Genomic DNA, 70,943 nt, shown 5'->3' with positions numbered 1-70,943 from the left:
TATAAAATCATGAGTGGTATGGAGATAGTGAATAAGGAAAAGTTATTTACTTGTTCCTATAATATAAGAACTAGGGGCCACCAAATGAAATTAATGGGCAGCAGGTTTAAAACAAATAAAAGGAAGTTCTTCACACAGCGCACAGTCAACTTGTGGAACTCCTTGCCTGAGGAGGTTGTGAAGGCTAGGACTATAACAGGGTTTAAAAGAGAACTGGATAAATTCATGGAGATTAAGTCCATTAATGGCTATTAGCCAGGATGGGTAAGGAAGGGTGTCCCTAGCCTCAGTTTGTCAGAGGGTGGAGATGGAACATTATTGTTATAGTAATGTTGTAGTAACTGTTGTTGTTACAGTGATGTTATAGGTTGTAATTTCATGTATCTAGTTATGAGGCTGAAAATGTGTCCTCATGGCTTAAAACAAGCCCAGGCAAAACTCTCCAAGAGCAGAGAGGCAGTTCACACCTCATCAGGGCATGGATGGGACAAACCCAGCCCAGCCTCACAGGAACAAAGGACACTGGCCTAGGCAGCAACAAAGCATCTGTTGGACTCTCAAATGAGTCACCCCCCCACCTTCCTTTGGTCAGTTTTGGACTGCGATGATGTAATGCTCACCTGACTCTGAAGGGGGCGAGGGGTGGGGGGCAAAGCCAAGACGGAAGAAAGGACATGATAAAAGGGGGAGACGTTTTCCATGTTCTCTCTCTTCCACCTACATGTACAGACACCACCACCAAGCGACTGAAGCGCTGATCAAAGGGGAGAGCCTGGCTGAAGGGCAGCCAGCCAGCCTGTGGTGAGAAGCAGCTAAGTTTGTAAGGGCACTGGAAGTGTTAAGATCAGCTTAGAATGAGTTTTGCTTTTATTTCATTTGACCAAATCTGACTTGTTATGCTCTGACTTGTAATCACTTAAAATCTATCTCTGTAGTTAATAAATCTGTTTGTTTGTTCTACCTGAAGCAGTGCGTTTGGTTTGAAGCCTGTCAGAGACTCCCCTTGCGATAACAAGCCTGGTACAGATCAATTTCTTTGTTAAATTGATGAATTCATATAAGCTTGCAGCGTCCAGTGGGCATAACTGGACCCTGCAAGATGGAGGTTCCTAGGGTTGTGTCTGGGACTGGAGATACTGGCTAGTGTCATTCAGTTGCAAGTAGCTGGGAGCAGCTTACGTGCCAGAGGCTGTGTGACCAGCCCAGGAGTGGGGGGTCTCTCAGCAGAGCAGGGTCAGGTTGGCTCCCAGAGTCGAGGATTGGAGTGACCTAGCAGATCATCAGTCCAGATAACACCAGGGGAACGTCACATGGTCCTACTAGAGCAACTGGGTTCTAGCTGCCCCACTTCCTTGTCAGTTTCAGGACTCCTGCTGTGAAATTGACAAGAAGACCAACAGCCAATTTAAGGCTGTCTTGTAGACACTGACATAATTAGGTCCATATAAGCTGCTGAGAGGTCTAGGGCTTATGTCAGTGTTGTTAGGGTGACGCAGTGTCTGTGTAGACACTGTGTTCCTTACATGGGCTTGGAGCCGTGAAATTGACAAAAAAGCCCTGCTCTCGGCTCCCACTGCTGGGTCTCCGCTCCAAGCCAGGCTGCCACGTAGAGTCCCGGTTTGGGCTGCCGGCCAGGCTCCCCACTGGGAGCCCTGCTGAGCACTGGGCTCTCGGCTCCCCGCCAGGAGCATGGCAGCCAACTGAACTCTGGATGCAGATCTCCCCACCGGAGGTGAGAAGCCCTGAGCAACTACCCCCCAGTTCCCGGCTGGGAGCAGGGAGGCAAGAAACCCAGGGGGCAGCTGGGCTCCCGGTGGGGAGCTGCATGGAGCTGACAGCTCTGGATCTCAACCCCTCCCCCATTGCCCCTTTTCAGTCAGTGAAAGTGCTCCTGGTGAGGATGACCACCACCAACAGAAGGAGGGTAGTGTGGAGATCAGCCACCACAACTGAAGGTAACATAGGTTGACTTAAGATTGTAGTGTAGACCTGCCCTTTTTATAAACACAGGCTTGGGTTTGAGGTTTTTTATCCTGAAAGGGAGAGCTAACATTTAAGTGGGGTGCTGTCCACGAAACACTGGATCCTTCCTAGGACAGAGGGCACACTGTGAAAATGTTCAGAGGCACCGGGCAGCTTGGATTAGAAAAGGGAATTGAGCCAATGTAAAAGTGTGAAGCCCGAGATTGCGTCTTTGCATTTGCTTTCCGTGTAACTTGTCTGTGTTTGCTTTTCCGCACTATTCCATCTAGGAAGCTATGATTTTTCTATTCCATAAGCGGTTTGTTTATTTCCAACGCAGGCGGGCCTCTGGTGTCCAAACTGTGTGGAGTGTGGGCAGGGGCGTCTCCAGGCCCCAGCACACCAATGCGTGCTTGGGGCGGCATGCCGCGGGGGGCGCTCTGCCGGTCGCCGGGAGGGCGGCAGGCGGCTCCGGTGGACCTCCCGCAGGCATGCCTGCGGTGGGTCCGCTGGTCCCGCGGCTGGGGTGCAGCATCCGCAGGCGTGCCTGCAGGAGGTCCACCGGAGCTGCGGGACCAGCGGACCCTCCGCAGGCATGTCTGTGGGAGGTCCACCGGAGCCGCAGGACCGGTGACTGGCAGAGCGCCCCCCGCGGCGTGCCGCTGTGCTTGGGGCGGTGAAATCGCTAGAGCCGCCCTGAGTGTGGGTGTCCCAGAGTGAACTGATAATTGGGGGCGAGTTTTCACTGGTTGATGAACCAGAGTGGGAAAAGTCCAAGTGTCTGTAATTAAGAACTCAGGGAGATGGATGTGGGGAGACTTGGGACCAGAAGGGGTTGCTGAGGACACCCTGCAAGGAGTAACTAGGCTGGTGGAAGTGAGTAACTAGGCTTGTGCTTGCAGGCCAGCTACTGGTGTCAGACCTCTCACCCATAGCAGCCAGCATTAAGGCCCCCAAAATTACCCAGGCAGGCGGTGACTGATTCCCTCGCTGGTCTGAGTGATCCCCAGAACCTCACACTTATATCAGCAGGTAACTGAGCAAGAGGAGATAAACTGGGGGTGGGGCCAGAGGAAAGAACTATTTTGTAATTTACCTGCTTCATTGTTATTGGGGCCTTGTAAATGCACCGCCAACAGCTGGGCCTGGCCGGTGTGACGCCACAGGACAAAACTCTTGTGTTCCTCGTCTTGGATTGTGTGCAGCTTGGAGCGGGTGTATTTGTAGATGAAGGTCTCTGCACGCGTGAAGGTGTTGTTCTTGAAGGATACGGGATCTGAAAACATCAAGTGTAGGCAGTACTGGGTTTACAATAGCACCGGGCCCAGATTCAGAAGGGGCCCCGGCCAGCCCGATCCCCCGGCCAGCAGAGCAGGCCAGGAAAGCTGGGGCCAGGTTGCTCCACTTCCCGCCGCTGGTGAGTGCTGGGGGGCGGTTCCCCCCTCCCCCAAAGTCCGGGAGCCAGGGGAGCAGAGCAGAGCGGGCTGGGGCCGGGTCACTCCACTTCCCGCCACCCCATGAGTGCGGGGTCAGGACCACCCTGCAATCACCTGGAGGCAGGAAGTGGAGCGACCCGGCCCCAACCCGCTCCACTCCACCAGATCGTGCTGGGGGGTGGTTTCCGCCCTGGTCCCCAAGCCTGGGGAGGAGATGGAGCGGTGGGAAAAGGACATGGGATGGGGAAAAGAAGGAGATGGGGGGAAGCGGGAGCGGGGGAGAAGCAGGGGCAAGGAGAAAGAAAGGTGGGTGGGGAGGAGATGGAGTGGTGGGGAAGGGGCATGGGATGGGGAAGAGAAGGGGATGGGGGAAGTGGGGGCAGGGGGGAAGCTGGAGCCCAGCATGCGGCATCTCCTTGGCAGAAGTTGGGGCTCCCCTGTTAAACAGGCCCATCGAACCCTCACACTGACAAGCCCCATCTCCCCTGCATCTGTACCACCCCGATGAGCCCCCCCAGACACCCTCCCCACTGAGCCCTAACGCCTGCACCTGGATCCCCACCCAAATGAACCCCACCTCCTCTGCACCTAGACCCCCCCTGCTGAGCCCCAAACACCTTCACCTGGATCCTCTGCAGAGTCCCATTGCCCCTGCACCTTGAACCCCCCAATGAGCTTCTGTGCATCCAGATCTCCCACTGAGCCACCCGCACCCAGATTGTCCCACAGAGAACTCTCCTACCCCCACCTGGATCCCCCCACATTAAGTCCCTCTGCACTTGGATCCTGCTGCCGGGCTGAGCCTGCTCACCCACACCTGGTGCGCCTGGCACACGGGGGCAGGGCCCCAGGGTGTTTCTGGGGCAGGTCTGGCCCTTTCACTGTGTCAGGATCGGGTGCAGTCTCACTGCCGTGTCCCTGCCCCGGGGTGGGGTAGGGGGAGGTTGCAGGGTGGTCTCCCACCTCCATGCAACCAGTGGCGTGTGCTCCCCACTGCCATGTTGGAGCCTCCACATTTATTTATTGACAAAAAAAATTTGCAGAATTTTAAAATATTGTGCACAGAATTTTTAATTTTTTGGTGCAGAATCCCCTCAGGAACATGGGGTGCTGTGCAGCTGTGATGGTGGGACTGTGAGGAAGGTGGTTGGCAGTGGGGAGGTCTATGGGAGGGAGGCTCTGGGAGAGCAGTGTGTTGTGCAGGGTACTGTGCAGTTGTAGTGGGAGGCCAGCAGGGGAGGTCTCTGGGAGGAGTGGGGGCTGGGCATAGAGATCTGTGGTGGAGGTCTCTGGGTGAGGGGGTGCTGGGCATAAGAGTGGGGCACGGGGCAGGAGGGCGGTGTGGTGCGGACCCACCCTCAAGGGGAGCCTCTGACATGCTTCAACCCAAACGCACTGCTTCAGGTAGAATGAACAAACAAATTTATTAACTAGAAAGATAGATGTAAACTCTGAATCTGGCAGTTGCAGGGGCCCCAAGTTTCAAACTTGGGAGGCCCAATTCTTATCCCACTTAGCCCGGTAGGAATCTAGGAGCAGCTTGACTGAAGTCCATGGAGTTTGCATCAGTGTAAAATACGTTTGAGGAGAGAATCAGGCCCTCCCCCCAGTTACCCATAGCACAAGAGCTGCAGAATTCCGCACTTCTTCGGTCGCTAACGAAAGCAGTGGAGTCTGAGCTTAGATCTAAGCTTCCCTGAGGCCTGGGAGTGCACAGATTATCTCTACTCAGCGCACAGAAAAGGAAGCAGTCTATATCAGTACCTTCCACCAGGGAACTGTTCAGCATCCTCATTAAGTCAAAGTCCGAGAATGATCTGGCAAACCGGTTCATCCTCCTTCTTGTCTCCCCTTGAGGCACCTCTGCAGCCCACCTGAAGGCCACTGAGTCGACTTCGTCACTGGCCTTCCAACGGCTGCCCAACTCCATCAGAGAAAGATTCTTGGGGAAGGGACGAGGGCTGGAGTCATAGAAGGAGCTTTGTGGGGCAACGAAGCAGTGATTTGAACAGCTAGAAAACAAGACACATCCCCTCACTTCTCTTGTGTGCGCTCTCATTCCGCTGCCCATGTGAGCTCCAACTAAATTTAATCTAGACATGCCCCAAGCCTCCCAGTCTGATCCACTATTTAGAGCCTTCCTTACCTTTGATATCCACAGGGACAACCGACCTTCATCCGCAACAGCCTGCAGGGCTGAAACTGTCCTAGAGATGGGCCAGCAGAGCACCTTAACCTCTGCCACCAGGGGACCAGGATGACTGTGATCACTGCAAAGCTAACTGGCTACCCCGGTTAACCCAGAAGGGACCATTGTGAGCCTCTAGTCTGAGCTCCTGAATCACACACGCCAGAGAACTGCCCTATTTGCTGCTGCTCCAGAGTGTTTCTGAGGATAGCGCCTCGAGTCTTCCTAAGACCCCCTCTGCTGCTCCTAAACCTTCCACATTAGGCAACAGCGTAGCATCAGTCTGGGGACCCCTTTGCAGGATAAGTGGGCAGCTCCTTCAGACTGGGCCCTGGTTCTGGTTCCTGGGAGGATGGGAATCTGCACATCGTGCTCTGTTGCTCTGGATTCTGATCTAGTCACGGAACCATTTGTTTCTGTCCTCGTGGCTCTTTCGTTACTGTCAGTGTCACCTTGTAAGTCTAGCCCAAAGACAATCCCATGAAATCTCATGGACTCCCAGGGCATTGCCAAGCACTTGCAGACTGGAAGGAACAGATAAGACCCTTCATGTAGCAGAGACAGCTACAAACAGTGGAGACCACCCAAGGCACATGAAAGGACTGAGCAAAACTGTGAGAGTTGAGAGGGATGATTGCAAACACAAGGGCTAGGTTACTGGTTTTGCAGCCTGTGTGTAAGGCTTGTCTAATCCAGGCTAGCTACTCCTGAAAGGGGATTAAGCTAAACTGGAACAAGGCACTCATTCTGGAGTAAGAGTGTCCTCACATGGAGTTAATCGGGAATAGTTATTGCACTTTAAATTCACACCCTACTTTAATCTGAATTAACTTTCAAGTGTAGACAAGCCCTTTCTTTTGTAATAAAGGGACTGCTCAGTGCACAAGAAGCATACCCAATAACTAAACAAGAAGTAAGTGAGGAGTGGAGTGTGACTGTGCTCTGACTAACCCAGCAAACCCCTTGATGACCACTTCACTACACCCTTCAAGGCAGAAAGCCTGGAGAAGCAGTCATAAGCATGACTCTGAGAAGAAGCAGAGAGCAGAGCTTCTTGGGCACAGAGCTCACTGGAGGGGCAGATTTGGGAATTTCTCAGCAAGGAAGCTGCCTGCTTCCTTTTGTTTCTGTGGTGTTCAGGGAAACAGGACTTTGGGTCCATTCTTTGAAAATATCCCAAATTGCACCAAAGAATATCCTGACTCGTATCATCCATTGCTCATCTTAACAGAAACAGCCCTGCATGCCCCCGAATATTGACTACCATTCTCGCCAAAGGGAGAACATTATTATTTATTGTGGTAGCACCTAGAAGTCCTCCTTGGGAGTTGTCATGTGGGTGCTATACACACACACACATCAGGCCCTCCCCTGAAGCTAAATCAGAAATCACCCAGGATATCAAATTTTACAATCATCTTGAAATTAAATTTGGCTCTTTATCTCCATCCGGCAGGGACAGTCAACTTCATGGTGGTAACTATTGGGGAAAAAAACCAGACAAGCCACAGCATGATCTGTGCTAGCCTTGGTGAAATTGGCAATAAAAAAAGATGGTTTATTCTTCAAGGCTTTATCCATGTGGATCAAATGGGATCTACACATAGTGGGGCTCAATGAAGAACCACAGTGACTGTGTTATAAATAACTGTTCCTTTTATCATCCAGACATTCGGGACATTTGAACGGAGTCATTATTATTCCAGCACTGGAATGGGTTACCTGGGGAGGTGGTGGAATCTCCTTCCTTAGAGGTTTTTAAGGTCAGGCTTGACAAAGCCCTGGCTGGGATGATTTAGTTGGGGATTGGTCCTGCTTTGAGCAGGGGGTTGGACTAGATACCTCCTGAGGTCCCTTCCAACCCTGATATTCTATGATTAAGCACTGACAGGGAGCTCATTTCTGGACAAGACCAAATGGAGACAGCTACCTGTCTAGACAAGAACGATACAAAGATGGCAGAGTGCCCTGAGAAGGCGAGCTTCCTCTGGGTGTGATGGGAAGAACTTGTCTCTTCCCAGTCTGTAGCCGTAGGGCCTCAGTCACTCATCATGCCCCAGCGTATTAAGGAGAGGCAATTTAACCTTAAACACAAGGCTCAAATCGGTGGCGTTTCCTTGTTGGACTCATGAAACCAAATTACCCCAATTAATTGAGTACCACTCCGTGACTTCATCGGCATTCCACCCACATCACCCAAGTGGGATTTGACCATCGACTGCTACAGCGACTAACTGACGTGCTCATCTAATGGTGCGCACAGCAACACAATTCCCATCAAAGGCAACTGGTCACCTTCATTCCTGTCTGTCCCTGGGTGAAGGCTCTTTATAGACTCGACGCACAACATCTGCTCATGGATGCAATGCCAGATCCGAATCACAACTGCACCAGTGTAAATCCAGAGTGGCACCAATGGAGCACATGGAATTACTCCAGCCTCACCTTAACCAAACTAAGAATCCGGCCCATAAACTCATCTCCAAAGGCAGCCCAGCAATGACAGGGCAGACCTGAACCAGCAGTTTCTGAATGAGTAGGAACCGATAATTACCTGTCACATCCTATCAGCTCAGTGCGCAGGTTGAATACTCTGGCCATGGCTGCTCCTGGAAGAGGAAAAACATTAAACTCAGCTCTAGGTATAATATTCCCATCTGAACAAACTCCATCTAGTCCTCCTCATGCTATGCAGGAGCCAGCCCAGCAGGAAAACCTCCTCTAATCGATTGGCTTCTGATTGGAGCTACCAGACAGGCAACACTAAGTAACATTGCTATAACTAGAAATCAGGCTGTTCTCTGTTTTAACCTTACAGTGGGAAACTTCCTCAAAAGACTGCACCACACAGACAACCAAGGGAGAAGAAAGGAAGAGGCCGCCGTCTGACGCACAGATGCCCCAGCTGAAGGGCACCACGGCAGAGAAATGTGATGACAATACCTGCGGCTGCACAACTTCTTCATGCAATTCAGGGTGTCTTCTGCTCCCTGTGGTTCTGAATGATTTATTTGAAGTATGTCATCCAGCTTTATAGTGTTTTTAAAACTGGGAAATTCCCGGGGCTGTCTCTGACGCAGTCTCTTGCATAATCCAGATGGGGCTGGATCTCCCAGTCTATTCCACAAGGGCGAATCCAGGGCCATCCTTAGGATTTATGGGGCCCTATGCAGTATTATTAAACGAGTGCCCCTATGCCTGATGGCAGCCCGGGCTCGCATGTGTATTTTAGATCAAGGTGATCTTTTGAAGGATTTATTTTAAAAACTATATGTCTGAAGATCCACGTATTTAAGGCTAAAGATGAATACTCAGATTATGCATCTAAAAAAATCAATGCAAGGATTTTTTAGAGATGTGATTTTATAATCTTCAGCAACACGCTAATGAAATATTTTTAAAGCAAATTTTAAACTAAGGTCCCTGTAGACTAACATATTCTGAGTAAATATTACAGTCATGCACAACTGTTTTTGTCAGTAAATTCAGAAACTGACAGTATATACCTGGGGGTTGGCAAATCCCTGTTGAATGGCTCTTTAACAGTTTCAGTGTTGTGCTAATAGGTCTGGCAGGCTGGAGGCTTTTCACTTTTAAGTTACTAGAGCTCCTCCAGAGGAAGATTCACCAGGTTGCAGCAGCCAGCTGTGGTGGGAGCCTGCAGGAAGGGTCAGAACAGGGATAGGAAGAGGCGGGTGGGTGGACACTAAGACTCAGGGGTGCCCCAAATTTTCTGGTGGCCTACGCAGCCGCGTATGCTGTGTAGGACGGCCCTGGGCAAACCTCATCCTCTCTCTGCTGGAAGGATTCAGAGGAAAGGCCACAAGGTGGCGCTGAAATGGTCTGGGCCAGTCGTGGGCAACCGCAGGCCCCATGTGGCCCATCAGGGTAATCCCCTGGCAGGCCACGAGACAGTGTTTACATTGACCATCTGCAGGCACGGCCACCCGCAGCTCCCAGTGGCCGCAGTTTGCTGTTTCCTGCCAATGGGAGCTGCGGGAAGTGGCGCCAGCTGCAGGGACGTGCTGGCCACCGTTTCCCGCAGCTCCCATTGGCTGGGAATGGCGAACCACAGCCACTGGGAGCTGCGGGTGGCTGTTCCTGCAGACGGTCAATGTAAACACTGTCTCGCGGCCCGCCAGCAGATTACCCTGACTGGTCATGTACGGCATGCGGGCCACAGGTTGCCCACCACTGGTCTGGGCCCTTCCTGGAGGGATGCAGTCAAGGAGCAGTGATGGGAAACTGCATCTCCACTCCCTTTCCTTGTGAAGTCCCACCTGGATTAGTTCTCTCTCTGGTCCTAGTCAACCTCTGCATGCAGCCATTAGGTGGCCTGGTCAGACGACGTGGACTCAGGTACCAGCAATATTCAGATGACACACAGCCCCACCTATCCGTCACCACATACAACCACACTGCTACCATCACGATGGATAAAATCAACTCCTAGCTGCAGAACAGCTGGCTGCAGCAAGGGAGAGGTGATACAGCTGAGGAGTTTGCAGTCACTGTGCAAGCTTCCTTGGGTGGAAGGTTCACACCCACAACTAGTCAGTTCAGTCCACAGTCTAAGAGGCCCCTGGATTCCTTGCTGATGCTCAACTCTCACATAACTGCAGCTGTGAGTAATATATTACCATTCCCAACTGGCTAGGAGACTCTGTCCCATTTTGGTGGACCATGACCTGGCCTCAGTTCTTCACATCTTCATCACCTCTTGGCTGGACTACAACCAGTGGTGCAAGTAGAAGTAATTTCTTGCTGGTACACTGCACTCATGGAGGGACACAAGGAAGGGGGCACATGATCTCCCCACATGACCCCCCACATGACTCCTACCCTCCCCACCCCACCCCCAGTCCGGGGCCTCCGCGCTTTCCCCATCCCCTCCCCATGATCCACATCCATCCCAGGTTATCTGGGGGCTCTGCTGCGCGGGAGACTTCTGCTGTACAGATCCCAGGGAGGAGGACTCCGGAGACGCAGCTGCATAAAAGGGCTGGGGGTGGGCGCCTCCTGTGGCTTTCCAGTGTGCCGCGCTAGCTGTAAATATCTTACTGCTATGGTGTACCGTACCACCATACTTGCACTCAGGGCTGTCCCTATGGGGGTGGAGAGTCTGGGGTGGAAGTAACAGATTCGTCTCCAACAGGACATGCCAGCCAATCGCACCAGCCCGCGGGGCCCCCCAAAGTACGGGGCCCAGAGCGATTGCCCCGATTCACCCGACCCAAGGGACAGCTCTGCTTGCACCACTGACTACAACAGTGTGACATACCTGGGCATGTCAACACAGAACACTTCAGAGCATTGCCTGAGCAACACAGGCTACTGGGAACACCTCACCCTTGTTCTTGACTCCCTACGCTGGCTTCCCCTAGAATATGGAACCAAGTTCAAGGTCTTAGTCCTTATCTTCAAGGTGCGCCACAGCCTCAATCCAGATTAATTAATTGCCATTATTATATTGTATGATATTAAAATTAAAAATATCAAAATTATTTTTATATTACTTTAAAATTAGGGTTTCTTAATTCTTTTTAAATCATAAAATTAAATTAAAAATACCACAATTAAACCAATAGCATCCAATTAAATAACATTTTAAGCAAAAAGCTCATTTAAAGATAGAAAATCAAAACGGTCCCTTCAGAAACGCTTCACTGTGATTTTTGTTCCCACAGAATCTTTCACACACACTCCCCCGTTGCTGTCATCTACTGTCCTCCAGTTCCTCCCCAGTTTTGACTCCTGGCTCCCTTTCTTCACAGAATCAAATGTAGGGCTGGAAGAGACCTCGAGAGGCCATCAAATCCAACCCCCTGCACTGAGGCAGTACCAAGTCAGTCTAGACAAGGGGTTCTCAAACTGGGGGTTGGGACCCCTCAGGGGGTCACGAGGTTATTACATGGGGGTCGTGAGCTGTCAGCCTCCACCCCAAACCCTGTTTTGCCTCCAGCATTTATAATGATGTTAAATATATAAAAATGTGTTTTTAATTTATAAGGGGCGGTCGCAGGCAGAGGCTGGCTGTGTGAAAGAGGTCACCAGCACAACAGTTTGAGAACCAGTGATCTAGACCATCCCTGACAGATGTTCATCCAACCCGTTCTTAAAAATCTCCAATGACAGGGATTCCACAACCTCCTTTGGAAGCCTGGTCCAGAGCTTAGCTATCTGTATAGTTAGACAGCTTCTCCTAATATCTAACCTAAATCTTCCTTGCTGCAGATTAAGCCTCTTTCATCTTGTCCTGCCTTCAGTGCACATGAAGAATAATTGATCGCTGCCCTCTCTAACACAGCCCTTAACATGTACTTTCCTAAAAGTAGTACTTTTCACTTGTCATTGAATTTCATCTTGCTGAATTCAGACCAATGCTCCAATTTGACAAGGTCACTTTGAATTTTAAAGTGGCTGACAGAACAATGCTTCCTCAGCTCTCGTCCCCTAGCACCTGTCCTCTGCTTGCACTACATTGATGACATCTTCATCATATGGACCCACGGGAAGGCTGTCCTTGAAGAATTCCACTTGGATTTCAACAATTTCCACCCCACCATCAACCTCAGCCACACAAGAGATCCACCAGTCCACACAAGAGATCCACTTCCTGGACACGACAGTGCAAATAAGTGATGGCCACATAAACACCACCCTATACTGGAAACCTACTGATTGCAATTCTTACCTACATGCCTCCAGCTTCCATCCAGACCACATCAAATGATCCATTGTCTACAGCCAAGCCCAAAGATTCAACTGAATTTGCTCTAATCCCTTAGCCAGAGACAAACACCTACAAGATCTTTATCAAGTATTCTTAAAACTACAATACCCACTACACAATACCCACATGGGGAAGTGAGGAAACAGATTGACAGAGTGAGATGGGTACCCAGAAATCACCTACTACAGGACAGGCCCAACAAGGAAAATAAGAGAACATCACTGGCCATTACATACAGCCCCCAGCTAAAGCCTCTCCAGCACATCATCAACGATCTACAACCTATCCTGGAAAATGATCCCGTACTCTCACAGATCTTGGGAGGCAGGGCAGTCCTTGCTTACAGACAGCCCCCCAGCCTGAAGCAAATACTCACCAGCAACTACACACCACACCACAGAAACACTAACCCAGGCACCAATCCCTGTAACAAACCTTGTTGCTTACTCTGTCCCCATATCTACTCTAGTGACACCATCAGAGGACCCAACCACACCAGCCACACCATCAGGGACTCATTCACCTGCACATCTACTAATGTGATATATGCCATCATGTGCCAGCAATGCCCCTCTGCCATGTACATTGGCCAGACCGGACAGTCTCTACGTAAAAGAATAAATGGACACAAATCAGACATCAGGAATGGTAACATACAAAAGCCAGTAGGAGAACACTTCAATCTCCCTGGACAGTCTAGAACAGATTTAAAAGTAGCCATCCTTCAACAAAAAAACTTCAGAAGCAGACTTCAGAGAGAAACTGCAGAGCTACAAGTCATTTGCAAATTTAACACCATTAATTTGGGCTTGAATAGGGACTGGGAGTGGCTGGCTCACTACAAAGCAGCTTTGCCTCTCCTGGAATTGACACGTCCTCCTCAATTATTGGGAGTGGACTACATCCACCCTGAGTGAATTGGCCCTGTCAACACTGGTTCTCCACTTGTAAGGTAACTCTCTTCTCTTCGTGTTTCAATATATAATGCCTGCATCTGTAATTTTCACTCCATGCATCTGAAAAAGTGGGTTTTTTACCCACGAAAGCTTATGCCCATATAAATCTGATAGTCTTTACGGTGCCACCAGACTCCTTGTTGTTTCTGAATTTTAAACCTGTCCCCTGAAGTGTTTGCAACCCCTCCCAGCTTGGTGTCATCTGCACATACTCTCCACTTGGTTGTCCAAGTCATTAGTGACAATATTGAATTGTACCAGACACAGGACTGAACCCTGCAGGAACCCACTAGAGATGGCCTCCCAGCTTGACAGTGAACCTTTGATAACTACTCTTCAAATGTGGTCGTTCAACCAGTTCTGCACCCACCTTATAGTGATTTCATCTAGACCAGTGCTTCTCAAAGCCGGTCCGCCGCTTGTTCCGGGAAAGCCCCTGGCGGTCCGGGCTGGTGTGTGTACCAGCCGCGTTGGCAGGTTTGGCTGATCGCGGCTCCCACTGGCCACGGTTCGCCATCTCAGGCCAATGGGGGCTGCGGGAAGCGGCGCAGGTTGAGGGATGTGCTGGCCGCCCTTCCTGCAGCTCCCATTGGCCTGGAGTGGCGAACCGCGGCCAGTGGGAGCCGCCATCAGCTGAACCTGCAGACGCGGCAGGTAAACAAACTGGCCCGGACCACCAGGGGCTTTCCCGGAACAAGCGGCGGCCCGGTTTTGAGAAGCACTGATCTACACTCCATTTCCCTAGTTTGCTTATGAGAATGTCTTGTGGGACTGTGACAAAAGTCTTACAAAAATCAAAGCATATCACGTCGTTTGCTTCCCCCCCAGCCACTAGGCCAGTAATGCTATCAAAGAAAGACATGATTTTTTCTTGCTGACTATTCCTTATAGCCCTATTATCCTCTAGGTTCTTACACATTGACTGTTAAATTACTTGTTTCAGTATCTTTTCAGGCATTGAAGTTGGGTTGACCAGTCTATAATTTTCCAGGTCCTCTTTGTTCCCCTTTTTAAAGATCAGTCCTGAGTATGCCCTTCTGAGGCCAAACAAGCAAAATCCCCACAGGGTGATGAAGAGTCAGTAAATCTTATTTCTCAGTGAGTCAGGTTCACTTCTTTATTTTTGTGGCGTCATGAAGCTAAGTCCTGAAGTTTCTAAGAAGCTTCACGGAACCTTCTAAGAAAATGAGAGGTCAGGTCAGACTAGCTGTAAAGGCTCCTTCTGGCCTTAGAATCTATGCAACAAAAAGATGGTAAAGCTCCCAATTTCGAAGATAAAAACAAAAAGGCAGGTAGAAATAAAAATCCATTCAGTCCTTCTTTATCCTTTATCGGACAGTAAGGAAAGAGGCATGGGCTGTTTATTTCCTTGTTGCAGCTCAGCCTCCAGGCAGATTCCACAGTGTTTCCCTTTGCCAAATACATCTGCATATGTCATCATAGGCAGGAACAATACGCAATAACAGGAAGCAGAAACAAAACCCGGGTGCTTCAACATGTCACAGACTGCGTCTGCATCAAAGCTCATTGGGCTTCCTTGATTTCCCTGAGGCAGGCATAGTAAAGAGCTGGGGGGCAGGAATTTCCCCGGGGCATAGCATGTTTCTGGAGAACCCATGATTTTGCTCAATGAAAATATTTATAGCTACAGTGAGGGTATATGCCTCTAATTACCAACTTGCTCTGCTTTGATTAAGGACGTGGTTTAAAACAGTGCCAGTTTGCATATGAGTAGGAGTGGCTTATTTCCATTCAGCTTAATCTGACAAGAAACCCCCCAGCCCCGGAATTATTTAAATCAGATCCGCTTTCTTGTGTAATAAATGATAAATAGTAGTAATAATAATAATACCACATGCTTTTATTGCACTTTTAGCCATAGATCTCAAAGCATTTTGCAAAAGTGGGTCAGTAGAACTATCCCCATTATATAGATGGGGAAACTGAGGCAGAAAGCGGGAAAGTGACTTGCCCACAGCCACCCAGCAGGGAAGTGGCAGAGTTGGAAATAGAATCCAGGTCTCCCATGTCCCAGCCCAGTGTAGTTAAACCTAAGGTAAGGCCCGAGATAAACTGGGGAAACATCTGCGTGTTGACACAGCAAAGTGCTCCTTTAAACCACCAGAGCACTGGGGCGAGCAGAAGAGGGATAGATGGAGAGAGGCTTTGAACTTGGCTGTGCTTGGGAGAAAGTTTGAACAATGGGACACGCGGATCCCCTGAGAGCGGCAGGGATCACTTGGGGCATATGGCCTCATGCAGGACGGCTCAGCGCCTGCTCCTTGGAGCAGCTGTTGCCCATGATCACGGGGTGAGGGGGAGGAGATTTCAGCACTTGGAGCTGGAGTTCCAGCATGGGGCCAGAGCTACAGCAGCAAGGAGTGAGCGAGGTGGGAGGGAATCAATGAACTGCGGAAGCATCCGTCAACACAGACTTCTCGGAACAATAGTGTCCAGTCATCACAGGGTCAACACAGCCCGTCCCCAGCCCAGATAATCTGCCCCAGGTTACTTCATGAGCCTTAAAAGTACCAGGGCTCCCCCCTGTTCTAGCCAGGGAGTCTAGATCCAGGGCATTTCTATCAGAGTAGGGCCTTGAGCCAGGGTCATTGGCCAACATTTCTCCTTTTTCTGCAGCACTAGGCAGTATCCTCTGGCTGGTCAGCGGTGCCTCCCTCCATCCCAGAGCTGGCTACATGTCAGTGGGGCTGTCTGACTAGTGTGTGGAGAGCTGTGGGAATGGAGTGAGAGAAATGAGTGTGCGTTTGCTGGATGGGACTGCTGGTCGGTGGTATGTCACCCAAACCCTCACTGGTGTAGGGGGCTCTCCGTTAGCTGCGTTGATTGGAGGAAAGGCTTTGAGCCGGGCCAACTGCTTTGAGCCAGCAGCCTTATAAAAAGGCAGCCAGTTGCAAACTGAGTGAGCAGCAAACAGAGGGAGTTTGCCTGGGAGTTCACCTCAGGGGAGTTCCCACAGAGGTTTTTTTCCTTTCAGGCTTCTGTGAGCAATAAATACAACATCTGAAGAGGCTCTTAGAAGAAAGACAATATGCATAGTGAGCTATCAGCTGTTGTGACCTGCACAGAATTTGCCATGTTTGTTTTTCTCCCAGAGGCTAGAAGTGACTTCATCTGTACGTCTGTACGAAGTGCAAGCTAGCCTCCCTATTGGAAGAGAAGGTTAAAGGACTAGAGACACAAGTACAGCCCTGCTTTGCATCAGAGAAAATGAAGACTTTCTGGATAGAAGTCAGCGTTTGGTTCTGGAGGCATAGCATGCTGAAGAATCAGAGAGGGCAGTGCAGAACGGGGAAGAAAATTAGCCGTGTGTGACCTTCAGGAGAAGAATGAGGAGAACCCATGTACCCCCTATGCAGATAGAAATAAGAAACTGTTTCAGGCTCTCTGCACAGGTACTATTGTGGAGAATGACTTGGAAGAGCCATCTGAGGGGAGAGATCAGAAGGAGACCCCATTGACCAGAAGGCATGAGATGCATTAAAATAATATACAACATAAAGAAGTATACCTATTGTATAGAACTGAAAGGTCATTGAGTCCAGCCCCCTGCCTTCATCAGCAGGACCAAGTACTGATTCTGCCCCTGATCCCTCTCAAGGATTGAACTTACAACCCTTGGTTTAGCAGGCCAATGTGCAAACCACTGAGCTATCCCTCCCCCCTACTTTGGCCTATGGATGAGGGTTCCACAATCACCACTCCCAAGAGGAGGAGACCGGTGGTGGTGGTCGGGGACTCCCTCCTAAGGGAGATGGAGTCATCCATCTGCCAACCAGACCGAGAGACTCGAGCTAGAAATCAGGATGTGATGGAGTGTCTGCCGATACTGATCAACCCTTCATACTGCTACCCCTTCCTACTTCTCCACATGGGCACCAAGGATACTGCCAAGAATGACCTTGAGCAGGTCACTGCAGACTACGTGGCTCTGGGAAGAAGGATAAAGGAGTTTGAGGTGCAAGTCGTGTTCTCATCCATCCTTCCTGTTGAAGGAAAAGGCTCAAGTAGGGACCATTGAATTGTGGAGGTAAATGTGTGGTTATGCAGGTGGTGTCAGAGAGAGGGCTTTGGATTCTTCAACCCTGGGAAGTTCTTCCGGGAAGGATTGCTAGGAAGATGGGATCCACCTAATGAAGAGAGGGAAGAGTATCTTCGCAGGCAGGCTTGCTAACCTAGTGAGGAGGGCTTTAAATTAGGTTCACCGGGGGACCATGACCTAAGCCCTGAGGTAAGTGCGGAAGTGGGATACCGGGAGGAAACACAAGGAGGAGGGTGCAACGGGGGGCTCCTGATTCATATTGAGAAAGCAGGGCAATCAGCTAGTTATCTTAGGTGCATGTACACAAACGCAAGAAGCCTGGGAAACAAGCAGGAAGAACTGGAAGTCCTGGCACAGTCAAAGAACTATGATGTGATGGGAGTAACAGAGACTTGGTGGAGTAGCTCACATGGCTGGAGCACTGTCATGGATGGATACCACTACATGCATCCGACAAAGTGGGCATTCACCCACGAAAGCTTATGCTCCAATCTGTCTGTTAGTTTATAAGGTGCCCCAGGACTCTTTGTCGCTTTTTAACAAATCCAGACTAACCCCTCTGATACTTGTCATGGATGGGTATAAACTGTTCAGGAAGGACAGGCAGGGGAAGAAAGATGGAGGAGTTGCAGTGTATGTAAGAGAGCGGTATGATTGCTCAGAGTTCCAGTATGAAACTGGAGAAAAGCCTGGGAGGCTAATATGAGGGGGAAAGGAGTCCAGGAGAGCTGGCTGTATTTTAAAGAAGCCTTACTGAGGGCGCAGGAACAAACCATCCGGATGTGCAGAAAGAACAGCCAATATGCAGGCGACCAGCTTGGCTTAACAGTGAAATCTTCAGTGAACTTAAACACAAGAAGTGGAAACTTGGACAGATGACTAGAGAGGGGTATAAAAATATTGCTTGAGCATGCAGGAGTGAAATCAGGAAGGCCAAAACACAACTGGAGTTGCAGCTAGCAAGGGATGTGAAGGGTAACAAGAAGGGTTTCTACAGGTATGTTAGCAACAAGGTGGTCAGGGAAAGTGTGGGACCCTTACTGAATGGGGGAAGCAACCTAGTGACAGCTGAAGTACTCAATGCTTTTTTTGCTTCGGTCTTCACAGACAAGGTCAGCTCCCAGACTGCTGCACTGGGCAGCACAGGATGGGGAGGAGGTGAGCAGCTCTCAGTGGTGAAAGAACTCATTAAGGACTATTTAGAAAAGCTGGACATGCACAATCCATGGGTCCAGATCTAATGTATCCGAGGATGCCGAGGGAGTTGGCTGATGTGATTGCAGAGCCATTGGCCATTATCTTTGAAAACTTGTGGCAATTGGCGGGGGGGGGGGAATTAGCGGGTGCTCAGCACCCACCATCAGCCAAGTTCTCCCCTCCCCTGCCTCACCTCCTCCCCCCTCCCAAGTGTGCCACATCCCCGCTCCGCCCCATCCTTCCTAGCGCTTCCTGCCCCCCCCCACCTAACAGCTTTTGGGCAGCACTTAGGACTTTCTCGGAGGAAGGGAGTGGGGACATGGCGCGCTCAGGGGAGGAGGCGGAGAAGGGGTGAGGACTTGGGGGAAGGGAGTGGAATGGGGGTGGGTGAGGATGGTGCATGGGCGGGAGGAGGAGGGACGGGGCAGGGACAGGGTTGTGGGGGTCAAGCACCCACCAGGCAGAGGGGAAGTCAGCACCTATGCCATTGGCCATTATCTTTGAAAACTCGTGGCAATCAAGGGAGGTCCCGGATGATTGGAAAAAGGCAAATATAGTGCTGTCTATAAAAAATGGAAGAAGGAGAACTCTGGGAACTACAGACCGAAAATCATGGAGCAGGTCCTCAAGGAAACCATTTTGAAGCACTTGGAGGAGAGGAAAGTGATCAGGAACAGTCAACATGGATTCACCAAGGGCAAGTCATGCCTGACCAACCTGATTGCCTTTTATGATGAGATAACTGTTTCTGTGGATATGGGGAAAGCAGTGGACATGATATATCTTGACTTTAGCAAAGCTTTTGATACAGTCTCCCACAGTATTCTTGCCAGCAAGTTAAAGAAGTATGGGCTGGATGAATCGACTATAAGGTGGATAGAAAGCTGGCTAGATTGTTGGGCTCAATGGGTAGTGATCAACAGCTCGATATCTAGTTGGCAGCCAGTATCAAGCGGAGTGCCCCAGGGGTCAGTCCTCGGGCCGGTTTTGTTCAACATTATGAATGATCTGGATGGTGGGATTAATTGCACCCTCAGCAAGTTCACAGATGACACTAAGCTGGGGGGAGTGGTAGATATGCTGGAGGGTAGGGAGAGGGACCTAGACAAATTGGAGGATTGGGCCAAAAGAAACCTGATGAGGTTCAACAAGGACAAGTGCAGAGTCTTGCACTTAGGAAGGCAGAATCCCATGCACTGCTACAGGCTGAGGACCGAATGGCTAGGCAGCAGTTCTGCAGAAAAGGACCTGGGGATTACAGTGGATGAGGAGCTGGATAGGAGTCAGCAGTGTGCCCTTGTTGCCAAGGAGGCTAATGGCACATTGGGCTGCATTAGTAGGAGCATTGCCAGCAGATCAAGGGAAGTGATTATTCCCCTCTGTTCGGCATTGGTGAGGCCACATCTGGAGTATTGTGTCCAGTTTTGGTCCGTCCACTACAAGAAGGATGTGGAAAAATTGGAAAATCCAGTGGAGGACAACAAAAATGATTAGGGGGCTGGAGCGCCTGACTTCTGAGGAGAGGCTGAGGGAACTGGGATTGTTTAGTCTGCAGAAGAGAAGAATGAGGGGGGATTTGATAGCTGCTTTCAACTACCTGAAGGGGGGATCCAAAGAGGATGGAGCTCAGCTGTTCTCAGTGGTACCAAATGACAGAACAAGGAGCAATGGTCTCAAGTTGCAATGGGGGAGGTCTAGGTTGGATATTAGGAAAAGCTTTTTCACTAGGAGGGAGGTGAAGCACTGGAATGGGTTACCTAGGGAGGTGGTGGAATCTCCTTCCTTAGAGGTTGCTAAGATCAGGCTTGACAAAGCCCTGGCTGGGATGATTTAGCTGGGGATTGGTCCTGCTTTGAGCAGGGGGTTGGACTAGATACCTCCTGAGGTCCCTTCCAACCCTGAGATTCTCTGATTCTTTGACTTGGGAGTAGGAGGAGCTGGGATCTGGCCCTGCTGTTGCAATGCTCTATGTGAATCCAAGAGACAGCTGGGGAGTTCAGGCACATGCAGATTTGCTTCAGAATTCTTAACTCTTAGTTCTGCTGCTTGGAGCTGCTTTATACACAAGGCAGTTCACCATCGCGGCTTCTGAACATTGCTTCCGTTTCCAGATGCCAGATATTTTGTTTACATGGGGGGGGAGGGGAGTTCTGCCCTTATGTTAGGAGTTTAATAACCCTGCTCCCATCCCTCAAACTCATGGCCCCATGGCCATTGGAGCACGCGACAATCATTAATGTGCACTTTGTCTCAGCATGGTAGGGAAATCTCATCAGCCCCATCTTACAGAGGGGGAACGGAAGCACTGAGAGACTAAGTGATGTGCCCAAGGAGTCTAAAACAGAGCAGAAAAATAAACGGGTTTCCCAAGCTGCAGGCTAGTGCTCTAACCACTGGGCCACCTTTCTCCCCTTCAGAGGAGATGTTGGTCTACGGTCTGTGATGGCACCATATTCTGTGTTTGACAGCACCTAGCACAATGGGGCCCTGGTCCATGGATGAGATTGCTGGACACTGTCACCAAAATAAACAAGTACCATTGATAATCACACATTGAGGCAAAGAGCCCATATCTATCTTCTTTCATAGAGTTTATGTGAAACAATAAAGGTGACACCTGCAAATGTCATTAATTACAGCCAGGTGGTGAAATCATCAAACAGACAATAGCGATCGCCATTCCAAATGTAACGGTTAAACAGACCCCAATGACACACGCACATGAAGTAGATAGTTAGCACATTCACTAATAATAGCCACGTTATTTAGCACATAATAAATACCATGCATTTAAAAATCCAACATGATACATGTCAGGAAGAAGTAACATGATTTTAAGTTAGCAAAAATATATAAACATCATTAAATAATTAATTAATACTATTTTTGTAAGGTCCCATCTCATCATATATCTAAGAGAGGGACAGACAAACAGAGGCAGAGACAGTCAGCTCAAGATCATGAAAGTTCTGTAGTTTTAATTTTGTTGTAAAGGTCAGGACAATAGGAGATGACTGACTTAGCAGAATATTTGCCAGGTCATTTCTGTGATGAATTTTGCAATATTTTTCTAATAAACAATTGGACAATTTTTGCTTATTGGCATGCTAGGAGCCAGGCCGATAGTTCATGAACACCAGGACAAGGATAGATTTTGCACAAAAATAGTCACCGTTTTTTGGGGGGGGAGTTAGTTCATTATTCATCCAATGCCACAAAATACACTTGTGGGTCCTGTAAAGAGCTTGCTGCTGGGATAGCTACAGCCACCAGGTGTCCCCATGGGAGCTGGCAGCTTCTGAAGTGATGAAGAGATGAGAAATAAAGATCAAGGGAAACTGGTTTTCTAACTTGCACATAAGGAATGGATAATGGCCCCTAACATCTGTATCTTAGATACTTGCATGATCCCCATTGTTCTGGTATCCGAGTGCCTCATGATCCCCCTATTGAGGTACAGAAGTACCATTATCCCCAGTGAGAAATAAGACAAGTCACTAATGCCTGGTCTACACTACAGAGTTCACTGTGGACAGTACATCTGTTAGTCTTAAAGATGTCACAGGACTCTGTCGCTTTTTACAGATCCAGACTAACACGGCTACCCCTCTGATACTTGACTACAGAGTTCGGTGGACATAAGGCAGCTTACGGAGACCTATGCCAATGTCAGTGTCCGTGTCATTAGGGCGTAGCACACAGACACTGTTCTTTACATCCCCTGTTGGCTGTCGTTCTTGTCAATTTCACCGCTCTGCTGAAGCCGTGAAATTGACAAGAAAGCCCGGCTCCTAGCTACCCAGCTGGCTGCTGCGGGTCTCCGCTCTAAGCTGGGCTGCCCCCCATGCTCCCAACTTGGGCTGCCACCCGAGCTCCCCACTCCCTACTGGGAACCGGGTATGGATCTACCCACCAGAGGTGAGAAGCCCTGGGCATCCCTCCCACCCCCCTGCAGCTCGTGGCTGTGAGCAGGGAGGCGAAAAACCCCAGGGGGCAGGTGAGCTCCTGGGGGGAGCTGTGCAGAGCTGAGAGCCCCTCCTTCAGTCAGTGGAAGTGCTCTTGGTGAGGACATGCACCACCAACAGAAGGAGGGTAGTGTGGTATCAGCCACCGCAGTTATTATTGCAGTGGCTGTAAGTCAACCTAACCTAGGTCAATTTAAGATTGTGGTGTAGACATGCCCTTAAATCCAGACCCTCTAAGGTATTTAGAAGGCCAACACCTACTGATTTCAGGATTTTGAGGATCTGGGCCCAAGTATCTCTGTCAGGGCCGGCTCTAGCGTTTTTGACGCCCCAAGCAGCACCACTCAGGATTTGTGGGTCCTACACACGCCAATCACAATATGTGGCTTACCTCATCCCATGCACTAAATACCACACTTGCAGCTATGTGGGTGAAACCAGCCGGACAATCGCTCTGCTCTCAAATGAACTCACACAGGAAAATGATAAAAAACAAAAACACCAGATCATCCATGGGCGAATGCTCTTCACAAAAAGATGACTTCATATCTGACCTCTCAGTCCTCATCCTGAAGTCCAAGGAATTCGCCACACCACTTTCAAACAATGAGCCAGGGAGCTTACATTCATAACCTTGCTAGACGCTATTAATACAGACACTGGATTTCTGTCTTATTAAAACACCCTGTAACCTGTTAAACCCCCTTTTTTGTCCGATGGCTGCAGGGGTGTTAACTACCCACTTCACCTTGAATGGTCTCTTACACTACGCATTCACTCCTTATCAGTGGCAGATTAACAAATTTGGCTCCCCTAGGCCCTCAAAAAATTGCCCCTCCCCACCCCCGCCAGCTCACCTCTGCTCCCCCACGGTAAGCCTGGGAGGGAGGGGAGAGAAGGGGAGCTGCGGCATGCTCGGGGGATGACAGCGGTGGAACGGAGGTGAGCTGGGGTGGGGAGCGGTTCCCAGCCCCCCCCGGGTTACTCCCCGCACCCCCGGGTCCCAGCTCACCTCTGCTCTGCCTCCTCCAAGCACACTGCTACTCGCTTCTCCCTCCCTCCCAGCGCTTTCGCGCAGCAAGCCTGGGCGGGAGGGGGGCAGAGGGAAGCACAGCGCGCCTGGGGGAGGAGGCGGGCCAGGGATTTGGGGAAGGAGCGGAGTTGGGGAAGGGTCACAAGCAAATTTGCTGCCCTTGCAAATTTGCTGCTCGAGGCGATAATATGCTGCTGCTCCTTATGCTAAACAATCTGGTCCACCTTGAATTTAGCTGTGATTCTCTGAGTACCTTCCCAGCCCTGAAGAACAGCTCTGTGTAGCTCGAAAGCTTGTCTCTTTCGCCAACAGAAGTTGGTCCAATAAAAGATATTACCTCCCCCACCTTGTCTCTCTAATCGATAGACAAATTCAGGCTAGAAATAAGGAACAAACATTTAACAGTGAGGGGTAATTAACCACTGGAGCAGCTTACCTAGGGATGTGGTGGTATATTTGTTACTTAGAGTATTTATAACAAAGCTGGACATCTTCCTGAAAGCTATGCCGTAGCCAAACCAGGCGTTCTGGATGCAGGAGTCACTGGGGGAGGTTCTCCGAGCTGGGCTCTGGAGGTGGTCAGACCAGATTAGAGTGGATCCGTCTGGCCTTGATTGTGACTCTGTCCCCTTCGTTTGGCTTCAGGAGGGTAAGCCTGGGACTGATTTCTCTGCAGCTCATGGCCTGCTTTTATAGCCCAAAAAATAAAGCTGATTCTTTCACAACCGGAAACACTGTGATGGGTTTATTCAGCCTTCCCACAACAGCTGCAGATATCACGTCAAGAAAGACGCTCTGTTATGAGAATGAACTCGCTACGTGACCTTTGCAAGTTTAATGTGCGCCAGGAACCATACATTATGTACTATGGATGAAGCACATGTAGGCTAGGACTGAGCCCACAACCTTCAGCACCAAAGGCATCTGGTCTGCTCATGTGCAGGTTACTAAGCTTTTGAGTGGATTGGTGGAGGAGAATGCTGGGCAGGGTGGGCTGGGCGATTCATTTGCTGTGCCAAAAATACTTACCAGGCCCCTTTGCGTGCTGGATAGGAAACTGTGTTAAAATGACACGTTGTTGCTTTAAGTCTATAGGGGGATTCCTGGTCCTGCTGGCAGGTAGAGTGGTCTGCAGGGAAGCCTGTGATCGGGATCTCATACAGTCAGTATGCAAAGAACCACCCTAGAGTAAGGCAGGGTGAGTTGAGCCTCACCACTGTAGGGAGCAGCCTGCTTTGTCTCCTCCTGCTTTTGCAATGACTGGGGCATGGGTGGTGAGGCTTACTGGTTGGAGCAGAAGTCAGGCTTAGTGGTAGGAGCAGAGGGTCAAAACCAAAGACAGCATAAAATACCAGGCCAAATGTCAGAGCCAGAAGCCATGCCAGGGGTCAGAGCCAGAGACAACATCAAGTACCAGGGGTAAGGCAGAGGAGAAGGGGAGCAGGAACTGGGAGTAGATGGTGTGATGTTCCCCTCTGGTGTTGTCTGGACTGGTGATCTGCTAGGTCACTCCAATCCTTGACTCTGGGAGCCAGTCTTACCCTGCTCTGCTGTGAGACCCCCCACTCCTGGGCTGGTCACGCACAGCCTCTGGCATGTAAGCTGCTCCCAGCTACTTGCAACTGAATGACACTAGCCAATATCTCCGGTCCCAGACACAACCTTATGAACCTACGTCTTGCAGTGCCCAGTTATGCCTGCTGGACGCTGCAAGCTTATACAAGTTTGTCAATTTAACAAAGAAATTGATATGTACCAGGCTTGTTATCCCAAGGGGAGCCTAACTGACATGCTTCAACCCAAACGCACTGCTTCAGGTAGAATAAACAAACACATTTATTAACTATAAAGATAGATGTTAAGTGATTATAAGTCAGAGCATAACAAGTCAGATTTGGTCAAATGAAATAAAAGCAAAACGCATTCTAAGCTGATCTTAACACTTCCAGTACCCTTACAAACTTAGCTGCTTCTCACCACAGACTGGCTGGCTGCCCTTCAGCCAGGCTCTCCCCTTTGATCAGTGCTTTAGTCGCTTGGTGGTGGTCTCTGCCATTTGACCAGGTAACATACTGGCCTTTGGAACCACACTCTGCTTAACCAGAGATATCTGGGCCCCTGTATCCATAGGCGTCAACTCCGTGGGTGCTCTGGGGCGTGAATACCCATTGGGAAAAATTAGGGGGTGCTCTGCACCCACCGGCAGCCAAGCTCCTCCCTGCCCCGCCTCGCCTCACCTCTGCCTCCTCCCCTGAGTGCACCATGTGTCCCCGCTCCTCCGCCTACCTCCCAGTGCTTGCCGCAGCCAAACAGCTGTAGCAAGCTCTGGGAGGATGGGGGAGGAGCAGGAACGTGGCGCGCTCAGGGGTGGAGGCGGGGAAGAGGCAGGGTCGGGCTGGGGATTTGGGGAAGGAGTCGGAATAGGGGCAGGGAGGGGGCGGAGTTGGACCAGGGACTTTGGGGAAGGGGTTGGAATGGGGGCAGGAGGGGGCGGGGTAGGGGTGGAGTCTGAGCAGGGCCAGGGGCAGAGGGGGGTCGACCACCCACCAGCGCCAGTAGAAGTCAACACCTATGCCTGTATCCCTCTGCCCCAAGTATTCCCTGCCATCAATTTGGACAGCCTTAACATGCTCCATGTCTGGTTCTGCAGAGGATGATGTCACAGAACCAGTATGATAGCTTTCAATGGCCTGGGGGTTTTCTGTGGTGAGGACAGCAGAACTAACATGAGCTATTGGTTGCCTGCTTCCTCCTAGCACAGGGCATCTATTCTTCAGGTGATCAGTGGAATTACACGGATAGCACCTGAGCTCTTCTGCTTTAACAGGAGATTTGGGATGAGAGTTACCAGTAGAGGAATGTTTTGGGCTAAGAGAGTGTTTAGGCTCCCAACCTCGTTCTCTTTTCCCAGGGACAAAATGGGATCCTCCCTTCCCACCAGTTTTAAACCCCTGTTTCTGTGGCCTGCCCTCAATAGACGCCTGATTCTGTTCGAAGGCATCAGCTAAAAAATCCATCTCCTCCACAGACTTTACATCTTTGACCCATAGACACTGCTTTACACCCGCCTTACATATGCTTAGGAAATGCTCTTGAGTAACAAGATCCAACATTCCCTCAAAACTTCCCATCTCTGTACCCTGCACCCATTTCCCCAACAAATCGATCATTTGGTTTACATATTCCCCATTACTCATCTCAATAGCCCTTTTCAGATTCCTAAATGTAACTCGATATGTTTCAGGGGTAATCTGACAACTTCGCATAACAGTATATTTAAATTTACAATAGACTAAAGCATCTTCAATAGGCATCCCACTGAATGCATTTCGAGCTTTGCCACAGTTAATTTCACAATCACGGTAGGAACTCTCTTATCATCAGGGATTTCAAGTATTACACACAGCCTTCGAAGGTAGTCAGATATTCAACAATATCATAGTCCTCACTGTATGCAGGACATAAGTGTCCCATTTCTGGATTTTTGGAGTGATGGGAGTCGTTGGGTCGGGGGAGAGGGGGTTCTGGTTCTGCTTCTCTAGCTGGTCCAGTTGGTGTTTTCGCTCTCTTTCCCTTTCTTCCCACTCTCTCTCTTTTTCTTCCCACTCTCACTCTTTTTCTTCCAGGGCCCTTCTGTGTGCAGCCTCCTCTCTGGCTGCTTCTCTGGCTGCCTCTGCCTCCATAGTTTCCCTGGCCACAGATGCTTCTTTGAGCAGAGGGGCATTGCTGGCACATGATGGCATATATCAGATTAGTAGATGTGCAGGTGAGAAACCTGTAACAAACCCCGTTGCTTCTGCCCCCAGTTGCCTTCTCTGTTCCCATATCTACTCTAGCAACACCATCAGAGGACCCAACCCAGGGCGGGTGCAAGAATATTTCGCGTCCTAGGTGAAACTTCCACCTTGCGCCCCCACCTGAGCCCTGTGGCAGCTCTCCGCTCCCCCCTCCACCCTAAAGCACCCCCCGCTGCAGCTCGCCCCCCTTCTGCCCTGAGGCGACCCCCCCCTGCAGCAGCGCCACCCCTCTGCCCTGAGGCCGCCCCCCGTGGCAGTTCCCCCCGGCCCGGGGAGCCGTGCAGCAACTCCCCGCCCCAGCTCACCTCTGCTCCGCCTCCTCCCTGAGCACACCGTCGCCACTCCACTTCTCCCACCTCCCAGGCTTGCGGCACCAATCAGCTATTTGGCGCCGCAAGCCTGGGAGGAAGAGAAGCAGAGCGGGGCAGCGTGCTCAGGGGAGGTGGTGGAGCAGAAGTGAGCTGGGGCGCGGAGCGGTTCCCCTGCATGCTGCCCCCCCTTACTTGCTGCAGGTGGCCCTCCCCGTGCCCCCCTCCCCCAGCTTCCTCCACCTAAATGCTGACAATGACATGGGCGGCCGAAGATCCGGCTGCCGTGGTTGTCGCCGAAGGACCCGAAATGCCGCCCTCCCAAATGCTAGCGCCCTAGGCGACCGCCTAGGTCTCCTAATGGGTTGCACTGGCCCTGACCCAACCACACCAGCCACACCATCAGAGGCTCATTCAACTGCACATCTACTAATGTGATATACGCCATCATGTGCCAGCAATGCCCCTCTGCCATGTACGTTGGCCAAACCAGACAGTCTCTACGCAGAAGGATAAATGGACACAAAAGGATAAATCAGACATCAGGAATGGTAACATACAAAAGCCAGTAGGAGAACACTTCAATCTCCCTGGACAGTCTAGAACAGATTTTAAAGTAGCCATCCTTCAACAAAAAAACTTCAGAAACAGACTTCAAAGAGAAACTGCAGAGCTACAATTCATTTGCAAATTTAACACCATTAATTTGGGCTTGAATAGGGACTGGGAGTGGCTGGCTCACTACAAAAGCAATTTTCCCTCTCCTGGAATTGACATCTCCTCATCAATTATTGGGAGTGGACCACATCCACCCTGACTGAATTGGCCTTCAACGCTGGTTCTCCACTTGTAAGGTAACTCCCTTCTCTTAATGTGCCAATATATATTTATGCCTGTATCTGTAATTTTCACTCCATACATCTGAAGAAGTGGGTTTTTTACCCACGAAAGCTTATGCACAAATAAATCGGTTAGTCTTTAAGGTGCCACCGGACTCCTTGTTGTTTTTATAAAAGATAGCACCAGTTCCTGGATACGGGAGAACTTCCACTCTGCTGAGCCATGAAAAACAGCTGACTGAACGCGTCCGGTCTTGACAGCCTAACTCCAGAGATGGGCAGGGTCTGTTGCCTGGCTAATGGTGTTTGTAGGAACATGGAAAATGTGCCAGTCACTTCCTGTGCCCTCAGGATTGGTGTGTGGGAAGGGGAAATGAGGCATCTTTGACAGTGAAGGTTTAAATAGATGAATGAATGTCACATACTTTTTGACATGTCAATTAATGGAGCAGAGCCTGCAAGGCTGGGCCTGCGGAGCTAAAATCCCTGAAGTCCTTACTCAGGGCTGGTCTACCCTAGAAACTGAGCCCAATTCAGCAACATTGCTCAGGTGATGAAATATCCACCCCCCCTGAGTGCCCTAGTTAAGATGACCTAACCGCCAGTGCAGGCAGCACTAGGCTGAGAGAAGAATTCCCTCCTCTTGGGGAGGTGGATTGTCTCCATTGGCCGGAGACCCCTCTGGTCGGCATCGGTATTGTCCACACTGAAGCACTACAGCGGCACAGCTGCTGTGTTCCTAGTGTAGACACAGCCTGAGACTAACTTTGATGGCAAGCTCCACAGGGCAGGACCGTCGGTTGGCTCTGTGTTTGTACAACAGCTGGCACAGAAGGGTCCTGGGCCATGCCAGGGGCTCTCAGGCCCTAATGCAATCCCAATCATCATCATAATGAACACTAATAATTAATAGATTCCAAGTTTATAAAGCCACTGTGATCATCTGGTCTGATGACACAGGCCATAGAACTTCTCCAAAATAATCCCTGTCTGAAAAGCAGATATTTTAGAAAAACATCCCACCATGATTTAAAAATTGCCCTGGATGGAGAATCCACCATGACCCTGGGTAAGTTGTTTCAATGGTTAATTACTCTCACCATGAGAAATGTGTGCCTTATTCCCAGTCTGTATTTGTCTAGCTACAACTCCCAGCCACTGGATCTTGTTTGACCCTTCTCTTCTAGATAGAATAGCCCTCTGTTGTCAAATTTCTGTTCCCCATGTAGGTACTTATACATTGTGATCAAGTCCCCCCATAACCTTCCCTTTGTTAAGCTAAATAGATGGAGCTCCTTGAGTCTCTCACCATAAGGCAGGTTTTCTAATCCTTTAATCATTCTCATGGCTCTTCTCTGAGCCCTCTCCAATTTACCAACATCCTTCCTGAATTGTGGGCATCAGAACTGGGCACCAGATTCCAGCAGCGGCCGTAGCAGGGCCAAATCTGGAGATGAAATAACCTCTCCGCTCCTACTCGAGATTCTCCCATTTATGCAGCCGAGGATCACCGATGAAATAGGCTGTAGCCCACGAAAGCTTATGCGCAAATAAATGTGTTAGTCTCTAAGGTGCCACAAGTACTCCTGTTCTTTTTGCAGATACAGACTAACACGGCTGCTACTCTGAAATTAGCTCTTTTAGCCACAGCATCATACTGGGAGCTTGGGTTCAGCTGATTCTCCACCATGCTCCCCTAGTCCTTTTCAGACTCGCTGCTTCCCAGGATAGAGTCTCTCCCACTCTTGCTGTGCAAATATCTGTAACATTTAGTGTTTAAATGAGCCACTATGGGCATATCATCTATGTAGCTCAGACAGGTTTGCAATTGGAGGGTAGACATGGTTGGCTCTGATTAAATCTGTGCCTGCACATCACAGGGTTACTGATTAACCAGGCCAAGGACAGTGTGTCACTCCTGCTAATGGCCAGGGCTGGTGCATGGGTATCACAACCAAGCACCATTGCAACACTGTTTTGCTTTGTAGACAGGAGTGCTTAATCACAGCTGTATAACAAATAGACAGGCAGGATGTCCTAGTGGTTAGAGCACTAATCTATTACATGGGAGAACCAACTTCAATTCCCTGCTACTCTGTGATCTTCTTATATGACCTTAGACAAAGCCATTTACCCCTCAGTGACCATCTGCACAATGGAGATAACAGCCCAGACCTGCCTCCTGGAGGTATGGGAGGGAAAACTACATCCAAAGCCTGTGCCGTGCCCTGAGATTGTTATTTTAACAGAGCTGGTCAGGAAACCTCCTTCCAAATGCTTTTTCCATAGAAAAATTTTGCTTTGATTGATTCTTTCTCAATTTTCCCATCAAGAGAATGGCAATGAAATATTGCATCATGGCTCAGGTTGCTATTCATATGTTGTGACATTCTAGGGATCACCCAGACCAGCAAGGGGCAGGGGGGTCAGCAGGGGCAGCTCCAGGCACCAGCGCTCCAAGTGCGTGCCTGGGGCAGCAAGCCACTGGGGGCGCTCTGCCGGTCGCCGCGAGTGCGGCAGGCAGGTTGCCTTCGGCGGCTTGCCTGCGGAGGGTCCGCTGGTCCTGCGGCTTCAGCGGACCTCCCACAGGCACACCTGTGGGAGGTCCGCCGAAGGCACGGGACTAGCGGACCCTCCGTGCTTGGGGCGGCAAAATGTCTAGAGCCACCCCTGGGGGTCAGACACCACCTGCCTGTGTAAATTGGGGGGTCTTAATGCTGGGCGGCTATGGGTGAGAGCTCTAACACCAGTAGCTGGCCTACAAGCATCGTGGCCTCACCCTCACTTCCACCAGCCTAGTTATTCCTAGCAGAGTGATCCCTGCTCCAGAGTCTCCTCTGATCTCAGAGTCTCCCGCGTTCTTAACTAGCAGTCATCCGGATTTCTCCCCTCTGGTTCAACACCCCCATGAAACCTGCCCTTAATTACCAGCTCACTCTGGGATACCTCCACACAGTTTGCACCCCATCGACCTGTCTGGGGTAGAAACAAAATGTGTACTGACTAGAAATAGCACAGCTTCCGAGATGAAATAGTGCCGAAAAGCAGGCAAGTTACACAGAAAACAAACGTATAGATGCAATCTCAGGCTTTACACTTCTACATTGGCTAAATTCCCTTTTCTAATCCAAGTGAGCTGGGGCCTCTGACCAAGTTCCCAACATGCCCTTGGTCCTGGAAAGGAGCCAATGTTTCATGGACAGCACGCAAGCCACTTAAACACAGCCCCCCCGGTTCTGGATATAAAAACCTTTCCGGCGTGATGAGTCATGACTCATGGTTATTCACAGCTGGGGAAACTCTCTCCTTTTTTTAGTTTATGGAGACTGGGGTTTTCTCGCCAATGGCATTCCATTAACTTTGAGTCCTGTCGTTGGTTTTGTGGGCGGTGCCCCTCTTTGCCAGATTACTTCACCCCCTGAGTAGGCGGTGATACTGTAGTTGCATCACAGCAACTTTGTACACACATAAACACATGTAGTCATGGACATTCTTAGATGTGGTACAGCTTGACTTTAGTAAGGCTTTGTTATATGAGGTCTCGCATGACCTCATAAACAAATTAGGAAAATGCAACCTAGATGGAGCGACTATAAGGTCGGTGCAAAACTGGTTGGAAAACTGTTCCCAGAAAGTAGTTATCAGTGGTTCAAAGTGAAGGTAGAAGGACATAACGAGTGGGGTCCCACAAGGATCGGTTGTGGGTCCAGTTCTGTTCAATATCTTCATCAATGAGTTAGACAATGGCATAAAGAGTACACACATAAAGTTTGTGGATGATACCAAGCTGGGAGGGGTTGCAGGTGCTTTGGAGGATAGGATTAAAATTCAAAATGATCTGGACAAACTGGAGAAATGGTCTGAAGTAACTAGGATGAAATGAAATAGGAACAGGATGATTTAGTTGGTGTTGGTCCTGCTTTGAGCAGGGGGTTGGACTAGATACCTCCTGAGGTCCCTTCCAACCCTGATATTCTATGATTCTAAGGACAAATGCAAAGTACTCCATGTAGGAAGGGACAATCAGTTGCACACATACAAAATGGGAAATGACTGCCGAGGAAGGAGCACTGCAGAAAGGGATCTGGGGGTCATAGGAAATCACAAGCTAAATATGAGTCAACAGTGTCATTCTGTTGCAAAAAAAAGCAAACATCATTCTGGGCTGAATTAGCAGGAATGTTGTAAGCCAGACATGAAGTAATTCTTCTGCTCTACTCCACGCTGATTAGACCTCAACTGGAGTATTGTGTCCAGTTCTGGGTGCCACATTCCAGGAAAGATGTGGACAAATTGGAGAAAGTCCAGAGAAGAGCAACAAAAATGATTAAAGGTCTAGAAAACGTGACCTATGAGGGAAGATTGACAAAATTTGGTTTGTTTAGTCTGGAAAAGAGAAGACTGAGAGGTGACATAACAGTTTTCTAGTACATAAAAGGTTGTTACAAGGAGGAGGGAGAAAATTTTTTCTCATTAACTTCTGAGGATAGGATAAGAAGCAATTGGCTTAAATTGCAGCAAGGACGGTTTAGGTTGGACATTAAGAAAAATTTCCTAATTGTCAGAGTGGTTAAGCACTGGAATAAATTGCCTAGAGAGGTTGTGGAATCTACACCACTGGAGATTTTTAGGATCAGGTTAGACAAACACCTGTCAGGGATGGTCTAGATAATACTTAGTCCTGCCATGAGTGCAGGGGACTGGACTAGATGACCTCTCAAGGTCCCTTCCAGTTCTATGATTCTATAACCACAGCCTGTATTCAGATCTCTTAATGACCATCCATTTCAGAACATTACAAGCTTTCACTGATGAGCTTCTGAAATTGACGGTCATTAGGAGATCAGTATACAGGCTGTGGTTATGAATGTATGCATGTGTGTACAAAGTTGAAGTTGTAACTGTGGTTATTCTTTGCCGTTCAGACCCACTGTTCTCCCCTTAGGGTGTCTGGACCCTGATTGTCATATACGTATGCGCCAGAGCCACTACAGTGACTCATGGGAGTTGTAGGTTGCACAGGTGCCGGCTTCTTCCTTTTCCCAGGAGTGCTCAGCCGTCGCTATGCACCACACCACCCCTTCCCTTAAGCCCCCATCCCTGCCCCACCTCTTCCTGCCCCCGGTCTGCCCCAGGCCCCGCCCCCACTCCACCACTTCTCCCAAGCCCCCACCCTGCCCTGCTGCACCCCCGGCCCGCCTCTTCCCGCCTAGTTCCGCCCCCTTCCTGGAGCACACCCCATCCCCACTCCTGCTCCTCCCTTCCAGCACCTCCTGCATGCTGCAGAACAGCTGATTGTGGTGGGTGGGAAGCACTGGGTGGGAGGGGGAGGAATGGATCAGTGGGGCCACTGGTGGGCGGGAGGAGGTGGGTGCGTTGGAGCACCTATGGAGTCGCTGCCTATGGTAAATTGTCTTATCTCATACCCCTATTCTGCTCTATGCGCCAGGCTCCCTGACTGGACTACATCTCCCATGATGCACTGTGATCTCTGGTTGAATTAATGTGGTGCATCATGGGAGTCATGTCCCCATGGTGCCTCATGGGAGATATAGTCAGCTGGAGAGCCCAGCCCATAGGGAAAAAAGGAGACATGAGGCACTCCAAATCCCATGAGGCACTGCGGCAGCTCAGAGGAACACAGATTAGTGGCAAACTAGACTGAAACAAAATGTTTCAATGTTTGTGAACTGACATTTTTTGGAACTTTCTGCTGGATGCAAAATTTTGATATTTCGACTTTTCGCCTTGATTAGGGATGAAAACAACTATAGGTTTTCCAACAGCTCTGGAAATCAGTTTCCTTCATTCTCTGCCTAGTTGGACATTCCATATTGCATTGCTGGGGTTGCTTTGTGACGTCTTCTGCTGAGGCACAATGGGAGACCTGCCTGGATTTTCCCAGAATGCACTGGTACTTATACACAACAGAGTCAGGCAGTGTGAGTTCAGCGTGCAGGTGCTGGTGACCTGTGCTATAGTGGAGGTCAGATGAGATCACCCTTCTGGCCTTAACCTCTCTGACTCTGAGCGAGGTCAGTGTGTATGCACAATCTCGGTGACACTGGGCTGTGTTGTGAGAAAAGCTGTTGCATAGACACAAAAGTGTATTGCAGGGGAAGGCGGCAAGTGAGCTGATTTTCAGTGGCACTCACACTGCCCGGGTCCTGACCACCGTCTGGGAGGGCTCTGCATTTTAATCTAATTTTAAATGAAGCTTCTTAAACATTTTTAAAACCTTATTATGAGCACCTTGATTATGTTTGTGCTTTGTCAGACCTAGAACACTGTGATGGATACGTCCCCTAGTAAAGGCTGGACCTGGCAGCAGTGCTCACTCATCTGAGAAAGAAAAAGGTCAAAGTACTCACCAGGCAGGTAGAACTTGAAGCTTTACATACAACAATAGTTTAGTTCTATATTATAGACTTATAGAAAGAGGCCTTCTAAAAACGTTAAAATGTATTACTGGCATGTGGAACCTTAAATCAGAGTGAATACATGAAAACTCGGCACAGCACTTCTGAAAGGTTGCCAATCCCTGGTGTATTTTAACAGAATTACTGTCAGAATTGGGGGGTGTTCCAAGAACGTCAGTGTTTGAAACTGTATAAACTTACCTAGGGAGAGATCCCTGGTAAGTTTCACCTCGCAGATAAAGGCAGAACATCCCATGGCTGGGACATGAAGGTAGAAAAATTCAAATTGGAACTAAGGTGCCATTTTTTTTAGAAGAATGAGGGTGACTGGCCCCGGGAACAAACTACCAAGGGAAGGGAGTTCAGATAGTGGATGGCTTTTTAATCTAGCAGAAAAAGACATAATGAGATCCCAGGGCTCAAAGTTGAAGCTAGACAAATTCAGACTAGAAACAAGGCACAGATTTGTAATTAACCACTGGCCTGGATGTGGTGAATTCACTGTCCTGTGATGTCTTCAAAGACTGGAAGCCAGCTCTAACTACAGCTCATTTGTCTGGCTGCAGAAATCACTGGGCGAGGTTCTCGGGCCTGGGTTACTCAGAGAGTCAGACAACAATGGCCCCTTCTGGCCCAGGCCATATTCCCATTTACACTAGGGCTGCGTAAAAAGGCCTGAGTGCAAACGAGCATAATGAGTTTATAGCTATTCTTCAGGAGCATGGATGGAACGATCTGTTCGGAATAATATTCCCTGCGCTGTTGGGCAATTCCGTTCCCTGAAAAGCCAGCGTGCCAGTACCCATGGAGCAATCCGCCTCGGGAAATTCTCAGGTGGATGCGTCCGGTCAGGTGCTGAGCGACACAAAAGGACGCCAAGGGCCTTTCCCGGCTAAGCAAACTAAGCAAAATCCCCGGGCACAACCAGCTCCGCAGCTCAGTAGTTGGTGCATATAACAGGCAGCAGTGGAGATGGGCTCACCTCCCAGCGTGACCACTCAGCTCTGTATGGGCAAGTCACTCCTCCCCACGCCCCCTGTTGTCTCTTTACACTCTATGTTCTCCCAACTATCCCTTGCTATTTGTCTGTACAGCACCTAGCACAATGGGACTGCAATCTTCAGCAGCATCGTATTTGGGCTCTTGGCCAAAATAACACACCCCAGCTGGCCCCTCCTCTCTCGTATACCAGCTGCATGCCACACACCATTGACACCTGGTTTACACGGGTGTAAGCGACAGCAGGTCCGGGCCCAACAGAGTTAAAAAGCAATAAGCTTCCACATGTCAAGGGAATCCACAGGCGTTATTAGCATCTCAGACCCCAGAGGTCGTCTACTCCAGTGCCTGCACTCAAGGCAGGACCAAGTATGATCATGTATGACCACACTGAGAGGATGGGTTTCTAGCTCCCTCTAGTGTAGAAGAGGTTTATGATTCTGCTACTGCTCTCAGCTAAAGTTCATAGATGACCTTAAACACATAGTTTTAACATAGCACGGGCTTGTATTTTTATCACTGAAAGTCCCCATAGCAGCACCACCTACCCAGTCTGGCTTTGGACTTGCTTCTGCCTCAGTTTCTCCTTCTTAGGCACCCCAATAACTTCAGCCTGTATTGAGCCACACCCCTGCTTGGGGGTGCTGGGTTGATTAACCAAGTTCACCAGGAAATACAAGCATGTCCCATCCCACTCCCCCAGCCTTCCTAATGGGCTCCCACCCCTTGGTGCATGGTGCCTACCTGTCCCTGCTGAGGCTTCACGTTCTCCACGCTCCAGACTTCCTAGCTGGCTCCTGCACCCCCAGGTCCTCAGCCAGGGAGCTCCAGACAGTCTCTGTAGCGTAGCACAGCTTATGCAGCCCTCCTGCTCCTTTGTGTCCCTGCCTGCTCTTTGTTGAGCAGCAACTCCCAGGGCTTCCTGCCTAGAGTCTCCCTGCTCTCCAAAGGCTTCACCAGTCCACCCCCGGCCTGATTTTCATCACAGGACCTGCCTGGACCCACCTGCCCTTAAAGGGCTAGACACCCTGTGACAGGCCTGGGTGCAGAGCCTCTCACTGTTGGGGGTGGGTGGGAAGTCCCCTGAGCTGGCCTCTCTGCACACTTCTTGCGTGTGTGGTTCAGGTAGGGGGCAGGTCTGGGAGCATAGCCAGGTTTCTAGAGCTAGCTCCCCCTTTGGGGATCTCTCGAGCCGTGTTCCAGGTGGCTGCCCAAGAGCTGCAGTACGGGTTCCTCCCCAGCACATGATGCAACCAGCATAGAGCCCTCGGTCCACTGATTGTCGGAGGGAGGGTGCTGGAGCTGACGTGGCGGAGGGGGGTGTAATCTTTTAGATGGCTGCCCTTGAATTCGAGTGATGCGGGGGAGGAGGAGTGCCCCATCTAATTGCCAGCAACAGGAACATAATGCTTGAAGCGAAGCCAGGCTGAGGTGGCAGGGGAGAGGCTGTGAGATGGAGGGGAAATGAATGGACCCAGTTCTGCTTCTAGCAGGAAAAAGGTCAGGCCTGAGAACATTGTGACGTTACACTCCATATTCTTTATGGCAACATGCTTATGAGATGGATATGACAGAACTGAGATGTACTTTATTCAAGACGGCTCATGTGAGGTATCATCGGAAAGCTTCTGATGTATTGAATGTGATTATCCAATTTGTATGTATTCCTGTATCTGAAGTTAGGAATATTGACTATGTATCTGTATTTCAAATGGGTTACTTTGGGTGTCACCCCCAACTAGCCCTTCAGGTACAACAGTGAGAAAGCCAGACAGTGCTTAATGGCCCATTAGCACAGACAATGGTCTGTAAAAGAGCTCAGTCTTCAGCCTACGTGCAATGGCTGCCACAGCCCTGCAGGGACATGGGCCTGAGTCACCTGGTACTGGATACTCCTCCTCCCCTTTTGGAATGTCAGTGTTTTTCCACTGGAAGACAAAGGGTTCCTGCCTTACACAAAAGCTATATAAGGCAGGGGAGTGACATCATCATGACTCTCCTCTGCCTCCCCACCCAAAGAGACACTGAAAAACACCTGGAAGGAAGAACTGAACTGGGGGGAGAAGGGTTGAGCCCAAGCTGGAAGGGCGTCTAGCTTGTGAGTAATAATATCCGAGGTCTCAGGCTGCAGACCAGAGCAGCTGCCTTTTAAGACTTTCTGCAATCTGCCTGTAACAATATCTAGGGTGAGAAATTACTGAACCAATTTCTTTAGTGACACAAGCTTAGTTTGCGTGTTTTGTTTTATTTGCTTAGTAATCTGCTTTGTTCCGTTTGCTGTTCCTTTCACCACCTTTTGTCGTTAATAAATTTGTTTCTTGTTTATCGTCTAACCCCATTTGTGCGATTCATAATTGGAGGTTGGAGGGGGTGGGGGGAAGAGACTGTGCATTCCTTCTACCACATAGAGGGAGGAGGCGGATTTCACACTATACCTTTGGGTCTGCACTCCCACGGAGGTGGACACCTGAGTGCTGGGGCAAGTCCTTTAAGCCGAGTCTTCCCAGAGCTGATTTCAGTGTGCCTGTGTGTGCGCCGGAGGAGGCTTAATAGCCTGGCTCAGCAAGCCAGGTAAAAAGGTGCCCAGGCTGGCAGAACAGGCAGGCTCAGTGGTATTCCAGCACATCAGGTGGCATCTTAAAGGGGGGCAACCCGCCACAAACATGCTTATCACTTGGGCTAATCATGCAATGTCCTCCCCCCAGCTCATCACTGGGGACCAAACTGGAGACAAGCAATGCCAAAAGCACATGCTTTTAGCACTGGAACTAAAGGAGTAGCTTCATTAGCTCCCTGTAGTAGTAGGCTATTATTTTCTTTGTGCACCAGTCACTCCGCAGTGACATAGGGTACTTAGCCAGCGCCTGACACGCAGGTATCCCCTTTTGGTTAGTGAATCATTCAGGAATTGATACTGATTTCTACAAATTGATTTGAGATGCATCAGTATCATTTGGACAGATGATTTTCAGCTCTTGGCGAGTGGCTGTTTATCCAAATCACATGGAATTGTTTCTACACCCTGGTTGGATGACTGAACCTTTTGAAACAGAAAAGTAACAAATAGCCAATTGTCACAGAGTCCTCGGGCGATGCTTTGGAACTGCTCCCCACAAAGCCAGTCAGGACTTTGGGGAGCCTCCTCTCCCTTGAAGCAGACTGTCTTCAGGGCAAGAAGCTCACACGGCTTCACCTCCTGGGTCTCTCCTTCGAGCATTCAGCATCCTCTGCCCCTCCATGCGTTTCCCACAGTGAGTCCGCCCAGGCGGGGTCCTGGGGAAGCCAGAGGGTCCTGCACCCCCACTTCACAGTCAGACGTGACTCTCAGCCAGCCAGTAAAACAGAGTTTTATTAGATGACAGGAACATGGTCTAAAACAGAGCTTGTAGGTACAGAGAACCGGACCCCTCAGCCGGATCCATTCTGGGGCCTGGCGAGCCAGACAACCCCATCTGCCCTCACTCCCCGTCCCCAGCCAGATTCAAACTGAAACCCTCTCCAGCCCCTCCTTTCTGGCCTTTGTCTCTTTCCCGGGCCAGGAGGTCACCTGATCTCTTTGTTCATCTTTAGCCATCCCCTTGCAGCGGGGAAGACCCCCAACCATTTGTTGCCAGGATACAGAGTGTGGCCATTTATGCACACTGGAGACTTAAGAAATGCATAGGGGAAACTGAGGCACCCACACAATATTCAGAGGAAACATTAAGAACAGTCCCACTTCATCACACCAATAATGAATTTTTCAGTAGGGATTTTTGGCTGTGGAATCATCTGTGCTAAAATTCCCCAAAATTCACCTTCCAGGAGCATTTTGACAGCTGTCCAAACACTCACAATTAGCAAATGCTAGAACCCCATGAAATGTGGCAAATCCTTCATTCGGCACATTGGGTTGTATTAGTAGGAGCATTGCCAGCCTATCGAGGGAAATTATTATTCCCCTCTATTCGGCATTGGTGAGGCCACACCTGGAGTATTGCGTCCAGTTTTGGCCCCCACACTATGGAAGGGATGTGGACAAATTGGAGAGAGTCCAGCGGAGGTCAATGAAAATGATCAGGGGGCTGGGGCACATGACTTACAAGGAGAGGCTGAGGGAACTGGGGTTATTTAGTCTGCAGAAGAGAAGAGTGAGGGGGGATTTGATAGCTGCCTTCAACTACCTGAACGGGGGGATCCAAAGAGGAGGGAGCTCGGCTGTTCTCAGTGGTGGCAGATGACAGAACAAGGAGCAATGGTCTCAAGTTGCAGTGGGGGAGGTTTAGGCTGGATATTAGGAAACACTATTTCACTAAGAGGGAGGTAAAGCACTGGAATGGGTTCCCTAGGGAGGTGGTGGAATCTCCTTCCTTAGAGGTTTTTAAGGTCAGGCTTGACAAAGCCCTGGCTGGGATGATTTAGCTGGGGTTGGTCCTGCTTTGAGCAGGGGGTTGGACTAGATACCTCCTGAGGTCCCTTCCAACCTTAACATTCTATGATTCAATGAAAATAGCTGGTAATCTGGATTTTCTTTGACTTCCGGTCCAATCCAATTTGTTGACTGCCATGCACTCAGGCAACAGGAGTTACAAGCAGAACAATGTGATCAGTAGTACAGGTTTGTTTATTAAAAATCAGCCCAGCAATATTAAATTAGTCAATAAATAAATTCCAAAAATACCTTCATATATAATTAACATGTTAACAGACGTTACCAACAGTGAAATAGAGCAACTTAATCTTGTATTGAAACAACAACACAATAGCATTTTTACAGAAAAAAAAAATCATGCAGCATGATGATGGCCATTCCTCTGTCTCTAATATTTATATTATTTAATGTATGTGTATATTAGTCTGACAGCAAAACGACTGAAGCTGTGGAAGGTGGGAGAGAAGAGACAGCCGCCAAGATAAGCCTCTAATAAAGAGGGCTCTAATATAGAGCTCCCATGCCAGTAAGAGGTTAATTCTAGATGCTGGGGCCACTGGTCCAGGCTCTAGGATAGGACAGGGCACAAAGCAAACAGAAAGACACAGTACATACATGTTAGAGACGTGTTACAATCACGTCTCTGAGCCGTGAGCCAGGGCTCACTCATAAATACAACTGTTCCCCATGTACTTAGTACATACAAAGATTCTGCTGAAACCAGTAACTGCCGGTTTGGGATGAGCACTCAGTGCTTGGACTGGCTGAGGAAGTAGTTGGTGATGAACACTTCCCCGGGCCGGTTGGTGACGCCGACAGGCTGGTTGTTCTTGGGGGAAGTGCAAATGTACCAGCCGTGGTGGGCGGCCGACTCGAACTGGGCCGTGCTCTCGTTTTCCACCTTGTAGAAGATGAAGCGCTCCAGCTCGGCTCCATCGACGTCCTTCAGGATATCGGCCTCCTGTGGCACAAAGGGAGGCCCGGTTAGAAAGAAAGGCCAGAGGAGAGAGCTATGCCAGGCCTCTCTTTTTAACCGGATCTAGCAGGAAGAGCTCTCCTGGTTCCCACTCCAGTGCTCTACCCATTGCCAGGGGAGGAGGAGTGGGCAGGGAGCTCTGGGGCTGGGATCCGCAGATATCCAGTGCTGCTGGAGGCTGGGAATGTTCCCCAAACAGCCTGGGATTCTGCTAGTTCTCGCCCGGGGGAAGGGAGCCGTGGAAGCAATGGGTTTGGGTGCTGGGTGATCCCACAGCCTGTGGGGGCCTAATCAGAGCCAGGGTGAGTCCCGGTCCGATCTGCTGCAGGAGCTAGAATTGAGCCCAGCTCGTGCATCATCCACAGAATGATTTACTAAGCTTTAGCTTTATCGCTGGGGCTGGCGCATGAGGCAGATGGATCCCCGCTCAGCTCGTAGGGCCCAGCGGTGGTTTATAGGGCTGGCAACTTTGCTGTGGCTCTGCCGTGACAGAAAGAGGATGCCACAAGCCCTCCTCCGAGCAGAGATCCACTTTACTTCCTGAGCAGGTGGCTCTTGGTTTCTCAGAAAGCGAGTGGCGAGACAGATGCCAGAGCCCGGAAACTCCCAGCCCCCTTACCTCCAGCTGCAGCACTGGTTGCTGGCCATTGTGCACACAGGACAGGTAGAGACTTCTCCCCTTGATGCCCAGAGCGACTGGAAACCTCATGGAGCCCTGGTTGCTTGTGCCACTTTTTGGTCTATAGAAAGCCATGTTTAACTTCACTGCAAGATGGGGGAAAATACGGAATCAGCAATGGCACAGAGAACGGCCGTCTGCATTCGGCGGGGAGAGATGCAGCCAGCTCTGGGAGCTAACTAGGGGAGCCACTTCGCAGGCTGCCTTGCCACAGGCTCAGAATGTCCCGGGCCAAAGCCATGCAGCGTGTGCGCCCCCGGGGTTCCCCTGGCGACTCACTGGGGGCTTGGAACATACGAAAGGTCAGATTCTTCAATCCGGTGGCCTCAGGTGGAAATCAGGGACCGGAGTGCAGGATTCAGACCAGCTCCTTTGGCAGATGTGAGGAGCAAGGAGTTCAACATAGAGGAAGGACCCTCTCTTGGGATTGCTGGGGGCCCACCCTGGCCTTTAATAAGGGACTGGCATGGCATGGCTGTCTCTTTGGTTGGCCTAGCATTTTGGGTGAAGGTTTGAGCTAACATTTGGGCATCGTCCAGACCTTACCTTGGTGTTTGAGGTTGGGGCCTTGCAAATGCACAGCCACGAGCTGGGCAGGAGCCTCCAGCTTGAAGCACTTCTGGTCAGTGTCCCGTATTTCGTAGGAGATGGATCTGAAGTAACGGTAAATGGAATCCACTGTGTGGGTGACATTGTGCCTCTCAAATGAGATGGTCTCTGAAAACAAGAACAAGAACAAGTGCACAAGGGTTAATACCTATTCCCATTCTCTGAGCCCACACTCGCCTCTCCTGCACGTGGTCCCCAGAGTGAGTGCAAGGAACTGATCTGTGTGTTTGTGATTTAGTCAACACTGCCAAACTGTCTGTCATAGGCCCCATACAGGTAACAGCTAATGGGAATTCCCCCTTTTCCTTAGTGGCAGGGCCTGTGCTGTGGGGCCAGGGGTTGGAGTCCTGCTTTGCTTTTCAGTGCAGAGTTCCTGGCAGATGTGAATTTGCTGCAACACGCAGTTAAAGTATTTGCTCAGAGCCTGGGGACTGAAGAGCTGCCTGTGACCCACAGTGACAGGTGCCTTTTCCTGACTGGAGCAAAAGTGCATATTGGCCTCCCCTTTCCTATCCGAGGGACTTGACCTCTCACCCTTCCAGGAACCAGGTCTCATGCCCCTGGTGCTCCTGCTGGGATGCAGGAGGAATGAACTGGTAACAATCAGACTCTGCTGTTCTCACCTATCGATCCCAAAACACTTGATCATCAGCTCCATTGCACTGGGGGAGAAACTAAGGCTGAGCAAGGGGAATGCACTTGGACAGGTCCCGTGGTTAGGGCACTAGCCTAGACCTTGGCAGACCTGGGTTCAGTTCCCTGCTCTGCCACTGACTCCCTGTGTGACCATGGGCATGCCACTTCGTCCATCCATGCCTCAGTTTCTCCATGTGTAAAATGTGGAGAATAGCCCAGTCCCACAGGGTGCTGTGGGATAAAGGCATTAAATATTGTGAGGTGTTCAGGCTCAGGACCTCACCTAACTTGCATTGATTTCAATACCTTTGAGGATCTGGGCCTTAGACAATCTGGTGTCATGTAAATGCCTTTGGTAGCTCTGTAGGTCAAGACTTGCCCCCCAACACACAGACCTGGCATTAGCAGGGCTCCAAAGCCCTTTGTGTGTCCCCCTCAGCCCCAACCCTTGGATGGAGTCACTTAGCTCCAGGGATCCCCCAGGCCGTACCGAAGACGGTGTCCAAGATGCCCCTCAAATCATCATCCGTGAAGGGCCTCGCTTTCGATGCCTTTTTCATCTTCTCTATGGCGACCATCACCACCACAGACCTGCGGAAGACCTTGCAAGAGGTCTGCTCTGTGAACTGCAACTGGATGTCCACGTCGCAGGCTGAACAGCTCTGGGACAGGGAGCAGGGGCTCGGGCTTTGGTTGGAGCTCTGTGGGCAAGGAAAAGACCGTGAAACAAGCTGCTGCCCCACCCTCCTGAAAGAGCTACTTTAGCCCCTGCAGCCACCAAGGCCGAGCCAGGGTCTTCCCGCTCCATGAGGCGGGCCAGTGGTAGGAATCTCCTCTCAGATCCACCCCAGGGTTCCTGTCAGTGCCTGTTCTGTGCTGAGAGCACCCGTGGGCGACAACGCAACTCCACTGATGCCAATGGGCCATGAGCCACAGCTCCCCCTGCCAGCAAATGCCCTGCCCCTACTTTCCCCCCAGCAGGGGACAGGAGAAGCATCTGCCAGTGTCCCTCAAGGTGTCCTCTAGATTGACAGCTCCAGCGAGACTGGAGCAAACCATCCCCCAGCCACTTGCCACCTGCCTGGCCAGCACCACCACTGATTGCAAGCCAGCCTCCTTCGCTTTCTCCCAGAGGGTGGGGGCTGAACGATGAGGGGACGCTAACAGCGGGTAGCCAGACAGGCCCAGGGTGAATGCCAGCTGCTGCTGGACATGCTTTTGCTATAGCCCAGTTGTGAAGTTTCACTGGGCCAGACATTCCATGGCCCCTAGCTCCAAGGAGGACACTATCTCCCTATCACGTGGGACCTAACTGGGGCCTGACCTCTCTTTCACCAGGGTATAAAATCCTCAGGAAGGCCTGTTGGACTGAGAGGCTGCTCCTTACCTTCCCCAAGTAGGGGTGGCCGACTTCGTAGAACTGTTCATCGTTCACACTGTAAGCGAGGGACAAACAAACAAAGCCAGTTATTCCCCGGAGAAGAGATTCTACAGCAGTGACAGGTTCAGGGACGAGTGGCGAAGGCATTTACACTTATCATAAGCTAAGGAGACTGAACACTACAAAGATTTGCTGGCATTGCTATGCTGGTTTGGGCTGAAGATGGCCTTAAGCGATACCTAGGCCTCGTGCTGTTTCTTTGCATTGGGGTGAATTTCACCCTGAAACTCCAGCAAAAATCCCCAGCTCTGAGACCCTAGAACAGAGGGAGTCAGTAAATCCAAGGTTACCTGCAGAACTCCATCAACTCCTCCTGTACATCAGGAACGGCTGCCATGGCTTCTTCTCGCTGTGAAACCTGAGGGGGGAAAACCAAAGATGATCACCCTTGCACCCTGTGCACCTCCAGCCAGCCATGGAGAAAGAGAGATTGTCTCCTAACATACAGGCCACTGAAATTTGTCAGCCGTGTGTCCCCTTACGCCACTGCTGAATCTGCCCTTGTAGAAATAAAGCCAGGGAGCTGGTGGCAGAACACCTGGAAACAGGAATATTTGCTGTAACAGTAGGGTGATTTGGTATGTTTGCCCTTTTGATACTATGGTGAAAAGAGAAATAGATCTGTATCTAGGTGAGAACTTCTTGTGAAAGCAAGCAAGTCAGCTGGATCGCCCTGTAGATCAATTGATCGATCAAGGATTGATAGATATTGCATGCCAACTAGTCTTTCAAAGCAAATATTTGTCAGAGATGCCAAGCTCCCAGTGATTTCAGCGCAGCACCTCTGAGAATCAAGCTGTACCTGAGTTCAAAGCCCCAAATACAGTATGCACCACCTATTACAAAGCTTTTCTCAGACAGCATGCCCTGTACTCCTATATGCCTCCACTGCAGGCGAGGCTGCCTCGTAAAACAGCAATGCTGCTGCTCAGGAAGTCCCAACCCCAAGTGCCAGCTCGATATTGCCAGCTGCAAATGAACTCTGAGCACAATACCTGGGTGCTGCGTGCCGCCGGTCCTTCCTGCTGGAGCACTGTTCTCTGTCTCCTTCTCTCTGAGTGTCTCAGTGTCGATTGGTTCCTCATAGCTGGTGGAAGAGCATAATATAGAGGGCAGAAGAGGAAGAAGGCGTTGTTTAGCTGGGAAATTCCCCAGAGAAATGGAGACATAAAGATATTTTTGTAAATTTCACAAGTGGGTGAAGTACGTGAAAAAAGGAAACTCAGTGATCAATACTGAGAAACTAACCTGGCCTGCGAAGGAGACCCCCACAAAGGAGCATGCACGTGAAGGATGAAAGTCCTCCCACTGCACTTCAATTCCACAAGGTCTATGCCCCACAAATATCCCGCTTCAGCCGTTTGGACATATGTGGGACATAGATCTTCTGCTGTCTCTCCACCAGGGAGTGAATTCTGCCCCAAGTAATTTCACTGTGGCCCAGGCGAGCCCTCAAGTTTCCTCCCCGTCGCAAGCTCCTGGAGTCCCTTCCTTGCTAATGTTTCTATTCCCAGAGAGCAGGGCCGGTGCAACCATTTAGGCCACCTAGGCGGTCGCCTAGGACACTGGCATTTGGGGGGCTCCATTTTCTTCGGCAGCGACTGCGGCGGCCGGATCTTTGGCCGCCCCGGTCGCCGCCGGCATTTAGGTGGAGGGAGTTGGGGCAGGAGAGCGCAGGGAGGGCCGCCTGCAGCAAGTAAGGGGGGGCAGGGGGCGGCATGTAGGGGAACTCCCCACCCCCGCTCACCCCTGCCCCGCCTCCTCCCCGAGCACGTCGTGGCCGCTTCACTTCTCCCGCCTCCCAGGTTTGCGGCGCCTAAGCTGACTGACGCCACAAGCCTGGGAGGCGGGAGAAGTGAAGCAGCCATGGCGTGCTCGGGGTGCTCATGCTCGTGTGCGGAGCCGGGGTGAGCTGGGGCGAGGGGGGTGCCTCAGGGCGGGGGGGGGAGCTATGGTGGGGGGGGCCCCGGGGGGGGAGGGCGCAAGGTGGACGTTTCGCCTAGGGTGCGAAACATCCTTGCACCAGCACTGCCAGAGAGATGCACTGCCTCCCGTCTCTTCAGTCTGCCAGCATACCCGCCCATTGATCACTTAGGCTTGCTAGCTGAATCTCTCTGTAATCACTGCAGAAGATGCGGCTCTGCCTAGGACAAGATGTTTAACCCTGTTTGCCAGGAGGCCGGTGGAGCCTACACACCAGATCATGATTCCTAACAAAATTCACTGCTATAAATGTGAGGTCCAGTCCTGGGTGCAGCTGAGCGCCGGCAATTTTCATTAACTCCAGGAAGAACAGTGTGTATAGCTAGAGGAAGCTTTTTTTGGCAAAACCAAAAAAAAAAAAAAAAGTACATTAACCAAAAATGTACTTTTGGGGGCATCAATTCAGGTTGAGTCTGAGGAACAGTTTGGCATAAAAAAATGAGAACAAACATTTTGGAAATGTCAAAACTTTTCATTTAGGCAAAACAACCTGAGATGAATTATTTTGAAATGACGTTTTTTGAAAATTGTTTGGAGTGTTGCGCTAGTTGGGTTGGTCCCAGGATATGAGAGACGCAAGTGGCTGAAGTTATCTCTTTTACTGGGCCAACTTCTGCTGCTGAAAGTGACCCGTTCTGAGTTTACACAGAGCTCTTCTTCAGGTCTGGGAAAGACACCTAGACCGTCACAGCTAAATACAAAGGTGGCTCAGATAAGGATTTAACAGGCGTTGCAAGAGAACATTCAAGGTGAAGTGGGCAATCAATACCTCCAAAGTCTAGGAAAGAGGAGAGTTCCTGGGTTACAGATTGTTGAAATGAACCATAAATCCAGAGTCTTTATTCACGCCATGATTTTTGGAGCCTAGCAGAGTTAGGAATGTAACTTCCCCGGATCATCTTTTGAAGGTGTTGTGCATTTTGAAACTAAGTGTCAAATCAAAAATGACATTTTAAAATGGAAATATGTCAAAAATTTTGTTAGGATTTGAAATGTGTTTCAAAATGCTGATCCGAACAAACAGTCACCCGAACGACATTTCTCCAGTTTTTTGTCTTGGCGAGAAATGCCCCCCAAATTCAGATCCGGTTAGAAACAAACCAAATGTTCTTTTTTGGATTGTCTGTTTGGCCACTGAACTGAAAAAACAACTATTCGCTCAGCTCAAATTGCTAGCACTTGGCTCCATTCAGGATCAGGCTGTCTAATGTGCTGAAATGCTTGGGAGGTGGGAGAAGGACATTACCATGAAGAAAATTTAAGGCAAGGAAATGGGTGCAGAATAAATAATACTAATTAACATCCCCCCCCCCCGACTCTTATAGCGCAATTTTCATCAGTAGCCTTCAGGTATGTCTATGCTTCAATTAGACACCCAGCTGACTTGGGCTCACAGAGTGCAGGCTAAAGGACTGTTTAATTGCAGTGTAGATGTCTGGGCTTGGCCTGGAGCCCAGTTTCTAGGACTCTATGATCCTTGCTTTTTTCTGCACCCCCCCCCCCCCCCCGTCCTCCACTACAGCGTCAAAACTGGAGAAGCTCCGCCCCCTGCCACGGCCCCGTGGCCACAGAGGGGAATGAGAGCTCCCAGAGCCCTGAGGCCGTGGCAGGGAACGAAAGCTTCTGCGCTTCTGGGGCCGCAGCCACACTGGGGCGTCCCTCACCCCGCCTGCCTGCCTGGCGCTTCTGCCGGGTACCGGGGTCAGGGTGCTGGGGCTTCCCCTGCCCACCCTCTGGCTTCTGCCAGGGCTCCAGGCTTCCTCCACCCTGCAGTGGGTTTCTGCTCGGGCGCTCATTTTTCTGGGGCCCCCCAATGGGCCGGGCCTAGGCCCACAGGCCCCATCAGCCCATTGGCTAATCTGCCACAGGCTGGGGGCCTGGCCAGGGTAGGGTGGGGGAAGCAAGGGTCCCAGCTGCAGGGGGGGGGAACTGGTTGGAATGGAGGGCATCACAACTTTTGGCATTGGCTGGCAAAGAGCTGACCAGAGTGGGGCGGGGGGGCTGGCTGGGTATATGGCTCAGCCTACGAAAGCAAGGAAGCAAGGACCCTCTAGTAAGCTGCTGCCTCTCGTCTCTTCAGGAAGCAGCAGGGTGTGCCAGAGACCTTCCTCTGGCCACAGCAGCAAGCAGAAACTCTGGTGCTGATGTTAGTGGAAATCCGGTATTCCCAGGTTTCTGATTTTCACCAGAATCAATAGGGCTCTTCCCACTGCTCCCTCGAATATTCCCTGGCATTTGGGAATGGATCGGATGTGGGTTTTAGAAGTTGCCAAGCCACGGACAGAGAAAACAAACAGAGAAATGTCAGCTGGCTGGACATCAGTCCCAGTGATAATGAGAAAATCCCTGGAGACTGGGACCAGTTCTTGTGGCCGCACTTCAGAAAAGATGTTGACAAATTGCAAAAGGTTCAGTAAAGAGCCACGAAACTGAAATACCCAAAACACAGGGCCTGGTAGTAATGGGGGGCTTTAACTACCCAGACACCTGCTGGGAAAGTTATACGGCAAAACACAACATTTCCAATATGGAATGTATCAGGGACAACTTTTTGTTCCACAAAGTGGAGGAAGTAACCAGGGGGACAGACGTGATAGAGTTGATTCTGACTGACTGGGAGGAATTGGCAGGGAATCTGAAGGTGAAAGGCAGTCTGGGAGACAGCGATGATGAAATGATAGATTTAATGATTCTAAGGAAAGGAAGGAGCCAGAGCAGCAGAATAAGGATAACGGACTTCTAAAAAGCAGACTGACAAATTCAGAGGACTGGTAGGTAAAGTCCTGTGGGAAGAAAATCTAAAGGAAAAAGGAGTTCAGGAGACTTGGTAGTTCCTCAAAGAGACAACGTTAAAGGCACAACTGCGAACTATCCTGATGCAAAGGAAAGCTAGGAAGAACAGCCAGAGGCTTATATGGCTCCATGAGGAGCTCTTTAATGACCTGAAAATCAAAAAGGAATCCTACAAAAAGTGGAACCCTGGTCCAACTGCTAAGGAGGAGTAAAAAAGAACAGCACAAATGTGTAGGGACAAAATCAGATGAGTTACACCTGACCAGGGACATTAAAGACAATAAGAAGAGTTTCTCTACACACATCCATTAGAAGCAAGAGAAAGATGAAGGAAAATGTAGGTTCACTACTTAGCAGGGAAGGAGAGCTAATAACAGATGACATCAAGGAAGCTGAGGTGTGTAATGCTTATTTTGCTTCAGTCTTCACGAAAAAGGTTAATGGTGACCAGATACTCAACACAATCAATATTGACAACCAGGGGGAAGGAACATGAGCCCAAATAGGGAAAGAACAGGTTAACGAATATTTAGATAAGTTAAATGTATTCAAGTCAACAAGGCCTGGTGAAATTCAGACTAGAGTAGTTAAGGAAATAGCTGAAGCCATTTTGAAGCTATTAGCAATTTTCTTGAGAACTCCCGGAAGAGAGGAGAGGCCCCGGAAAACTGGAGAAGAGCAAACATAGTACCTATCTTTAAGAAGGGGAATGAGGAGTACCTGGGGAATTATAGACCAGTCAGTCTAATTTCAATACCTGGAAAGTTACTAGAGCAAATTATTAAAACAATCATTTTATAAGTATCTGCAGGAGAATAGGGGTATGAGGAATAGTCAGCATGGATTTGTCAAGAACAGTCATGCCAAACCAACGTAATTCCCTTCTTTGACAGAGTTAGTGATCTAGTGGCTGGGGGAAGTAGTAGATGTGATATAGCTTGATTTTTTAGTATGACTTTTGACACATTCTCATAAGCAACCTAGGGAAATGTGGTCCAGATGAATTTACTGTAAGGTGGGTGAACAACTGGTTGAAAGACCATACTCAAAGAGTGGATATCAATGGTTTGCTGTCAAATTGGGAGGGTGTATCAAATGGGGTCTCACAGGGGTCAGTCCTGGGTCTGGTACTAGTCAATATTTTCATTAATTACTTGGATAATGGAGTGGAAAGTAGACTTATAAATTTTGCAGACACCAAGCTGGGAAGGGTTGCAAGCACTTTGGAAGACAGGGATAGAACTCAAAAGGACCTTGACAAATTGGAGAATTGGTCTGAAATCAACTAGGTGAAACTCAATAAAGACAGTGCAAAGTACTTCAGTTAGGAAGGAAAAAAATCACATGTACAACTACAAACTGGGGAATAACTGGCTAGGTGGTCACATGGCTGGAGAAGATCTGGGGGGTTACGATGGATCACAAAGGGCACAGGACTCAGCAGTGTGATGCAGCTGCACAAAAGGCTAATATGATGCCAGTATGTGTTAACAGGACAGTGGCATGTAAGACACAAGAGGTCATTGTCCCACTCTGCTTGGCACAGGTGAGGCCCTAGCTGGAACGCGGTGTCCAGTTATGGGCACCACCATTTAGGAAGAATGTGGAGAAATGGGAAAGAGTCCAGAGGAGAGGAATCATTCTGTGTTATGTCAGACTCAAGAAGTGTAACGGTCCCTTCTAGGAATGAAAATATGGATTACATTAAGGCAGGGGTCGGCAACCTATGGCACGCGTGCCAAAGACGGCATGTGAGCCAATTTTTAATGGCACGCGGCTGCCTGCTGGGACTCTGCGTGCCATTAAAAATCCTTCCCGGCGTGGCAATCTGCGGGGTCCACAGTCCCGGGCTGGAGCACTGGGCCAAGTGCAGCAAGCTGCCGGCCCCTCTCCTGCCTTCTCCCCTCCCCTGGAGCCCTGCCGCTGCGCGCGCAGAGCTCTGGGAGCCGGGGCTGCGTGCTCCCGTGGGGCAGTGTTTGGCTCCGTGGGAGGGAAAGACGCTCCCCGCTCACCCGGAGCCCTGCCGCAGCGCACGCAGCGCTCTGAGGGGCAGGGCTGTGCACTCCCGTGGGGTAGTGTATCTGGCTCTGCTTGGAGCCTCAAAGTAAGGGGTCCGGGTCGGGGGGGGGGGGTGTGTGGATAAGGGGTGAGGGCAGTCAGGGGACAGAGAGCAGGGTGGGTTGGATAGGGGTGGGATCCCAGGGGTGGGGTGGCTAGGGGCGGGGTCTCTGGAGAGGGGAAGTCAGAGAGCAGGGTGGGGTGGATGAGGCATGGGAGTTCCAGGGTCTGTTAGGGGACAGGGGTGGATAGGGGTCAGGGCAGTCAGGGGACAGGGAGCAAGGAGGCTCCTGGGGGCAGTTAGGGTGCGGGGTCTCTGGAGGGGGTAGTCAGGGGGCAAGGACCTGGGGGGATTGGATGAGTCAGTAGTTCAGGGTGCGGGAGCTGTCAGGAGGCAGGGGTGTGGAGAGGGGTTGCGGCAGGCAGGGAGCAGGGGGAGGGTTGTATGGGTCGGGAGTTCTGGGGGTCCTGTCAGGGGGTGGGGAGCGGTTGGATGTGGCATGGGAGTCCCAGGAGTCTGCCTGGGGGTGGGGGGTGTGGATAAGGGTTGGGGAAGTCAGGGGACAGGTAGGGTGTATGGTCCTAGGGGGGCAGTCAGGGGACAAGGAGCAGGGAGGCTTAGATAGGGGATGGGGTTCTGGGGGGCAGTTACGGGCAGGGGTCCCAGGAGAGGGTAGTCAGGGGACAAGGAGCGAGGGGGTTGGAGGTTCTGAGGGGGGCAGTCACCCAGCCCTCTGCTCTGAGTCCTGACCCCCCCCACACCCCCCAAGGCCCCTGCCCTTGGCTCTGTACCTCCCTCATACACACCCAGACCTCTGCTTGACTTCTTCACCACCCCCCACGACCCCAGCTGTGACTCTGGAACCCCAACCCATACCCAGCCCCCCCTCTGCCCTGACACCTGCATCCCCCCACATCCTCAGCCTCCTCACATCCCCACCCTCACCCTGAGCACCAAATGGGAGCTCTTGCACCCCCCCCCCCACATTCCCACCTACACTCCTCGCATCATATGGGAGCTGCCCAGGTAAGTGCCCCACACCCAAACCTCCTGCCCCAACCCTGAACCCCCTCCTTCTTTCTAGCTCCTGGCCAGACCCTTCACCCCCAGCCCTGTGCTCAGTGCAGAGAGAGGAAGAGAATGGGCCAGAACCATTCTGTATGTGGGCAGGGCCGGGAGCCCAGACTGGCAGCGAGCTGAGTGGATCCGGCAATCAGGATCCCGGCTGGCAGGAGCCGGCGGATGGAACCCCTGAGCAGCAGCGGGCTGAGCCACTAAGCCCACTGCCGGTCTGGGGTCCCGGCTGCTGGACACTTGCCAGCCAGGGTCCCGGCCGCAGGCCGTGCTCAGCCCGCTGCCAGCCTAGGTGAACAGAACCCCAGACCAGCAGCGAGCTGAGTGGGCCGGGGGCGTAAGATCAACATTTTAATTTAATTTTAAATGAAGCTTCTTAAACATTTTGAGAACCTTGTTTATTTTACAATACAACACTAGTTTAGTTATATAATATATAGCCTTATAGAGAAAGACCTTCTAAAAAATATTAAAACGTATTACCAGCATGAGAAACCTTAAATTAGAGTGAATAAATGAAGACTCGGCACATCACTTCTGAAAGGTTGCCAACTCCTGCATTAAGGCATCATTTGCGTGAAAAGACTCCAAGCCATATCCTCTTCCTTTGGCTTTGTGGTTAAAACACTGGGCTGTGATGCCAGAGCTCTTACTTCTCAGTTCTTGGATTTACCCCAGACACACTGTCTGATGTGGGGCCAGGCTTCCCCTCCAGGACCCACAGCTGGGGCTGGAGCTTAAGAACAGCTCGGCTTCCACTTTGGCCTTTCACATGTGCAGCATTCTGAGCTCTATTGGAAACCGTGGCCATTTATTCTGGTGCTTGGAGGGGAGCTGAGCTCTTAATTGCCCAGTATCTCAGCTTGCCACCTTTCTCCCACCCTCGGTCTGGCTTGTCTTTTTAGACTGTAAGCTTGCTGGGGCAGGGACTGGCCCTCTCACTCTGTTTCACTCATGTTCTGATGATGTCTGTGCAGCACCTGGCACAAGGGGGTGGGTGGCTCATCTCCGTTAGACCCTCTGTGTGCTCCTGTAATACAAACCACACAGCTAACCCCAGATGCTCATTCATCATGAATGAGGCCACCCAAAATCACCAGATGGGCTTAAACAAATCCTGCAATCTGACAAGTAATTAAATCTGGGTTCTGTTTATATTTGAGCCGGTAGTGTCCAGCGTTTTCTGTAACCATTGTTGTTTTAAATGAAAGCTGACTGGGCTGGAAGTGAAATACATGATGAAATCAATGTCGCACAAATGATACTAAGGAAAACTAGTAGCCTGGAGGCTTTGTCTGCACTGGAAGATTTGATTCCCCCTTCCCCCACAATGGTGTAAGCGCTAGTGTGTTGGTGGAAGCACAGGTGGAAGAACTAGCGTAGACCAGGCGCAGACATTTTGGTCCCTACCTTCCCAACACAGAGAGAGTACTAGTGATTTCAGTGGGAGCTGCATCTTTGCACACCCCGGGCTCTGTGACCCAGTTCTACGGAGGCTGGGGAAAGTCAGCTCTGCGTAATGAGGAAGAAACTTTGCTGGCTGCATGCAATGAATCAGTGATTTCCCCATCCAGTTTGGCTCACTACCCACCCCCTTCTGTTTGCTGAACTGAAATGACTCATTGTGCAAAATTGGCAAACTGGGTTGTGATTGCTCAGCTTTTCTGGAATAACTAGGCTGGTAGACGCAGCAAAGAGCCGGGAACAAGGCCTGAGGCTTGAACCAAAGTCAGCAAAAGCCAGGCTACGAGCAGAAGGCAGACCTTGTCATGAAGCAGACGCTTGCCTATAAGTTCATTGTCCAGCACAGGAACTCAGAAAAAACACATTCACGTCTAAGAAGTATGAAGTATCAGAGGGGTAGCCATGTTAGTCTGGATCTGTAAAAAGTGACAAAGAGTCCTGTGGCACCTTATAGACTAACAGACGTATTGGAGCATAAGCTTTTGGGGGTGAATACCCACTTCGTCAGATGCATGTCTGCATCTGCGTCGTGCGTCTGATGAAGTGGGTATTCACCCACGAAAGCTTATGCTCCAATACGTCTGTTAGTCTATAAGGTGCCACAGGACACTAAGAAGTATGAGGTACTCATGTAAACACCTTCCAGAAGGCTAGCACAGGTACATCCCAACAGAGAGTCATGGCATAAACCCATTCCTTGGAGATGGTACAGGACCACACTGATCCCGCCCCAGACAAGGACAGGAGGACAGAATTTTGCACGGAGATGTTTTGTTTGAACCAGCAGGTACAAAGTGGAGGGTTGGTAACTAACCATGTCAGGAACGTGATACGTAACTTGTTTGTATCAATGTATAAAACAGAAATCATAGTGGGGCACCTTTGTCCAGCCGAGGAGTCAGCGGAAAGTTCCACCGCTGACTGAGCGGGTACCATTGTCGCGGGCATACATGTGGTAGCGTACCCATGACCACAGAGCCAGAGCGCTAGGACCATGTCTCATCGACAACTAACCTGGCCAAGTGCCTTCGCCACCGAACCACGTCTGTGGTCTTTCTGGGTAGTACATTCGAGGTCTGCTGGGCCAGCTACCTACGCAGAGCTGGGACGGCACACAGAGAGAACACACACATGCCCGCCGACTGACAACAGGAGAATTCAGGTAGGCGGGAATGACTCTAACTTGACTTATCTGAGGAATAAAAGTGATTTTATTCCAGAAAGGAGTATCTGCGGGGGAACTATTCCTGAAGAGCTATTGCAGAGTATACCAGTCTATTTCCCCATGTAGTCAAGGCCAGAATTTGTCTGGCTTCAGCTTCCATCCATTCCATCTTGTTCTGCCTTTTTTTTTTGCTACATTAAACAGCCCTCTGCTATCAGAAATCTTTCCCCGTGTGGACACTTACAGACTGTGATCAGGTCACCACTGAACCTTCCGAGGGGGGAAAGACAATAACAGCAACATGGATATGGCAGAAGTGCTAAATGACGTTTTTGTTTCAGTTTTCACCAAAAAGGTTAGTAGCAGTCAGACATCTACTATAGTGAACACCAGTGAAAATGAGGTAGGATCTGGGACTAAAACAGGGGAAGACCAAGTTAAAGATTATTAGGCCCTGGTCTACACTATGAGTTTAGGTCGAATTTAGCAGCTTTAGGTCGATTTAACCTTGCACCAGTCCACACAACCAAGCCTGTTTTGTCGACTTAAAGGGATCTTAAAATCGATTTTCTGTACTCCTCCCTGGCGAGGCGTTTAGTGCTAAAATCGACCTCACTGGGTCGAATTTGGGGTAGTGTGGACACAATTCAACGGTATTGGCCTCTGGGAGCTATCCCAGAGTGCTCCGTTGTGACCGCTCTGGACAGCACTCTCAACTCAGATGCATTGGCCAGGTAGACAGGAAAAGCCCCGGGAACTTTTGAATTTCATTTCCTGTTTGGCCACTGTTGGAAAAATCATAGTGCTAATGAAGCCTTTCCGTATTAGGCCTGAGTAAACCAAAGTTATGTTATGCTTGTCCAAACTGTGTTGGAAAGCTTACAGAACTCATTAGACTGAAGGCCGTGTATCTACCTAAGTCAGCTATTTCGCTTATCAGTTTTGTTTGGCTCCCCAAGTATATGTTGGCTCCCCAAGTGTATGCAGCTGCGTTCACATGTATGCATCCAAAGTATCTAGTACAAAGGGTCAACGGATGTATCTTGTGTCCCCTTCAGAATGACAAATGTATCCTCAACAGCTGTATGTCTCTTGTAGCCCCCACAAAATGATATATGTATCAATTATCCACAGGGTTTATAGGTCAACCAAAACAAACGTAGGCTAAGTTGTTTGTTACGGCCATGAAAGGTGTGTCTCTTTCTCTGGCACTAGCCGAGAGGAACACCCGCTCAGCTGACCGATCAATAAAGGGTGTGGTACTCGTCTTCCTGTCTCCGTGCCTCCTTGGTGTAATTAGGTAAGCTCCAGGGGGAAACGAGCCCTTTTGGCTAACAGCCACCATGGCGAGCTCATCAGCACAGGTGACCATGGAGTTCTGGAATCGCAAAAGTGCTCCAGCATGGACTGAATGGGAGGCACTGGATCTGATCACTGTATAGGGAGAAGAATCCGTGCAGGCAGAACTCCGTTCCAAAAGACAAAATGCCAATATATTTGCCAAAATCTCCAAGGGCATGATGGACAGAGACTATAACAGAGACACACAGCAGTGCCGCGTGAAAGTTAAGGAGCTGAGGCAAACCTACCAAAAATCAAAGGATGCAAACAGTTGCTCCAGCTCAGAGCCCCATACATGCTGGTTCTATGATGAGCTCCATGCAATTCTAGGGGTGGCCCCGCCCACTACCCCACCACTGTCCGTGGAGACCTGCAAGGGGGGAGTCTCGCAACAGGGATGAGGAGTTTGAAGAGGAGGAGGAGGAGGTTGAGGATAGCGCACAGCAGGCAAGCGGAGAATCCCTTCTCCCTGGCAGCCAGGAACTGTTCATCACCCTGGAGCCAATTCCCTCCCAAGGCGGGCTCCCGGACCATGAAGCCGGAGAAGGAACCTCTGGTGAGTGTACCTTTGTAAATATAATACAGAGTTTAAAAGCAGCCGTGTTTAATGATTAATTTACCACGCCAAGCCAGTAGCAAGTAGTCTGGAATCACTGCAGAACAAAACCTTGCAGCAAATGGGCCCAGGCTTTGGCTGTTTGCCTTTGGCTGAAAATAAATCATCCCCGCTGTTAGCCTTGCAGTGTGGGGAGGCCTGTTCATGCTGAGCTGTTCGCGTTTGCCTGACAGGGATCTTCCTTGATACTAGCCCCGCGGTGGTGTGCGGGGTGAAGCGATCATCCCAGAGAATTGGGAGGTGGGGTTTGGATTGTGCTGCACATTCATCCTAAAACCGTAGCCCCTCCTTTTAAATGGCCAACCCAACGGCCGCTTGGTATGGGAAAGGAGGGCGCTGCTGTTTGAAACCATTCCTACATGTTATGAAGGTTGAAGAAGCCAAAACCCTTGCCTTACCATGGCTGCCTGCAAGCCGAATTCTGTTGCCCAGCCAAGCGTGTGTGATGTCTCACACCAAACCGTCAGGCACTCAACCTAAGAGGCAAAATGCGACCTTGTAGCAAAAGCACATGTGCCATGTAATTTGAATCGCTTGATTCAGTGTGAACTAGTCTTCCCTTTGTTCTTTAAAATGTATCTGTGACGTTACAGTCTATATGATTTTATAAGAATATGCTAATGAGTGAATATAATATAACTGGAATATGCTTCATGCAAAAGGTCTCTTGTAAGGTATCATTACAAAGCTTATAATCTACTGAGTTTGATCATCCTATTTGTATAAAGGTAACACTCTTGTATCTGAAACTAGAAATATGAAATATAACTCTGAGGGTCTATTGTAATTATGTAAAGTGTGGGCCATTAATGGTGGTTTGGAATCTTGATGGCTCCCATCAACCAGGACAATTGACTGAATGGCTCTGTTTGCAGGCAGGCCTTCCTGTGAGTCAGGCAGGGAGGAATGAAGGCTTGGGGTCTTACAGTGACATGTGATCATGTCACCTGAACTGGAATCCATCTTTAACCTGGTGCTTTTCCAGTGAGGAGGGGTGGGAACCCAGAGGGACAAAGAATTCCCGCCTTATGCAAAAGATATATAAGGGATGGAACAGGAGAGAGGAGAGAAGCCATCATGAAGAATCCCCTAGCTACCACCTGAGCTGGAACAAGAGCTGTATCAGGGGAAAGAATTGTGCTCAGGCCTGGAAGGTGTCCAGTCTGAGAAAAAAAAACTTACTGAAGCATCTCTAAGGGTGAGATTATCTATATTCAGTTTGTTTAGACATAGATTTGCGCATTTCATTTTATTTTGCTTGGTGACTTACTTTGTTCTACTTGGAACCACTTAAATCCTACTTTCTGTATTTAATAAAATCACTTTTTACTTATTAATTAACTCAGAGTATGTATTAATACCTGGGTGGGCAAACAGATGTGTATATCTCTCTGTCAGTGTTATAGAGGGTGAACAATTTATGAGTTTACCCTGTATAAGCTTTATACAGGGTAAAACGGATTTATTTGGGTTTAGACCCCATTGGAAGTTGGGCATCTGAGTGTTAAAGACGGGAACACTTCTGTTAGCTGCTTTCAGGTAAACCTGTGGCTTTGGGGCAAGTAATTCAGACCCTGGGTCTTTGTTGGAGTAGACGGGAGTGTCTGGCTTAGCAAGACAGGGTGCTGGGGTCCCGAGGTGGCAGGGAAGGCAGCGGTAGAAGTAGTCTTGGCACATCGGGTGGCAGCTCCCAGGAGGGTTTCTGTGTTCCAACCCACCACCGTATCTTTTTAAATACTACTCTCCCTTTTTTTCCTCCCGCAGCTACAAGTGTTTCTACACTCCCCCTATCATCCCCGTCCCAGAGGCTAGCGCAGATTGAAAGGCGAAAAAAATGCACTGATGACGAGCTGTTCTCAGAGCTCATGCAGTCCTCCCGCACTGAAACAGCTCAGCAGAATGCATGGAGGCAAACAATGGCAGAGTCCAGGAAATTTAAATGAACGCGGTGAGAGGAGGGAGGAGCATGCTGAGAGGAGGCAGGATGCAATGCTGAGGCTAATGGGGGAGCAAACTGACATGCTCAGGTGTCTAGTGGAGCTGCAGGACAGGCAGCAGGAGCACAGACCGCCACTGCAGCACCTGTATAACCTCCTGCCCTCCTCAAGTTCCATATCCTCCTCACCCAGACGCCCAAGAACACGGGGGGAGGCTATGGGCACCCAGCCACTTCACCCCAGAGGACTGCCCAAGCAACAGAAGGCTGGCATTCAATACGTTTTGAACTGTAGTGTGGCCTTGTCCTTCCCTCCTCCACCACCCCACCCGGTGCTTCCCTCCTCCACCACCCCTTCCGAGCTACCTTGGCAGTTATCCCCCTATTTGTGTGATGAATTAATAAAGAATGCATGAATTTGAAACAACGACTTTATTGCCTCTGCAAGCGGTGATCAAAACGGGTGGTGGGGGGGAGGGTGGCTAGCTTACAGGGAAGTAGAGTGAACCAAGTAGGGAGGGTTTTCATCAAGGAGAAACAAACAGAACTTTCACACCGTAGCCTGGCCAGTCATGAACCTGGTTTTCAAAGCTTCTCTGATGCGCAGGACGCCCAGCTGTGCTCTTCTAACTGCCCCAGTGTCTGGCTGCACATAATCAGCCACCAGGCAATTTGCCTCAACCTCCCACCCCGCCATAAACGTCTCCCCGCTACTCTCACAGATATTGTGGAGCACACAGCAAGCAGAAATAACAATGGGAATATTGGTTTTGCTGAGATCTAACCTAGTCAGTAAACTGTGCCAGATGCACATTCTATCAGCATTCTACCACCATTCTGCACTTGCTCAGCCTATAGTTGAACTGCTCCTTACTACTGTCCAGGGTGCCTGTGTATGGCTTCATGAGCCATGGCACTAAGGTGTAGGCTGTGTCCCCAAGGATAACTATAGGCATTTCAACATCCCCAACGGTAATTTTCTGGTCTGGGAAGTAAGTTCCTTCCTGCAGCAGTTCAAACAGACCATAGTTCCTGAAGACGCGAGCGTCATGTACCTTTCCTGGCCATCCCACGTTAATGTCGGTGAAATGTCCCTTGTGATCCACCAGTGCTTGCAGCACCATTGAAAAGTACCCCTTGCGGTTTACGTACTGGCTGCCAAGGTGCTCCGGTGCCAAGATAGGGATATGCATTCCATCGGGTCTTCTGCCGCTGCTAGGGCCCCGGGCTGGGACGCAGTGGAGTGGGAGGGCCTGCGTCCCCCCCCGCCACCCAATTTGAGGGTGGCAGACTCCCCCTCTCCCTGGCCTGAGGAGATGTTGTTGCTCAGCCCTGACTGAGGGCCAGAGCCCTGACGCAGCATTTCTGCCCCGCCCAGAGCCAGGGCCGGGCTTACCGTGTCTCTTCTGGTTACAGCAAAGGCTGCCGAGGGAGACCCCACGGCCGGATTAGTTCCCCAAGATCAACTGTGGGTAGTGAGCCGGTGTGGCTCCCCGCCACCCCGGAGAGGGTCGAGCCCCGGCGAACCTTTGTACAAAGACTAAAACACATTTTGATTGAATTATTATTATAAGCAGAAAACCCTCCCACCCCCCCAGTGCTGCTCCGGGCATCAAGTAAGCTGACAGCTAAATTATAAATTACTTTTTTTTCAGATCTGAGTGTTCTGATTGGTCTGCGGTTTAATGCAGCTCTTCAACTGTTGAACAATCAAGCCCTCTCATGTTGTCTCAGTCCCAGCTTTTTAGTCTCAAGACAACAAACCTGCACACGTGATACTACAATCCCCAGAGTCCCATTTCCTTAAAATGGTGCTAATGCAAATATATATATTGTTTAGGAACAATGATTGCTGCATTACCCAGTTACAATACTTTCTGAAGTAAACACACTACATTGCAACGGAAATGTGTGCATCATTTTCTAAAATGTTAGATTTAAATGATATATTTTATAGCAGTTGCTCTCTGTTTTGTGAATAATTGTTCTCGTACAATTGCAGCAAGGGTGGTTTAGGTCGGACATTAGGAAACACTTCCTGGCAGTGTGGTTAAGCCCTGGAATAAACTGCCCAGGGAGGATGTGGAACCTGCGTCACTGGAGGTTTTTATGAGCATGTTAGATAAACACCTGTCAGGGATGGTCTAGATCCGCGGTTCTCAAACTTTAGCAACCCAAGGACCCCTATTTTGATTTAAATATTTTCAGCCCCAGGCCCCTCCCCCACTCCACCAGTTCCCCAAAGGCCCCATCCCCCTGCCCCCCTGCTCACTCAATCCCCCCTCCCTCCATCACTCGCTCTCCTCCACCCTCACTCATTTTCAACAGGCTGGGGCAGGGGGTTGGGGTGCAGGAGGGGGTGAGGGGTACAGGCTCTGGGAGGGAGTTTGGGTATGGGGTGCAGGCTCTGGGCTGGAACAGGGGGTTGGGGTGTGGGAGGGGGTGAAGGATGCAGGCTCCCGCCGGGCAGCACTTACCTCTGGCAGCTCCCGAAAGCAACTGGCACATCTCCGACAGCGGCTCCTAGGTGGGGGGCCAGGGGATCTCCATGTGCTGACCCTGCCCGCAGGCACCACCCCCACAGCTCCCATTGGTCGCAGTTCCCGGCGAATGGGAGCTGCAGAGTCAGCGTGGGGGCGGGGGCAGCACCCGGAGACCCCCTGGCCACTGCCCAGGGGTGACAGGGATATGCCAGACACTTCTGGAAGTGGAGTGGTGCCAGGGTAAGCAGGGAGCCTGCCTTAGGCCCGCTGCACTGCTGGACTTTTAGCGCCTAAAATCTACCGGTTGGCTTCAGTAGCCTCCGGGAGATAGAGGAGGAGGAGTTGATTAGCGGGGCCAGCAGACCCCTTGGAGTACTGTAGCGGGGTGGTCACCCACTCCTGCCCTGAAGGGCTTAAAACAGCCCTGGGAGAGGGCTGTGGCAGGGCAATGCAGCAAGCCTCAACTGATTGGGAAAACAGCCACAGCTGGGGCCACGCCCCAATCAGGCCGCAGCTGGCCCTATAAAAGGATTGCAAGCCAGGAGCTCAGACAGTCCCTCTCTAGCGGTAGAGAGGGGAGGACATGGCTGCCTGAGAACTGAACGGTACTGTAGTAGAGCAGTGCTGGGGAATAGGGCAAGGGAGCTGGGGAGCTCCCGCCTGGAAAACTCTCAGGCTGCAGGCCTTGTCTAAGGCTTAATAGGTACTGGGGTTGCAGGGGTGCAGCCTGGGGGTAGGTGGAGGCAGCAGGTTCAAACCCCCCTTGCTGATGATGAGTGATACGGACTGCAGTCTGCCCCGGAGTGCGGGGGCTAGATGAGGACTGGCAGTGAACACTGAGGCAAGCTGGGGATAGAGGGTGGGGATTCCCCTGGGAGGGGAGCCCAGAGAGTGGGGGCACTGTCAGGAGGCAGCACCCAAGCTAAAGGGGCACCGGGATCCAGGAGGGACACGGGGGCCAGCGACAAGCGGGACATTGGCCTGCAGAGGGCACTCCAAAGGCTGGACAAGCTAATTCCCTGGACGACCAGCAAGAGGCGCCGCAAGGTGAGTCGTGCCTCGCTACAGTACCCTCGGGGAATGCCAGGGGTCTGTGAACCCCAGTTTGAGAAACACTCGTCTAGATAATATTTAGTCCTTCCTTGAATGCAAGGGACTCTCGAGGTCCCTTCCTACACTTCTGTGATTCTCTGTGTTAAGCTAAATAGATTGAGTCTTTCACCATAAGACAGGTTTAATCATTCTTGTGACTCTTCTCTGCCCCCTCTCCAATTTATCAACATCCTCCTTGAACTGTGGGCACCAGGACTGGACGCAGGATTCCGGCAGAAGTCGCACCAGTGCCAAACACAGAGGTGAAATAACCTCTCGGCGCCTACTCGAGATTTCCCTGTTTATGCATCCCAGGACTGTATTAGCTCTTTTGGCCACAGCATCACACAGGCAGCTCATGTTCACCTGATTATCCACTATGCCCCCGAAATCTTTTTCAGAGTTGCTGCTTCCCAAAATAGAGTCCCGCAGCCTGTCAGTATGGCCTAGGTTCTTTGTTCCCAGATGTGCACATTTACATGTAACCCTATTAAAATGCATATTGTTTGCTTGTGCCCACTTTACCAAGCGACCCACATGACTCTGTATCAGTGACCAGTCCTCTTCCCTATTTACCACTCCCACAGCCTTTGTGCCGTCTGCAAACTTCAGCCGTGATGATTTTAGGTTTTCCTCCAGGTCATTGATAAAACTCTTTAGTAGTGCGGGGCTAGAACTGATCCCAGCAGGCCTCAAATTATTCTTGGGGTTCTTTCTGCACTTCCTTTGGTTTCTCCTCTGGTGCTCTCCTCCCAGCTTCCCCTGGCTTTGGGTCAAATTGGGCCTGGAGCATCCCAGAGCTTTGGAGGGAAAATGGGGGTTCAGACTCCAAAACCAGATCCACAATTCACAGGTCACCCCCCCAGTCCCAACCTCTCTATTGTGTCTGCAGGAAGTGTGAGGTGCCCAACCCCCTCACGCTGTTGCTGGGAGTTCAGATTCCAGATCAGAGCTCCGAGCCCCACCCCAGCTTTGGTCTGTGGATCCCTACTCGGAGAGATGAGACGATGAAGTGGCTGGGGGAGGATGTCTCGGTGTGTTTCCAGGTACGAGGGCCAGTTCATACTGCTGTGCCTTTGCTCTCTACGCATTGAGAGTATAAGACAGCCATGTGGATGCAGCTGGCTTCCAACTAACCCAACCCGCCAGGGCATATATACACAGCTGCTCTGGGCCGTTCTGGTGGCTTTTGCAAGAGAAGACACAGAACACGTGCTGCAGATGGCTGCCTCTCCTCCCTGGCAGGGCTCTGGGTTTGGAGAGCTCTCAGCAGCACATCCCAGCATGTGCCGAGTGCCAAGGCTCTCCCCTCCTGCCACAGTCAGCCGCATGCTGTCAGCAGCCAGTCCCAGAGCAAGGTGCTGCCTGTCGGACAGCTGGGTATTTATCAAGCGTTGGCCGTTGGTTGCTGCCCCCCTTCTCTGGTTAGGGGTACAGCTATCCCTGCACCCAGATGGCTCAGAGGGCCCTGGTCAGCATGGGGTGGAGGGTGGCTTGCCAAGGAATTGGTTAGATGGACCGCTCTGCTTTTCAGGGCACTTGGTCCCAGCGAGGTTCTTGGGGCCCTCAGACAGCGGGGCTCAATTCAGAGTTCCCTCTTTGGTAGTTTGGGCTGGTAGCCTCCCGTGGGGCCAGAAGAAAGCGATAGAGATCCCTCGGCACCATGACTTGGGACCTCACATCTGAGGCTCTGCTATCCTACCAGGAGTGGCGGCAGGGGTCCCCCCTTTCCGGATTGACAGGGGTGGCAGCAAGGGGAAACTCTCCAGACCAGTCCTTGTCCCAACAGCTAGGGTGTATCTGCTTAGGTGGGGTGGGGAGTGAGGCTGGGGCTGCTGCACGCACAGCTCCTTACTGGAAGGGGTCTGGTGGGGCACCGGCAGAGCAGTGGGGCTTGGTGTTAACACCCCATTGAGTTGCAGGGAGTAGATCTCACTCCTCCAAGCAACTGCCATAGGCAGACGTCACTGTGTCTGTTACATCTAGGACAGCTTCCCCCCCTTTCAGAGCGATTGTCTTCCAAAGTGGAGTAATGATACTGGCATAGAGCATCCACATGGGAATTATTCCAGCCAAGCTAGAGACAAAAATTATTCTGGTACAGCTATGTTGGGATTCCCCTGTGCAGACAAGCCCCTAGGCTCTCTGCAGACTCAGGCAGCTGTGGCTGTGTTGCGTACACATGGGACAGCTCCCCTGCTCAGAGCAATGGGCTCAGGCTCTCTGCAGACTCAGGCAGATATCACTGTACTTAGGTCATGGTTTTGAGCTTTTCTTGGCAGCCATGTGGACTTTTTGTTTACTAAATGAAAGCTGAGCTTCTATAACCACATGACGCCAGAAGCTGGGACCCTAAGCTCTGGCCTCAGTCCAGCCCTGGCCTCCAGCACATTTGTGACCCTGTTCAAGCTCGTAGCTGCTTCAGGCCTGTCTCAGTTCTCTTTCCAATCCCCAGCTTAGCCCGGGCTTTGACTCCCCAGCCGGATAGCAAGGGCTCTTGGCTGTGGCAGGAAATGACCTGCAAGGGATTGCAATTTAGCTAATTCCTTGGTTGGAGGGATCAAGTCATTCTGCCGGGGCTGGGCCATGAAGCCGCATTAGCTGCTCACTGGGTGCTCTGGTCTAGTAGCCTGATCACAGAACATGCTTCACCAGATCAGAGAGCAGGTGGGGCAAGTTCTCATATAACACAGCACCTGAATTGCCAACGGGGGGCCTTGTCTGGGGGCCAGGTCGCGTGTCAGTGGAAGGGTGTCCCCATGGGCACTGCCTCAGACTAGGGTCTATAATGGGTGCAACTGGACCCTCCAGGGCTTGTTGGCAAATTCAGTCTTTGCTAACAGGGTCAAACAGGTCTTATGATCACTGGCAAAGAGGTCTTAATAAGCCAGAGATGGAAGTTATGAAAATCAGTGTACCTAGCAATGACTTTACCTACGGGGAAGGGGAAGCCTAGAAAGCCGTTAAGAGATGGACTTATCTGGGGCGCATCATTCGCGATAAGGGTGATTGCACGTCTGAGGGAAAGCCCAGCATCAGAAAAGCAAAGACTGTTTCAAAAAACTCAAAGCAGGCTGGAAGGCAGGGGCGACGACAGATCCTTCCTAAAAGTTTGTGCGTGTGTGGGGGGGGAATTGAGGCCCCGCCCCCTCCGTGGCCCTGCCCCACCCCTTCTCCCTGAGGCCCCATCCCCCGGTCAAGCCGGAAGTCGGAGCCGGGCTGGGGAGCACCCTCCGCCGAGGTCATGCTTGGGCCCCCACATCCTGGGCAGGTGGAGTGTCCACAGCTGCCAGGCTCCCCGGGCCACTCTTACCCGGGCCAGGCTCCAGCTTCGGGCCTGGCTGGACGTGGGGCGTTGTGGGGTGAAGAGGAGAGACGAAAAGTGGATGGGCAAGATCCCTTGCCCCCCCCGCCCCAACCCCGTTCTGGCGTCCCGCTGGAGGGCCAGTGTGGTCAGTGAAAACACCAAACTTTAAGGTCTTTAGAAGCAATATCCTAAGCCTCCTCCATAGGGAGCAGAGCCTTGGCAACATAACTCCATCGTTCAATGCAGCGTTCAATGCAGGTGTCTGCATAGCATATTCAGAGTCAAATGGCTGGATAATAGGCCACCTAAACAAGGATTTATGCTGTGATCCCAGGGCAGGAGATAGGGAAGTCAACCTAGAGGCACAGTGCGTAGCATAATAATGGCTGAAGCGACATTATTACTGCTGAATATAAATGACCTGGGGAAAGGAGTGAGAGATCATTGGTGTCATTTGTCTTCTGCTTTATGCAGGGTCACACAGACCTGGCTCTCACTGCTACCGGCACTGCAGCCAAGTGCCGGGGGGTTGCTGGTATTCAAGCAGGGATTGGACCCGTCTACATTAGTGCAGCACCAGTTCGACTCTAAGGCCTGGTCTACACTAGGACTTTAATTCGAATTTAGCAGCGTTAATTCGAACTAACCGCTCAACCGTCCACACCAGGAAGCCATTTAATTCGAACTAGAGGGCTCTTTAGTTCGAATTTGGTACTCCACCCTGACAGGTGGAGTAACGCTAAATTCGACATGGCTAGCTCGAATTAGGCTAGGTGTGGATGCAAATCGAACTTAGTAGCTCCGGGAGCTATCCCACACTGCACCACTCTGTTGACGCTCTGGACAGCAGTCCGAGCTTGGATTCTCTCACCAGCCACACAGGAAATGACCCGGGAAAATTTGAATTCCTTTTCCTGTCTGGGCACTTTGAATCTGACGTCCTGGCTGGACATCGGGGCGAGCTCCGCAGCACCGGCAGCAAGGCAGAGCTCTCCAGCAGAGGAGTTCATGTTATCTGTGAATAGAAAGAGGGACCCAGCATAGACTGACTGGGAACTCTTCGATCTGATCGGTGTGTGGGGCGAGGAATCTGTGCTTTCGGAGCTGCGCTCCAAAACAGGGAATGCGAAGACCTACGAGAAGGTCTCCAAAGCCATGAGAGACAGAGGATACAGGCAGGATGCAACGCAGCGCCGCGTGAAAATCAAGGACCCCAGACAAGGCTACCAAAAAATCAAAGCGGCAAACAGACGCTACGGAGCCTGCCACCACTGCCCCACCAGTGACCGTGGACTCTGACGATGGGACAGTGTTGACGGCCAGTTCCTCGGTGATGTTCGCGGACGGGGAAGATGAGGAAGGGTTTGTGGAGGACGAGGCAGGCGAGAGCGCTTACAACACTGGTTTCCCCGACAGCCAGGATCTATTCATCACCGTCACGGAGATCCCCCAACAACCCTCCCCGGCCATTAACCCGGACCCTGAATCAGGGGAAGGAGCAGTCGGTAAGTGCTGTAACCATGTTAACTTTTATTCTTAATATAACAGGAATCTTAACTGTGTGAAAAGGAGGTCTCTCTAGATATGGGGATAGAACAGAAATCCTCCTGGGAGATCTCCACGAAGCTCTCCTTGCGTTAATCGAAAAGCATCAGCAGGAGGTTCCTGGGGAGAGCTGCCTTATTGGGTGCTCCGTGGTAGCAGAGTTTTCTGCGCAAGGCTTTCATGAGGAACTCAGGGAGCACTGCCTCCCCGAGCACGGCTGCATCGGGCCCTGGTTCGTGCTAGCTTTCACGCAGCATGCGCTCTCTATCTCCTTCAGTGACCCTCCTCAGGGTGATCTCGCTCGGAGACTCCTGCATCTAATTAGGGTAATTACTGTAATTTTACGCCTGGTCCAAAGTATTTTTAAAAAATCTACGGACAGACGGCATAGCACAGACTCAGCACGCAGCTGCGTGACGAGCATAACGGAAAGCCAAAGAATATAATGGACGCTCATGGAGGGAGGGGGGAATGAGGACGCAAGGTATCCCACAGTTCCTGCTGTCTCCGAAAAGTATTTGCATTCTTGGATGAGCTCCAAATGCTTCTAGGGTCAAACACAGTGTCTGCGGTGGGTCAGGGCATAGTTCGGCAATTTGCGCACACACCCCACCCACCACCAGAAGTGAAAACAATCCTCTGTTGACTCTTTTACATGTAACCCTATCTTTACTGAATGCTGCAGTGTGGCAAATTCAGGCCAATTAGCTACCTGGAGAGGGGTAACGATTAGCCCGGAAGGCTTAGCCAGCAAAATAAGGTTCAGCTGGGGCAGGGGTTAGGAAGCAACTAATCAGGTTCAGCTGGCCCCAGTTGCTAGAGACCTTTTTAAACCCTCCCTGACAAGGAAGCTGGGAAGGGGGAAGGAGGACGAAAGAAGCAGGGCAGCTGCCAGCAAGGAGGGACAGCTGAGCTCTGAGACTTGCTACAGGACGGAGGGCATTCTCCCCAAGTGGGGGGGGAAAGAAACAAGAGCTAGGGGGCTGGCTGAGAAGGAATCAGCCCGGCCTTGTGAGATTGAGAAGGGTTTTTTTTCCCTTGTGCCCTAGCCTGTGCCTCTGAGGCTGGGAAGGACTGAGCTAACAAACAGAGGGGCAGGTATTTTGCCACACGTGGTGTCAGAAGTGGGATCGCCCAGTGGGTGAGGCTCCATGGCAAGCCGTAACTGGGCAGGGTGAAGACCACACAAAAAAAAAATATTCTAAAATGGAGGATGTGCTGAAGGCACTGATGCAGGCCACTGCGGCCCAACAAGAGGCTACCAGAGTGCAGGTGGCTGCCCAGCGGGAGTCCGTACGGGTACAACAGGAGACCAACCAGCTGTTGATGAGCCAGGCAGCCCAAGATCGAGCAAACCTGACCGAGGTAGTGAATCAGTTGAAGGCCCTGACCACAATGACGCAGGGGGCCCAGGGGACCCGACCGCTACGGGCAAGCAACTACTTACAGAAGATGGTACCAGAGGACAATGTAGAGGCATATCTTCTTGCGTTCGAGAGGACGGCCGGGCGGGAGGCCTGGCCACAGGACCAGTGGGCCGGTCTGCTGGCTCCATTTCTATGCGGGGAGGCCCAGAAAGCCTACTTTGACATGCCCGCGGAAGCAGCCATGGATTACTCTCGGCTGAAGGCGGAGATCCTGGCGAGGGCAGGCCTGACGCCTGCCATAAGGGCCCAGCGCTTCCACGAGTGGAGGTACCGGGAGGACAAACCCCCGAGGTCCCAGCTATTCGATCTGATACACCTTGCTCGGAAGTGGCTCCGCCCCGAGGCCCATGGTCCGGAGAAGGTATTAGAACTACTGGTATTGGACAGATACATGAGAGGGTTGCCGCCGGACATACGGGGGTGGGTCTGCCAAAACGACCCCTCCTCTTATGATGATCTGGTTGCTCTCGTGGAGAGACACTTGGCAGCCCAAGAACTATCTCAGACCCCCGGGGGAGGGAGGCGCCAATATCGGAGGCCAGCCTCTACACCGAGGCCCCCGTTCGCCCTAGCCCCGGGCCGGAAAATGGAGGGGAGGCAGGAGGTGAAGGAACCACCGGCAGTCCCGGAAAGACTGGAGGACTGGGGAAGAAGGGCTCCGGGAATGCGTCCCAGCAGCCCGAAAAATAGGGGGCTGCCCAAGGGGGGGTACCGATGTTATGCCTGTGGTGAACTAGGGCACATTGCTGCCCAATGCCCTACCCTTGGGGAGCCTATGCAGTGCGAACTAGGGGAAATAGGGGGACCGTGCGGGCTAATCAGTCTGGTCGGGGACACGATGGTCCCTCATAGATACACTCGGCCCGTTAAGCTGAACGGGATAGGGACCACAGCATTAATAGACTCAGGCAGTGCGATTACGCTGGTCTCTGGGAAGCTGGTCAAACCGGGCCAACTATCCCAGGCCAAGCGCTCAGGAATATCCTGTGTACATGGGGATGTCGGCTACTACCCGACCGTCCCTGTACGCATTGAGGTACTCGGAAACCCCACCGAGGTGACGGTAGGAGTCGTTCCGAAACTCCCTTACCCTGTCCTTATCGGACGAGACTTCCCGGGATTTGATGGCCTACTCCCCGGGAAAGAGGAGGAAGGGTGGGAGAACCCTGGGGCCCCAGGGGCGGCCCCGATGGGGGACCCTCTCCCCGCTTTCCACGAGTTTGGCCAGGACGTGTTCTCCCCACCGGGGAAGCCCAGGAAACCTCGGAGGGAATGGAGAGCCGACAAAAGGAGGGGGACGAGGATCCTGACCCGGTACCTGACGCCTACATTGGCGGGGGAAAGAAGGGGCGCAGCTGACAGCGGGGCCAGGCCAGCCGACTCCAGCCCAGTTATTGGGCCGGGTTCCCCGACGGCTATCTCTGAGGGGGAGGGGGAGGAGGACCCCCCCGAAATGGGGCCCATAGGGGCCGCACGTGGGACTTTTGGTCAGGATCAGGCCAATGATCCCCTATACCACAACATTTTTAAAGAAGTAGTCGAGGTGAATGGGGTCCCGGTGGAGGGAAGAGCTAAGGGACCAGGACCGTATTACATGATTAAAAAGGATTTGCTGTATAGAGTAGTCCGGGTCCAAGAGCGAGTCATCGAACAACTCTTGGTCCCCCGGAAGCATCAAAGGGCGGTAATGGACCTAGCCCACAGTCATCTGTTCGGGGCCCATCTAGGGATGGATAAGACCCTCGACCGGGTTCTACAGAGGTTTTTTTGGCCTGGCATTTATGCAGCCGTCCGGCAGTATTGTTCCTCCTGTCCGGAGTGCCAACTACGTGGGCCCCGACCATACTTACGGGCCCCTCTGGTCCCTCTACCAATTATTGAGATCCCGTTCGAGCGTATAGCTATGGACATAGTGGGGCCATTAGAAAAGTCAGCCCGGGGCCATCGGTACATCCTAGTAGTATTGGATTATGCCACCCGATACCCCGAGGCCATCCCCCTGCGGAATACCCTG

General features: G+C 50.9%; 2 protein-coding genes across 2 annotated transcripts in view; both read right to left on the bottom strand.

Moving 5' to 3' along the window:
- The window catches only part of LOC120397289 (interleukin-1 beta-like), a 19,293-nt gene extending 14,001 nt beyond the window's left edge, over positions 1–5,292 (bottom strand). The window contains exons 1-2 of the mRNA XM_039522987.1: positions 5,163–5,292; positions 3,059–3,238 (exon numbers count right to left, since the gene is read on the bottom strand). Coding sequence (XP_039378921.1) covers positions 3,059–3,238; positions 5,163–5,232 — 250 coding nt within the window. The 5' untranslated portion in view covers positions 5,233–5,292. The remainder of the gene's footprint in view (positions 1–3,058; positions 3,239–5,162) is intronic.
- A 35,185-nt stretch (positions 5,293–40,477) lies between these two features.
- On the bottom strand, positions 40,478–45,707 carry LOC120399668 (interleukin-1 beta-like). Its single transcript, XM_039528132.1, has 7 exons — positions 45,640–45,707; positions 44,935–45,002; positions 44,591–44,639; positions 43,694–43,904; positions 42,505–42,675; positions 41,899–42,044; positions 40,478–41,264 (listed from the first exon to the last, which is right to left on the bottom strand). The coding sequence occupies exons 2-7, from the start codon at positions 44,979–44,981 to the stop codon at positions 41,052–41,054; spliced, it is 837 nt and encodes a 278-aa protein (XP_039384066.1). The 5' UTR covers positions 44,982–45,002; positions 45,640–45,707; the 3' UTR covers positions 40,478–41,051.
- Between the last annotated feature and the right edge of the window lie 25,236 nt (positions 45,708–70,943).

Source organism: Mauremys reevesii, linkage group 2 (assembly GCF_016161935.1).
Source record: "Mauremys reevesii isolate NIE-2019 linkage group 2, ASM1616193v1, whole genome shotgun sequence".
Lineage (NCBI taxonomy): Eukaryota > Metazoa > Chordata > Testudines > Geoemydidae > Mauremys > Mauremys reevesii.
The sequence above is the reverse complement of the archived record's forward strand: the minus strand, read 5'-3'. Positions and strand labels throughout refer to the sequence as shown.

Bases quoted from the DNA above. Each gene is read 5' to 3' on its own strand.
- LOC120399668 (XM_039528132.1), bottom strand. From the start codon at position 44,981: ATGGCAGCCGTTCCTGATGTACAGGAGGAGTTGATGGAGTTCTGCAG. The intron at 44,640-44,934 runs GTAACCTTGGAT...CCTCGCTTACAG, and splicing joins GAGTTGATGGAGTTCTGCAG to TGTGAACGATGAACAGTTCT. The intron at 43,905-44,590 runs GTAAGGAGCAGC...CCTTGCCCACAG, and splicing joins GCCACCCCTACTTGGGGAAG to AGCTCCAACCAAAGCCCGAG.